At 42.2% G+C, this 72,089-nt stretch overlaps 2 protein-coding genes across 2 annotated transcripts; one reads left to right on the top strand and one right to left on the bottom strand.

Annotated features, from left to right (window-relative positions):
• The first annotated feature begins 25,462 nt into the window (after nt 1-25,462).
• CMAS (cytidine monophosphate N-acetylneuraminic acid synthetase) lies at nt 25,463-40,124 on the top strand. Its single transcript, XM_029911680.1, has 8 exons — nt 25,463-25,669; nt 28,050-28,213; nt 28,525-28,680; nt 31,381-31,514; nt 33,675-33,769; nt 34,627-34,789; nt 36,523-36,658; nt 37,196-40,124. Exons 1-8 carry the CDS (start codon nt 25,476-25,478, stop codon nt 37,375-37,377), a joined length of 1,224 nt encoding a protein of 407 aa, XP_029767540.1. The 5' UTR covers nt 25,463-25,475; the 3' UTR covers nt 37,378-40,124.
• A 16,071-nt stretch (nt 40,125-56,195) lies between these two features.
• Nucleotides 56,196-67,585, bottom strand: LOC112104157 (sulfotransferase 6B1-like). The gene is made up of 6 exons (XM_024196319.2): nt 67,441-67,585; nt 66,512-66,696; nt 63,874-64,000; nt 60,366-60,460; nt 58,745-58,931; nt 56,196-56,314 (listed from the first exon to the last, which is right to left on the bottom strand). The coding sequence occupies exons 1-6, from the start codon at nt 67,583-67,585 to the stop codon at nt 56,196-56,198; spliced, it is 858 nt and encodes a 285-aa protein (XP_024052087.2).
• Between the last annotated feature and the right edge of the window lie 4,504 nt (nt 67,586-72,089).

Here is a 72,089-nt window from a genome sequence, read left to right as displayed (position 1 = left end):
GCTGAATCCAGATACCAGATCCAGGATCTTGCAGTACTATTGTGCCACTATTCATTATGGTTGAGAATATTTTGGTGCAGTAGGAGTGGTTACACTTGTTCTTGATTCAGAAGTGAGAATTTGGGAGCTTGTAGCCAAAATTTGGCTAGATCCAGCAGGATCCAGATGTTGAATCTAGGTTTTTGCAGTGCAAACTTTCCAAGATTCAAAAGGTTTTGATTTCGTAAAAAGGATTAGACTTGTGCTCTGATTTAATTGTATAATTTGAAGGCTTGGGGCAAAAAATTGACAGGATTCAGATATAAGCAGTTTTTATCTTTTTCCATTATTTTGTTACCCTGTCTCTCTGGAAAGAGATAGTGGAAACCTCAGATCCATAGGAGAATACCATGCTTAGTTTCCCTCCATATACTTATGAACATCAAACCTTCAGCTAAGTTGAGTTACTATGACAATTTTCCACCAGGCATTTCCTTGGCATTTCACTTTTTTCTTTTTTTAAATTCAGAGAAAGTTTTACAAGAAAAATTGTAACATGGGCTTCTGAATTTATATATATCTCCTTTAACCAGATCAAAATAAAATCTCAAAATGTTCTCATTAATGTTTAAAATAATATTGTGATCATGACATTTCCTGGGAGGGCAGATTCTGAGCTAATTTGATATGGAGACACACACATGTTAATGCACAACAAAAAATTGCTTAAATCTTTCGTTTCCTATGTCACACTCTATTTAAATGGGAGTCCTTCAGATCTGTTTTTATTGCCCTGTCCACTTATTTGCCATTTTGAGATTATGAGAGGGGATATACAATGGGTGGAGAAACTAGGTGATAGCCTTTCTAATGTAATATTTTTAATAGCCCTCTAAAATTCTTTGGCCAACACCCTCCAGACTCTTCAAAAGGTGAAGTATAGTGCTGGTTTGGAATTTTTTGATGAAACATTTTTTTCATTGGAAAAAGCCAACTTGTTGAAACCAAACCTTTTTTTTTTTTTTCTGGAAAGGGTCAATTTTACCAAATTTTTCAACTTGAAAAAACTTTGAAAAAAGTTCCAAAATTGTCAAAATATTTTGTTTTGGCCTTTTTTAAATTAAAATTTTCAGTTTTCTATTTGAAACAACTTTTTGTTTTGAAATTTAAGCTAATTATTAGGGGAGGGGTTAATGGTCAGAACTGAAAAGAAACATTTAAAATGTATTGAAACAAAATAGTTTAGTTGACCTGACCCACATTTTGTTACTGATTTTTTTTTTCCAGTTTATGAAAATTTCCAAGATGTTGACTTTTCGTCCCAATTTGGGATGGGGAAATATTTTGCTATCTCAAATATTTTTGTGGGATGGGAAAGCCATTTCCTGCCCAGGTCTAGTAAAGTGTTCTGTTCTCAATCATTGCCAAAGTCTGTGCTCCTTGTTTTATACTCAGGAATGGGGGATTGGTTTCAAAGCCATGCAGGAATTGTTGTCATTTTATTATCATAATCAGCAATCTAAAGAAAAACTCTCAGAAGATCAATTCAAGGCTCTCCCACTCCCATGCCTGGATGTATCAGAACAGGGAGACACACATCATTCATGCAGTGAAAATGATTTGAGGGGTTTTTTTCATTTGTGGAGCATTTTAAAACATGCATGTTTTAAATACTATCCCTCACGTGGAATTTAGGATGGGGGAGGGAGCTGGAATCAGGAAACTAGCATAAATCTGCCTAAATCCAGGGGTTATTTTTAGGGGCAGGCATGGTAACATTGCCTTATGTAATACTGTTCTGAAAAAGAAGAAAAAAGCTGCCATTTTCCCATCTCTTGTGGGCAGGTTCCCTGTCTTCCCTCACCCCAGCCAATCTGATTCCCCATCCACCTTTCCCCTTCTCCCCCTAAGCAGAAGGGACTTACCCGGAGGTAAGGCAGGAGTGTTGGCAGGCGTCTGGCTCCTGGGGATTAATCTTTGGGATGCCAGGTATTTACTACTGCAGTCTGCTAGTGACTCGGTAATGATCAGCCCAGCCAGCAACCCAGGGGAAGAGACAGACCCAGCAAAGCGAGCGGGCTGCTGCTGCTGCTGACTCCAGGGCGAGGGAGAAGGAGGCGAATGAGAAGCACACAGACCCTTTATTTTCATTTTTAACGAGCAATGTTACAGCCTGTTTGTGCCCCAGCTCCATTCACCAGCCAACTACCCTCCTGGAGGGGCGGCATGGGGGCACTAAAGGGGCTGCTCCCTGATTGGAGCGCACAGAGCAGAGGGAGCCCAGCCATCACGCACTCGGTTTGGCATCCCCAAAAGGGGAGTGTAGTCTGGCAGGATCCCCTCTCCCCACCTCACCCCCCCGCCACCCCCAGCAGTGAATTAGCTCGAGCTCCTACTAATATTATACCCAGTTGTAAACTCCCTCGTTAGAGTCAATGGACCAAAGTCAGAGGTGGTGAAGCCACTGGAGCAAATTGTGTTCATTTTCCACTTCATGCTCATGTACATCCCCTCTAGCCATATGTGCGGGAGTCTGTGCTGATGCGAATTATACACTGAGGAGCTGGAAGAAGATGTAGGTTAAAGTAAGAGGGAAGCTACTATAATTTACCCCATCGTAGACTTCTTTAGACACTGGCAGAGGGGTGGACATAGGTTTCCGTTCAAAAGCCCTGTGAATTAGGAGAGTCCAAGGCTTTATCTATACACTACATCATTTACAGCGGTGCAGCTGCACTCCTGTAGTGCTTCTGGTGAAGATACCCTAACCCAGGGGTGGCCAACCTGTGGCTCCGGAGCCACATGCGGCTCTTCAGAAGTTAATATGCAGCTCCTCGTATAGGCATCAACTCCAGGGCTGGAACTACAGGCGCCAACTTTCCAGTGTGCGGGGGGGGGGTGCTCACTGCTCAACCCCGAGCTCTGACACAGGCCCTGCCCCCAGTCCACCCCTTCCCGCCCCCTCCCCTGCCATGCCCTTGCTCCTCCTGCCTCCCCCCCCCCCCCCCCCCACCCCCCCCCCCCCCCCCCACCTGATCCAGAGGTGTGGGGAGGGAGGGGGAGGCACTGACCGGCAGGGCTGCTGGTGGGTGGGAGGCGCTGGGAATGGGGCGGGGGAGCTGATGGGGGGCTGTGGTTTTTTGGCAACCCCGGCTCTGCTCTGGCCCCAGAGCTTGCCCCGCTCTGCCCACCTGCCCAGCACTCCTGTCATGGAGGGGGCAGGGCCCCGGCTCCCCCCCACACACTTTTGGCAAGGCTCCGTCACCCCTTGCTCCACGCCTTATGGTCACTGCTTCCTGAGCCGGCCCCGGAGCTGGGTCCCCCCACCCAGGCGGCTCTTTCTGGCTGTGCAAATTGTCTTACCTGCCTCAGGGTGCTGGTGGCTGAGGAGCAGCCACAGTCCTGGGCACCAGCAGCAGCGGGAGGAGATGGGGAAGTGCCATAGCTGCCCACTCCATGGCACTAGCCAGAACAGCAGCCACACTGCACTGCTCAGCTCCAGCTTCCCACCTCTGACCTGGCCAGGGGCAGAGCCTCGGGGGGGTGGAAGAGGAGGAGGGGGGTGTGTGGAGCTGCCCCTGGAACTGCCCCCCTCTGTTTAAGGCACTCCAGTGCCCACCCAACTGTGCCCATGGACTTGGGACTTCTGCCCCCCGGGGCGCTGGGACTCATGAATCCCCTGCAACCAGCTCGTGGCCCCCTGGCAGGCCATGGAACCCCAGTTGAAAACTGCTGTTTTAAGTATTTGTTGGGACTGATCTTGGCAAAAAAAAAGGAGAAAGAGAGAGCGCATTAGAGACAAACTCCAATTTGAAATATTTCCCATAGCTTTTTTTTTTAATTTGTTGTTTCTATGGAGAAAATATTGTGGGAAATATGCTATATACAACAAAGGGCACCGAGCAATCTAAATAGAGAGGAACTCAATACGGAGAGAATCATGAGAAAATCCCAATCCTCAGAAATCGCCAAAAGGAAGTGGTAGTGACCAAGAAATAAGACCTTATTTACGTTGGGGATTTGTCCCAATTCCAGCCATGAATGGACAGCTAATGGTATAGCTGCACCAATGACACACCGAATGTAACCAATAAAGCTACTATTTGCATTGTTAAATCTTAGCCCTGCTTGAAGATGGGTGCAAAAACTGTGGCTTAGAGCAGTTTACCCTGTCTACACTAGTAGTTTGCATTGGTGCAGCAACACTGGTGGATTTCTATTGATGACTGAAATCAGGGCAAATCTGAGCCAAGGCTTAGTATCCCTGAAAACCCTTCCCTGCCTCTTCATTCTTCACGATGGTTTACAAATCCTAAAACCAATAGAAATGGTTCTATTAATATGAAGATACAATTATTCCAATAAAACAGTTTTTTAAAAAATTTCCTGCAATATTTGCAAATGAAACATTACAGTATCATGCTAATGCATGAGTACCTGAAATTTACTAGAAAGTGACTGCAAACAAAAGTGAAATTGAGCAATCTGGTTTCAGTATCCAAGATCACAGAAATACAAAAAATAAACAAACTGCAGAAATACTGAAAAATAAATTAGACGTTTAAAATTCTTTTAAAAGCAAAGGTGCCAGGCAAAGACATACTATATATTTGATTTTTAACATGAGAGGAGTTCCTTTAATATTGCAAATTTTATCAGTTATAAATGTTAAGAACAGATAAAGGTTTTTAAATCAATCATGTATCCTCTAAGCAATAGAATGTTCATCCAAAATAGCATGCATTACCTTTATCCTTTTAAATCTAAACCCCACCAAATGCAATCCACCCAATATCTTTTAAATGCATCTATAGCATAGCTGACATTGCTTTTTTCATCTCTGCTGTATTTATGTCCTGCCTTTTAGACTGTGCTTGGACAATGTTTGGTGTAGATCCATGCAACCCCATTGTCCTCTTTTTACACTAGCAAATCAATAGCCCCTTCTAGTCTAATTTTACCCTTATCTGGAAAGACAACAGGTAATAACCTTTCAGAGACAGAACTAAGCCCTGATTTTGTTACCATTAATGTAAATGAATCAAAAAATCACAATGGGGAACATTTTCAAAATCACCTAAATTACTTAGTAGCTTAAGTCCCATTTTCAGATTTAGGCTCCCAGGTCACTTTGGGACCTCTCAGAATTTTACTCTATATCTTTTTGTTTTTTAAGGCATAAAAATAAAATGAACAACATGAGATAATATTACAAGTGCCAGCTACTGTTACTGTGTAAAGTGACACAGCCTGTATGACTATGACGAAAAATGGAAACAATTTCAAGAACGTAATTGAGATTACACTTTGTGTTTCCATTAGAACTGGCAGAACAAAGCCAAACCATGCTCCACTGCACTCTACCATTCTAATGACTGTAACTTTACAACTTGTTTAGAATTTCAACAATGTCATATTTTATTACAGAATAAAGTTAAGGAAAGTTGAACCACTAAAACTTAAGGGAATTTCCTTTATTGGAAATGTAGAAATTTGTTGGCATACATCAGCCCCGAAATTCAACATCGTAGTGTCCAAAAGGTCATGCTTTGGTTTGGTATTTCCATGAGTTGTGACTTATCCTTCAAACAGACAGCATTAACGAGGAGCCCTTAAGAGAATTTATTGATGTCTTATCTTTCTTCATACAAGCCATCTTGTACAATTTTCTTGCTTTTTAACAGAACAAAGTTAACCATATAGGGGCCCAGTACTGTCCTATTGAAGTCAATGATCCAGATCACCAGCTGGTGTAAATCTGCATAATTTTGCTGAAGTCAGTTGAGCTACGTTGACTAACACCCAAAAAGGAACAAGTGCAGTGGGAGCGTTTCTTGAAGTCATGATGCCTGGGCTACCTGCACTCAGGCTGTGTAGCTCCATAATGGTGCTGGGAGCTGCTGCCCTCTACTCCAGTTGCAATGGCAATCAGTTCCATCTTCAGTGGAGTCACGCTGCCAAATTTCCACCACCAACAGCTACTAATGGAATCTCCTCATTCCTGAAAGGGGTTTCCAGGCTATGCCATTCTCATCTGGGGTCACAAAACTCCCTGACAGTCTAGGGCCCAGATACACAGCTCTTGCCTTATCCCATCTCCTGTGGAGAGGTGGACCATTTTTCCATCCCCTTTCACCTCTTAAAGCCCACACTTTCCCTCCATGCTATAGAAAGCCCTTCTGCAGTAAAGGGATTCCATGGGCAGTCATTGATGGATCCAATCACCCGTGGGAAGAGCATCACCAAAGAGTACTGGAGTAGCTATGGGGTGTGGGCAACAGGAGGTAGCATTGTCAGGAAACCAGCAGTGCCATGAGTACTTTGATTTGTTGTGGGGTACCCTGTGGTTGGAATGGATATGGATCTCATTTAGGTTTTAATTTTCCAGTGACCCCAGGTCCACTCCAAGCCCATCCTCTCCCAAGCTGTAGATGCCTGACCTTACAAGGGCTTTTGAGAGTGACTGGGGAGGCAGGGGGGCGGTACCAAAGAGTTAGTTGAACAATCAAAGGGCAAGATCCACATGCAGAGAGTCACCAGAGGATGACTGGGCTTCAGGAATGGAACCCAGAAGTCCTCGCTCCTAGTTGCCAACTACACCTCTACCCCGATATAACGCTGTCCTCGGGAGCCAAAAATCTTACCTCGTTATAGGTGAAACCGCGTTATATCGAACTTGCTTTGATCCACCGGAGTGCGCAGCCACACACCCCCTCCCCCACCCAGAGCACTGCTTTACTGCATTATATCTGAATTTGTGTTATATCAGGTCGCGTTATATCGGGGTAGAGGTGTATTGCTAGAAAACATTGCCTCTCATTATATCTTTGTATTGACTACTGTAGTTGAATAGAATTTTCCAAGTGATTCCTGATGCTAACTATAATGCAAAACTGAATTTACACTTACTGTGTTTTCTTCTACAATCCTTGGTGCCTTCTAGTGTGGAGCTTTGCATTCATTACACTCAGGGCCACAGTGTTCCTCTATAGTGGAAGTTCTCTAGGTGCTATTTCACTTTAGGTTTCAGGACACAAAAAGGAGTTTCTGTTAAAATGAACTGTATAAAAAAGACAGAATGGAAATATTTTAAAATACATTTGGGTATCCATCACTGTATAATTCAGTTAATGGCAGATATGCATCATGAGTAATTTAATTGCCACAATCACAGAATCATAGAAATGTAGGACTGGAAGGAATGTTGATAGGTCATCTAGCCCTTTCCCCTGCACTGTGGCAGGACTAAGTATTATCTAGACCATCCAGGACAGGTGTTTGTCTATGTATCTTGAGTAAATTATCGGGGCTGATTCTCCACTGCCCTGCACCTTGTGTCACCAGTTACATCTGGGCCTGCTGGGTGTAAAATGTTCTGATATGTAGCATCCTATACCCACTTTGTATTCACTCAGCACAGGTGCCAATGATGAGTCAATGTGAAAACCAGCGGAGAGTGAGACATAGAGGACCAAAATCTATCCTTTCTTGAAACTGCATTGAATCCAGCAGGGCTCCATGAGCTGAAAGCTAGCACAGAATTTAACCCAAAGTTGAAGATTATTCTCCACTTAGTTACATGAGGCTCACACCAGTGTAACTCCAATGGAGGCTTACCTCATCTGTTCTTACAAACAGTGTCATAGCTTCTTTAATTACTACAATTGGGCAACACCTCAGTGTTGCATCTCATCTGAAAGACAGCACTTTGCCCCCAACACCATGCAGAAACCTTGATTCGAAGGGAAAGGTACCACCTACAGAATGTCCAGGACCACTTCCTGAAGCACCTTGGTTTCCCTTGGCTGTCTCCTACCCAAGTATTGCTTAATCCTGATGGCACTATTGGCACTGTATCAGGGGATATCTCAAGGTAATAAATTACTTCGGGGAGCTATCTTCTCTGAGATCCTTCCTGTCCAGGGGGTGAAGGAAGACAGATGATTCTGGAATTGAACTGCTGGTTAGGTAAGTGGTGTAGGGATGAAGGGTTTTGTGCAACACTGGTCCACTTTCTATGGGGGCATTGAGGGGGAAAGCTGTGCCTAATTAATGGATTGGGATGGGCTGAGGAAAGCCCCAAAGGCTAATTAGCCCAGAAAGTAAAAAGGCACAGGAAGGAAGTGCTCAGGGTGAGTGTCTGTCTGTCTGATAGGTTTTTTGAGAGTCAGATGAGATGTCTCAGAGGGAAGAGACCTTCTGTCTCCCTCCTTCTTAGCTGAGTGAGCTAAGGACTGTATGCTTGTAAATACAGAGATGCACAAGTTTGTAAAGGTGGTGGGGACAACACTGTAAATAAATTGCACAAGATGTTCTCCGAGCAGTTTGGGTCTAGAAAGGAGCCAGGAGGGTGCCGCTGTCACAAGTGGTAAGCAATGAAGAGGACAGGCCACTGAGTCAGAGCTATCTGGATCGCTTGGTAAACTGCGCACAAGCAAACAATATGTGTTTTAATACAGCTCAATGTAAATGTTTACATCTAGGAACAAAGAATGTAGGCCAGGCTTTCGGAATGGGGGACTCTATCCTGGGAAGCAGTGACTCTGAAAAAGATTTGTGGCTTGGTGTGGATAATCAGCTGAACATGAGCTCCCACTGGAATGCTGTGGTCAAAAGGATGATGCATAAACAAGGGAATCTCAAGCAGCAGTAGAGAGATTGTTTTACCTCTGTATTTGGCATTGATGTGACTGCTGCTGGAATACTGTGTCCAGTTCTGGTGGTCCACAATTCAAGAAGGATGTTGATAAACTGGAGAGAGTTCAAGGAAGAGCTACAAGAATTATTAAAGGATTAGAAAACATGCTTTATAGTGATAGATTGAGTCTATTTAGCTTAACAAATATAAGTTAAGGGATGACTTGATTACAGTCTGTAAGTACCTACATGGGAAATACATATTTGATAATGGGCTCTTCAGTCTAGCAGAGAAAGGTATAACATGATCCAATGGATGGAAATTGAAGCTAGACAAATTCAGACTGGAAATAAGGCCTACATTTTAACAGTGAGGGTAACTAATCATTGGAACAATTTACCAAGGGTTGTGATTTTCTATCACTGGCAATTTTAAAATTAAGATTGGATGTTTTTTCTAAAAGATCTGCTCTAGGAATTATTTGGAGGAAATTCTATTGCCTGTGTTATATTGGAGGTCAGACTAATCAGTGGTTCTCAAACTATGGGTCAGGACCCCAAAGTGGGGGTCCAGGGCTGGCGTTAGACTAGCTGGGGGCCAGGGCCAAAGCCCGAGCCCCACCACCCGGGGCTCAGGCTTTGGCCTCAGCCCGGGGCAGTGGGGCTCAGGTTACAGGCTCCTTGCCCAGGTATGAAGCCCTTGGGCTTTGGCCCCCCCTGCCCAGGGTGGTGAGGCTTGGGCTTTGGCCCCCACCAGGAGCAGCAGGGCTTGGGCGGGCTCAGGCTTCAGTCTCCCCTCTAGGGGCCATTGTGTAGTAATTTTTGTTGTCAGAAGGGGGTCGCGGTGCAATGAAATTTGAGAATCCCTGGACTAGATTATCACAATTGTCCCTTCTGGCTTTGGAATCTATGAATCTACTTATCTTGTGAGAGCCGTCAGACTATATCATTATGGGGTTCATATAGATACAGAGAGAATGAGGGCGGGATTACGGTACAGATGGTACAATTCCAAGTCGTCTTAATGTGATACTGTTCAGTATAAGTGATTAGAAAACAAACATACGCATTGAGCTAGGAGAAAATAATTGTTCCTATAGTGCAATGGTGGGAGGTGGTGAGGGGGACATAACAGCGTGAATTGTACAGTGCTCCAAGGCAGACTCTTGGCAGTCATCTAAGATTTAATAATACAACTTTAGGGAGACTGACATCATTTTCACCATAATAAAGCAAAGGTTATAAGGAATGTAATGGGAAAATAAGTATACTCTCGTCAGTGCTGATCTTCTGTCTTAAATCTTGTTCCATTAGTGTCATCCTGGGTTGAATTGACAACACTATTTCATCACTAAGGGAGTGAACAGAAAAATGGAATCAACTCTTCATTACGTATGAAACACTGTCATGCTGAGTAAGAAGCAGTCTGGAGATCATTGAACAAACACATTTGGCCCTATTTTCTGTATGTGAGCCAGTTCACAAAACGATTGCATGTAAGGCTGCGTCAGTCTATTACAACAAATTAGTAGATACCTCCTCCTAACAGTCTCAGAAGAGCCAGGAGCAGATTAGTGCATGCATAGTGTGTGGTCAGCCATTTATTTTCTACCAGTTCTATTGCCTGTGTTATATTGGAGCTGGAATTAAAGATGGATTCAGTTTGTAAAATTCATATCCAGATCCGGATTTGAAACAAGCCATAGTTCAGTGGGTGCTCAGAACTGGAGGTTTGGTTCCCACCTATCTCTACCTACAATTGACATTGATTACCATGATGCAGTACAACAAACTGTCAGACCTTGTCAAAGTGGGACTGAGGCGCTCAAATATTGTGCTGGTTGCATTATAAGAACCAGAAAAGAATAAAATGGGAGCAGGGTAAGAGAGGCAAGAGAGAGAGAGAGAGAGCGATTGTACCTCACTTTGCTTGGGACTACCCCACAGATGTGCTCACTCCAACAATATATATTTATTTTCAGTGTTTCTGTGAAGCCGCATTTCAGGCTATGATTTTTGTCTATTGTTGAATTACGTATTAAAGGAGTAGAATATAATTTTTATTTTTTGAACCATAATTTGACAGTTAGTGATTAGGATAATTTAGCATTGTGCTAGTTGGTGCTGAAAGAGGCATCTTTCAGAGATGTAAAACTGAGGTCTGACTCTTGGCCACTTGTAGTCATTAAAGATCCCATGGTGCAGTGGGACTCCATGGTATCTTGGCCAAAATCCAATGTGGTTAATTCTGTTCTTTGTTTCCCTACATTCTCCATTTCATTTTCAATTGGGTATTATATTCTTCTTTGCTTCCTACTCTGTGTAGTGTTGCTAGGAATTGGGAGATGTTTGCTATGTTTTACAAGAGGCAGCTGCATTTCAGTGATGGACAGAGTGTTCCCTACATAAAATCACAGAATCTTAGAAATGGAGGACTGGAACGGACCTTGATAGATCATCTGCTCCAGTCCCCTGCACTAAGGCAGGACTAAGTATTATCTAGACCATCCCTGACAGGTGTTTGTCTAACCTGCCCTTAAAAACCTTCCAATGATGGAGATTCCACAACCTCCCTAGGTAATTTGTTCCAGTGCTTAACTACCCTTACAGTTTTTCCTTCTTGTTCTGTCCTTAGTGGTTAAGGAGAATAATTTATCACCATCTTCTTTACAACAACCTTTCACATACTTGAAGACTGTTATCATGCTCCCCACCCCAGACTTCTTACCAGACTAAACAAACCCAGTTGTTTTTTCAATCTTTCCTCATAGGTCAGAGGTTTTCTAGACCTTGTAATCATTTTTGTTGCTCTCCTCTGGACTTTCTCCAATTTAGCCACTTCTTTTCCAAAGTGTGGTGCCCAGAACTGGTCACAGTACTCCAGCTGAGGCCTTATCAATGCTGAGTAGAATGGAAAAATTACTTCTTGTGTCTTGCTTACAAAATGCCTACTAATACATCTCAGAACAATGATCATTATTTTGCATCAGTATTACATTGTTGACTCATGTTTAGTTTGTGATCCATTAAACACTCAGAGCCTTTTCTGCAGTACTCCTTTCTAGGTAGTCATTTCACATTTTGTATTTGTGCAACTGATTATTTCTTCCAAAGCATAGTACTTTGCATTTGGACTTATTGAATTTCACCCTATTTATTTCAGACCATTTCTCCAGTTTATCGAGACCATCTTGAATTCTAATCCTGTCCATCAAAGTGCTTGCAATGCCTCCCAGCTTGGTATCGTCCACAAACTTTATAAGGGTACTCTTTATGCCATTATCAAAATCATTTATGAAGATATTGAATAAAGTAACAGTATTAAAAGCCTTACTAAAGACAAGATATATCATATATACTGCTTCCTCCCATCCACAAGATTTGTTACCCTGTCAAAGAAGGATGTTAGGTTGGTTTGACATGATTTGTTCCTGACAAATCCATGTTGACTATTACTTATCACCTCATTATCTAGGTGCTTACAATTGATTGTTTGATTATTTGCTCCATTATCTTTCCCAGTACTGAAGTTAAGCTAACTGGTCTGTAATTCCTTGGGTGGTTCTTATTCCCCTTTCTATTGGTAGGTACTGTATTTGCCCTTTTCCAGTCCTGTGGGATCTTTTCCATTCTCCACAAGTTCTAAAGATAATTGCTAATGGCTCAGAGAACTCTTCAGCCAGTGCTTTCCTGTGGACAAACATTTGTCACAAAATGATCACTCCATATCTGACCTTTCAGTCCTCTTCCTCAAAGGAAACCTGCACTACATAGGAGCTTAAATTCATAATCTTGCTAGACAATAAAAATCATGGACTCAGTACAGATACAGTTTATTTACAACAATCTGTAATCCACTAACTCTATTTTGTTGTATGACTGCAGAGGTGTACATAGCCCACTTCATTCTGAATGGTACCTAGCAACATGGGTAAACTGTTATGCTTAACAATCTGTTCCACTTGTATTTAGCTATGACATTCTGATTACCTTTCCCAGACCTGAAGAAGAGCTCTGTGTAAGCTTCAAAGCTTGTCTCTTGCACCAACAGAAGTTGGTCCAATAAAAGATATTACCTGACCCACCTTGTCTCTCTCATATCCTAGGACCAATACAGCTACTACAACACTGTAAACAACAGTGTGAATCATACTGAAAAGCAGCTCCTTTCCCCTGTGACTAATCCCAAAGCTCTCTCTAACTCTATCAATTCTAGTGTGAGAACCACTTTTGCTAAATTTCCCTTGTAATGAAATGGGAAGATTGTGTGTGCAGATGTGAGTTCTGTATCCCTTTTACTGACACTCAGCAGCTGTCTCAACGCAAGTGACCCCTCAGCAAAATGATACAAAACATCTTTGGATCTGAGAAAGCTAAACACTGGAGCAGAAGAGAACAGGGAACGTTCTGATGTTATTGGCTATTGCCTAAGCAATGGGGGGGAGAGGAGGAAGTAGATTTCCCAACAGTGTGCTTTACAAAGGTAGTATCCAGAGAATATAATTCCCTTCTGATCTCTTGCATAGCCTGCAGGGATTCACATGCTCATAGCGAAGCGATGAAGAGGGCTATTTATATGACCCAGCAAAACTACACTCTGTCTGTGCGTGTGCTTTTTATCTAGGGCTTGCTCTGTGGGTCATCAAGCGGGGATGAGATGGGAAATAGGAACCAGTCCAAACAACAGCCCTTTATTGTATTATTTTCCCATCCATCTTGAGGCCTAAACGAAGGGGGTGTGGTTACGTTGAAAAGGAGCAGAACAATGTGTGCGCACAAACTGAATCATTTCACTTAAAGGGACACCGCTAGCCAGACTATGCCCTTAAATTACCTTCCTTAAAGGATAAGAAATCACATGCAGCCTAATCAGAAAAGAGAAAATACAGCTATGGAAGCATAACAAATTAATGGGATCTGCAGATACTGCTCCATAGGTGGTGACTGCAGATGGCTGCTTGGCAACCTATATACAGTAAAAACGAGTCAGTGATTTCAGTTTAGTTCCTAGCAGACAGATTTCCACATCACAGTTGAGACAAAGGGTCTGTCTACACTGCTGTCAGTGCTGTGACGGCAGCACATGTAGACCAGCCTGAGTTAGCTATGATCTAGCCAGCTCAAACAACAATAGCAGTGAAGCCACAGCAGCATGGGCTAGCTCAGTGGTTCTCAACCTATTTATCATGGTGGGCTGCATGTGCCCACAAAGTGTTACCTGGGCCACGGATTGAGAACCACAGTGCCCCTCACCTAACCACCCCCCCCCCAAACACCTATCTCCAGTGCCCTCCGCCCAGAGACCCCTCCACAGAGTGGAGTCAGGAGCAGAGAGACAGGCGGCGGGTAGGGACCCCGACCCCGGACTCCAACCCCGGACCCTGCTGTGTGGGGCCAGGTGGCAGCCAGGACCCTGGACCCTGACCCTGTCATGCAGGGCCATGTGGCAGCCGGCAGCCTGGACCCTGAGCCCGCTGTGTGGGGCCAGGCGGCAGCCTGCAGCCCAGACCCCAGACCCCTCTGTTTGGAGCCAGCGGCAGCCGGCAACCCAGGCCCCAGAGCCCGCCACATGGCAGGGCAGCTGTGAGCCTGGAGCCCGCCGCGCGGCAGGGCAGCCGGTCCTGGTCCCTGCGGCCTATAGCACACAGCTGAGCTGGGCCATAGCTGTGTGCTAATTGGGCCGCATGTGGCCTGTGGGTTGAGAACTGCTGGGCTAGCTCCTCGAGTACATACTGAGTGGGTTGGTACAGCCCATGCTGCTGAGTGCTATTGTTATTTGAGCTAGCTAGATCTATACATGCTGCAGTCGCTCCTCTGATTGCCATATAGACATACCCTAAGAAGTGTGGTCTAAGCAAAGAACTGGTGGCCATGAACTCCTGAGTTCTTATCCCACTTTGACAGTGATTCCATCAGTAACTTCTCTGCCTGGGTTAATATAATAGTGATAATATTATATTATATATAATATAATACGGTTATGGCAGGCATCATCAGGTAGCAGTTTCTTTACTTAGGCTACATCTACACTGCACACCACTGGTGGCAGTGTGTAGTGTACATGTAGCTACATACATGCCATAGTGAAAAGCAGGCTGTGTCCATGCTGCGGTGTGTAGCTACATGTGGCAGTGAAAGGCTCTGGTGGGGGAAAGGCTCTAGTAGCGAGAATTGTTGGAGCCTTTTCCCACTACAGAGTCTTTCCCTGTGGCGGGGAAAGGCTGTGGCAGTTCCCTGTGGCTGGGAAAGACTCTGGCAGCGGGGAAGCAGCGGGACACTACATTGCTAAAAATATTAGTGTAGACATGGGAGGCACTGGTTGGTCATGTAGAAAGCCACATACGGTACTTACCCACTTGGTTCAGACATGTCTTTATTTTTATTGCCTAAGCAGTGCCTCACTGTCTACACTGGTTTTTATATCTGTTCTAGGGCGGGCATGTACTCTACAAGCCACTATAAAAAGTGTGCCGTGTAGATGTACCTTTAGTGTGTGAGCATGTTTTGATGCTTAGAAAGTTTTGGATTATGCAAGGTTTTGGTGTAGAGGCAGCTGCGGGAAAGAGGGAAGAGTGTGAGCAGCAGGAAAGTTTGTTCTTCACCCTGGGCTCTGATTGGAGTCAATTCTTGAGGCAGAGTTGCTCCTTAGGACCCTGACATTAGGCATTGGGCTGAGATTCCTGGAACAAGAAGTTGCCCTGAATGCTGTTTGATCTTCTCATTTGAGGACTGGTGTGAGTGTGTGTAAATAAAGCAATTTAAAGTAAATCCCAACCACACTTCTCTTCTCCTCCACTGGAAAGCTGATCTGCAAGGCCCTACCACATGGCACAGGGGATGATGCTCCTGTCAGAAGGAGAGGCAGTAATATGTGCTCAAGTGCCTCAGATAGGTGAACTGCAGATTAATTTGTTAATGTAGAAAATACATGTGTATTTCATAAATTCGAGTTTGCCATATGTATTTTCAATGGATGATGAAAAAAGTTAGGTGAGTGCTAATCTTATAACTATTCAGTCCAGTTCAGGCATTCTGCTGCAGGCCAAATCCACCTGAGTCCTAGAGATGGAGATAAAGGGACAAACTCTGCTTTCAGGTCTACTGGTAAGGCTCTAGAGGGCATCAACACAGTTACTCTACTTATTCATCAATATAGAATCTGGCCCTTATGTTTTATGGAAATTGTGACAGAAAAACTCACTGAGCTTCATCCCTGATGTATTGTAACCAAAAGTCATGGGGGACATCTCACATCTGAGACAACACATTTGGGGGAGCGATAGCTCAGTGGTTTGAGCATTGGCCTGCTTAAACCTAGCGTTGTGAGTTCAATCCTTGAGGGGGCCACTTAGGGATCTGGGGCAAAATCAGTACTTGGTCCTGCTAGTGAAGGCAGGGGGCTGGACTCAATGACCTCTCAGGATCCCTTCCAGTTCTATGAGATAGGTATATCTCCATATATTATATTATTATTATTTTAACCAGACTATTAGCTCTAGCAGAGTGTGATATCATTTCAAAAGTAGAGACCTCTTTATATTTCAGAGTTAACCCAGCAAGAAGAAGGGAGGCAGTTCACACTTCTCAGAGCTATTGTTCAGGGTGTCTATAGATTGGGAAGACAACACTATACAGGTTTACATTCTGAAGGACAGGAAATGCTGCATCTAATCAAAGATCTCTCCGCCTACACAAAGACCCAAGAATTGGCAAACACATACCATTTTGAAGGTAATAGACCTTCCCACCCTTCAATTTAACAGTCCATTTTTCAGCTACAGTTAATAATATTTTTCTTACAGAGTCTACTAGTAAAAATTCTTTAGAACTCTGGAGCCTAGAAACAAACTGGAAGATTAAGGAATGAGTCACTCTATTGGAGTAATCATGCTACTGATTGTTTGAAAAAGCTAGATTAGAAGGGTAGTATTATAGGCCAAAAAGGCAATGTCGGAGATGTGTAAAATCGTTACTTGCTTAGCTAACTTAGCCCTATTAGAAAATCTGGCCAAGATTTGGAAAGTGATAGTGGAAATTAATACTGGGCACTTGACTGAAGTTTAGCTTCTTGGCACAATATTGGTTAATATAGTCCACAAGAATGGAATTAACAGTATATAATAATGAAAATGTTAATAAATATAAATAATTAAAAATACTGCATCTAGAGGCCAGACTCTCCAGAACAGGCAGAGGAGGTTATAATTTACACTTCATCATGCAAATTTATCTCCTTCACATCCCAGGGCAGATTTAGCAGGAAGCCTGCTAAACAACCAGTGGGGCCACTGGATGATCAAGATGCTAAAGGAGTACTCACGGACGAGAAGGCCATTGAAGAGAAACTAAATGAATTCTTTGCATTGGTCTTCATGGCTGAGGATAGGAGGGAGATTCCCAAACCTGAGCCATTCTTTTTAGGTGACAAATCTGAGGAACTGTCCCAGATTGAGGTGTCATTAGAGGAGGTTTTGGAACAGATTGATAAAATAAACAGTAATAAGTCATCAGGACCAGATGGTATTCACCCAAGAGTTCTGAAGGAACTCAGATGTGAAATTGCAGGACTACTAACTGTAGTCTGTAACCTATCATTTAAATCATCTTCTGTACCAAATGACTGGAGGATAGCTAATGTGACACCAATTTTTAAAAACGGGTCCAGAGGTGATCCTGGCAATTACAGGCCAGTAAGCCTGACTTCAGTACTGGGCAAACTGGTTGAAACTATAGTAAAGAACAAAATTGTCAGACACGTAGATGAACATAATTTGTTGGGGAAGAGTCAACATGGTTTTTGTAAAAGGAAATCATGCCTCACCAATCTACTATAATTCTTTGAGGGGGTCAACAAACATGTGGACAAGGGGGATCCAGTGGATACAGTGTACTTAGATTTTCAGAAAGCCTTTGACAAGGTCCCTCACCAAAGGCTCTTAAGCAAAGTAAGCTGTCCTGGGATAAGAGGGAAGGCACTCTCATGGATTGGTAACTGGTTAAAAGATTGGAAACAAAGGGGAGGAATAAATGGTCAGTTTTCAGAATGGGGAGAGGTAAATAGTGGTGTCCCTAGGGGTCTGTACTGGGACCAGTCCTATTCAACATATTCATAAATGATCTGGGAAAAGGGGTAAACAGTGAGGTGGCAAAATTTGCAGATGAAACAAAACTACTCAAGATAGTTAAGTCCCAGGCAGACTGCAAAGAGCTACAAAAGGATCTCTCAAAACTGGGTGATTGGGCAACAAAATGGCAGATGAAATTCAAAGTTGATAAATGCAAAGTATTGCACATTAGAAAACATAATCCCAACTATATATATAAAACATCTAAATTAGCTGTTACCACTCAAGAAAGAGATCTTGGAGTCATGGCCAACATCTCATACTTTTGGGTTTCAGCTGGCCTGGCAGGTAGGAGGATGTATCAACTTTCTGATTCTCTTGTCCCTTGGACTGCTCAACTTCCTGCCACTAGGGCCCTGTGCTTGGGTATAATCCTGAGAAACACAACCTGACTCTCATCTTTAGGCCCCAATCATGAAAATATTTATGCACCTGCTTAAATTGTCTGAGCAGACCCACTGAAGTCACAGTGTGTAAAGTTAAGCATGTGAGTTAGCATTTGCAGGATTGAGGCTTTAGTATGTAAAGTGGTTTGGAATCCTTCAGGGTGAAAACTGCTATTTAAATGTAAGGTAGTTGTTATGATCATTATATAACACCTATCTGTGAAATAGTATAATAGCCTCAATAAAGGTATTGAAGGCTATAGGTCAGCTGCTTTAAAGAAATTGCTTTTAAACGCACACATTTCAGTGCTCTCCGGTTCCTACTGTATCCATCAGATGACCAAAAGAACATAAACACAGACTATCTCCAACTAATTGAATTAATCACACTGATACCGCATTTCAATACACTGCCGCAAAGTAGCTAGTGCCATTGCATATTGGTTAGACATAGTCAGTAATACACTGAGAAAGTGTATGTGTGAGTTTGAATACTATAAACCTTCTAATCTGGCCTTTTTGGGGAGAGGGTACTCCTTGTAAGATGAATATAGAATCTCTCTTGCCTCTTTGTCTGAAATGATGAGAAAACTGCACTCGGTCATTCTACCCTGGTAAGTTTTTATACATATCTGTAACTGCCTAGACTTCCTTGTGGAATTATCAGTTTAACTCAATTTATCCTTAAAATTGTGTCCCATAAAATGTGAAGGACCACACTAGCTTTTCTTGGACTATGGGGATTGAAACCAGGGCAGGGAGGACCAGATTCATGAGATAGGAAAATAGAGACACACAAATGTTTAGTCAGGTAAAGCTTCCATTGACTTCAGTGGGAGGTTTGCCTAAGTGTTGACTGAGGGTGTGGTTCTTGTCTCACTTACAACAGTTTTACTCCAGTGTAACTCCACTGACCTCATTGGTGTTACTCCTGATTCATACCAGTGAAAGTGAGATCAGAATCTGGCCTTGTTGATTAATATTATTTTATGATTTATTATTGTAGTGATGTCTACAGGCCAGGGCCTCATTGTTTGATGATTTGGGGCTATAGCAATACATCTTATAAATTCTGGTTGATTTTGTGAAGTTGTATTATGAAAAACTGCTTTGCCATTAGTGTCTGTATGTATGTGGATCCACCACATCTGACAGAGTGTCTAGCACGTACACACCAGACAGACACAATGGGAAATAGTTGAGGTTAATGACAGTACTTAGCCTTCACACAGGTTATGCTAAAAAGCAGTTCAAGCCTTGGAAATCCAGTCTAGTTTACCCTTCCAAAGGGAGGAGGGAAGTAGGAGCAATGGAAAGTTACCCAAATCACAGAATAATGGAAGCTACATGGGTTTAAATAGTGAGCCACAAATAAACAGGGGAAGCCAGACAGGAAGAGCAAGCATAGGGCAGGAGTAGGGTGACCAGATGTCCTGATTTTATAGGGACAGTCCCGATATTTGGGGCTTTGTCTTACATAGGCATCTATTACCCCCCAACCCCGTCCCGATTTTTAACACTTGCTGTCTGGTCACCCTAGGCAGGAGAGAGCAAGATCACAGAAGCTGAATAATGATACATTTTCTCCAGTTCATGAGCAAGAGACCACCCATCATATATAGGATTACCATATTTAAACCTTAAAAAAGGAGGACACTCCACGGGGCCCTGGCCCCGCCCCTGCCCCAACTCCACCCCGGCCCCGCCCCAAACTCCGCCCCTTCCACAAAGTCCCCGCCCCAACTCCGCCCCCTCCCGAGTGCCCCGCATTCCCGCTCCTCCCTCCCAGCCACGCGAAGCTGCCTGAGCGCTACTGGCTTCACAGTTTGCCGGGCAGCCCCCAGATCTCCAGACCCTGCGCCCCCAGGCGGGCGCTTCCCCAGCACAGCCGGAGCCCAGGAGGGGAAGCGCCCGGCTGGAGGCGCAGGGTCTAGAGATCTGGGGGCTGCCCGGCAAACCGTGAAGCCGGTAGCGCTCGGGCAGCTCCGCTCTTCAGCTGCACAGAGGTGAGGTGTCTGGGGGGAGCAGCAGCAGCCGCCGCCGCGGGGAAATCTGCCTGCAGCTCACAGCCTGCTGGTGCCAAGGTAAGCAGGGGACTGGGGGACGGCGGGAGAGTATTTTCCTGGACATGTTCGGCTTTTTGGCAATTCCCCCCGGACAGGGATTTGAGTACCAAAAAGCCGGACATGTCCGGGAAAAACCGGACGTATGGTAACCCTAATCATATAACAGCCTGCATGAAGCAAGGAATACACCACCTGCCTTCCTGGTCAGCGATGGTACCTAAGGAGTCACACGGGAAGGGTGAGGTAGAAAGTGAGTGATACTGCAGTTTAAGATATTCATTGTTTTGTATAGCTGCCCCTTTCCCACCCCAGCAACTAGTCAAAATTTGGAGCCCTGGGGCTGTTGCAGTTAGGAGTAGAAATGGGTGATAGATATTTCTTTGACACATTTTGTTTATTTACAAGGAACGTACAAAGTCCTGTGACTCTGATTGCAGAAGGAATCAAACAGCAGGAAACAGCTTCTTTTGCTCAAGCCACCAAGAAAATTCTTTTCAGCCAGCACCAGGGCCGTAGCAACAAAGAACGTGGCCCCCTCCGAACGGTGGCCCCCTCCGAACACATGTCCGGGCGGGGCCCCTTACAATGCAGAAACTGGAATGCAGTATTTATTTTGCCACTTTTAGGGGCCCCCTTCCTTGCGGGGCCCCCTCCGGTCGGAGGGTACGGAGGGCGCTCGCTATGCCTCTGGCCAGCACCCATGACACAAAAAACTCTCCCAGGTTTTTTCCAGGGTCAGTACTGTGTTTTCATTTGCTCATTCTATCTATCTCTGTCTCTTCTGCTTTTTGTCTGTTCTGTCTTTCTCCCCCTCCCCTCCCCACACACACTCTTACCCAAAACAATATTCAGCAAAAGCTCCAGGATGGGTTCACCTATTCCTTTTGTCTTAGCTGGGGGCTTAGCCTTACAGTTATGTTCACTGAAGGGTGAGTTCACACTTATCAATTAGATTTTAACAAGGTTTCACCCATCTCATCACAATAGGTACTATATTCTCTTGTACTTTACATGATTAAGTCTAAAAGAGCATAAAGGTGTTTGCCTGAAAAATGTGTGTGTGCTTCACAACTACTCTGTGCCCCTGAGAGAGAGAAACTAAACCAGAAGCTTCACATCTTTTGGGTGCAGTTCTGGGAAAGGAATGTGTTTAAGAAATTGGGGCATCTCAGAGATCTGTACTTGTCCTGGGGTCCTAGGCCAGGTGGGCTGAGACCCATATCTGAGAAGGGGTAAGAGACTGTCAGTGCCCAGGAAATGTGCCAGAGAGGCCAAAGGAGGAACCAGTTCTGTAGCCTGCTGAGGCTCCAGGAGCTTGAAACACCCATGGATCCAGAGCAGCAGAAGTATGGATTCCCTTCACAGTAGGCCCAGTGAGCAGGGAGTGCTTGTTAGGCTCTGTGACAGCTTGAGCTTGGCACTGTACAACAGCTAACAAAGAGTTTACAATCTAAGTAGAAGTACAATTCCAGACAGAACTTGTTCTACATTTGAGGATCGTCTATGGAATATTTCTCTAGGTCCCTGGCTCAAATCCAACCCAGGTTAGGAGTGTGTGTGACCAAAAGTCATAACCATGGGTGAATTGGTGGTCTCAGTCAAGTCCCTTGGGGACAGCTGTCCATTAAAAAAGCAGAATCTTTATGGACTGATGCACTGGAAGTGTTTCACATTTAGGTGAGAGATGCACCCATTTTCACCCATGTATATCCAGAGTAAATTAATTGAAATTGGTGGTGTTACTCCAAATTTACATCAGGGTAGTGGATGTCAGCCAATGGGAGCTGCGGGGATGGGGCTAGGGGCTGCAGAGACATGCTAGCAGCCAGCTGCTTCCAGGAGTGGCGTGGGGCTAAGACAGGCAGCCTGAGCGCCCCTTTTAGCAGCCCAGAGATCGCTGCCTGTGATTTATTTTTGCGGGGCCCCCTTGAGCTGGGGCCCTGGGCTGCAGCCCTTTAAGCCCCTGCCTTAATTCGGCCCTGTGTACACTGAAGCACTACAGCGGTACAGCTGCAGCTGTGCCACTGTAGCAGTCTGAGTGTAGACATAGCCTAAGGCACATCAACAAGCTAATCTGAGGGAAGCTTGCAGTGCTACTGCTTGTGCTGCTACAGTTCTGCGGTTAGAGGACTTAAGTCTCCAGGACTGACCTTGTAGCCCATCTCAGTAGCACTGAAGTCACTTAAAATGATAAAATAAAATAAAAAGTACACAGCTAATAGGGAGTGCAAATAAATTAGTTGTGCTCATGAAATGGGACATTGGTGGTACCCATGATCATAGGCTGGTATCTTACTTTGTTTCTGCTAGGTGCATTCGGGGGAAATAAGCTCCCTAGGTCCTCCTCCCGTTTCCTAACTCACCAATGCAGACTGAGGCAGAATTTGTCTTAAATGGAACTTCTCGAAAAGGATTTAGCAGTGTATAGCCTACGGGTGGAATTTTGCCCCAATTAATTCAATGGAAGTTTTGTCATTCCAAACTAAATCCCTAATCCCTAACTCAGGGGTTCTCAAACTTTTCCAGATTGGCCCAGAGTTTAATAAAGAGATCATCTTATGGAGACTCCCATTCCTGACAACATAACATGCCTGTGGCATATAAAGCCATTGCTTGCATGGGAAAAATAATACTAGGAAATTAGTTTTTATTTCTCCATATCTTTTAAAGCAGCTTAGCAAATGGAAAAAGGAGGAAAGCTAACCTTATGACCAGCCAGCTCTCCACAGACCACAACCAAGTGACCCATGGACTAATAGTTCTCATGGACCATAGCCTGGGAACCTCTGCTCTAACTGAAATGAAATGGAAGGCTCAAGGGTCTTTCCTTTCACTGAAGGATATATTCATCATAAAATGATTCCTGTGTGATTAGGCTGCACTCTACTGGAATTCATAACAAATGCAGGAAATAATGAACATGCACAAAGGAATACAAAAGGCAACTGCAAGAAAAATACAGAACAGTGTTTGTAAGGGATACAAAGTGCTTTTATTCAAGATATGCAATCATATATTTGTATCACACTGTATCGTGCATTACATGAATATAACTTTAAAACATATACTTTATTTGAGCAAATGCTTTTAAGCGGTTCTTTCTTCGATGCAGGTTTGTGGGATGTTATCCCTTAAAATGCAGGAAAAGTTGTCATGGCATGCGGGAGAGATGAAGGATTTACTCAGACCCATTCTGTGGTGCTCCCCCCTTAATACTAAGCCACCAGGCATGTGGTTGGTGCAGTTTAATGTTCCCACAACATTTGCCCCTTCTACAACAGGGGAACAACTTGCTACACATCTATGTACAACAAGTCAGGCTGCCCCCTCCAGTTCTAGAACCTCCTGCTGACATTCTGGCTGCATTTTTCCCCACACCTCCTTATCTGCACACCCCATCTGTGTCCCCATCAATTCACGAGACCTCCTTGTCAGCCTCCTCCTGGTGCTGGCCAAGAAGGCCATCCACCTGACCAAGAGGAAGAAGCTTGATGGGGATGGGAGAACTCTGTATCTGTGGGGCCTATTTCTGTTTCCCTCATTGTATGACGTCTCTGGGCAAAGTGCCTATGGACAGCATCCACTGAATCCTTTGAGGAGCGGTGGGCACTGTCTGGGGTTCTCTGCTTAGTGTCCCCTCTGGATTCCTCATTTTGGCCCTATGACCTTCACACCTGGCCCCTTTTTCTCATTTGTTGTCCCCTGTAATCATTTGCCAGCAGGGCTTAATGGTTCCTCCCCCACAATTGCCAAGGGGGGACTTTGGTTTGGGGTAGGGTTACCATTCGTCCGGATTCTGCCGGACATGTCCGGCTTTTTTGAGTTAAAAATAGCGCCCGGGGAGAATTTGTAAATGTCCGGATTTCCCCCCCATGCAGAGCGCGCGCGGCTGACAGGGCAGCCGGCCGGATCGTGCCACTCGCACGGGGCTCTGACAGCCAGAGCCCCTCCTCCACTTCCCCCTCCTCTCCCCTGCAACTTGAGACCACTCCCCTCCTCTCTCTCCCTCCCTCCCCCTCCCTGCATTCGCAGATCACCGGCCGGCCGTTCGCCTCGGGCCTCCGGCAGTCTGGAGCTCCTCCCCCTGCTCCCCCCTCCCCTGCTGCCGAGCACGCTGCTCTGCAGCACTCTGTTCTGAGTGGCATGGTAAGGGGGCCAGGGGGTCGGAGAAGGGGCAGGGAGGTTCTGGAGGGGGCAGTCAAGAGACAGGGAGCAGGGTTGGATGGGTCGGGAGTTCGGGGGGGGCTGTCTGGGGGTTGGGGGGTGTAAGGTTTTGGGCAGTCAGGGTACAGGTAGGGGGTAGGGTCCTAGGGGGGCAGTTAGGGTGGGGAGGTCTCAGGAGGGGGCAGTTAGGGGACAAGGAACAGGGAGGCTTAGGTAGGGGGTGGGGTTCTGGAGGGCAGTTAGGAGCAGGGGTCCCAGGAGGGGGCAGTCAGGGGACAGGGAGCAGAGGGGTTTAGATGGGTCGGGAGTTCTGGGGGGGGGGCTGTCAGGGGGTGTGGAGTGGTTGGATGGGGCGTGGGAGTCCTAGGGGTCTGTCTGGGGGTGGGGGTGTGGATAATGGTTGGGGCAGTCAGGGGACAGGTAGAGGGTAGGATCCTAGGGGGCCAGTTAGGATGGGGGGAAGGTCTCAGGAGGGGGCAGTCAGGGGACAAGAGGCAGGGAGGCTTAGGTAGGGGGTGGAGTCCTGGGGGGCAGTTAGGGGCAGGGGTCCCAGGAGGGGGCAGTCAGGGGACAAGGAGTGGGGGGGAGGGTTGGGAGTTCTGAGGGGGGCGGGAAGTGGGAGGGAGTGGAAGGGGCAGGGGCGGGGCTAGGGCAGGACGGGGGCGGGGCTAGGGCAGGGCTCCTCCCGTCCTCTTTTTTGATTGTTGAAATATGGTAACCCTAGTTTGGGGCAGGCCTACCCGTGCATCTCCCAGGATCCATACTAGGATTAACACTAAGCCAGGCTGGCTCTGAAACTCAGTCCCAAAAGCCACCACTGATGGGTTTGTTCTTCCTTGAACTCTTCTAAGCTGTACTCCACCCATCCACCCTGTATTGGACAGGGCACCCCCTGCCCTCCCACTCCACCCTGTGCTGGGCACCAACCCCAAATAGCACAGGGGCTTCATTCCACCCCGCCCCTTCATCCTCTGCAAGGCTTAATTGCCTCCCCCCGGGGTACAGCCGCAGAACTACATTTCCCGGCATGCTCCTGGCTGTGGGCGCCGCGCCGGGGGCGGGGCTGACGCGTGGCACCAGGGGACGCGGGGCCGGGGCTGAGGCTCGCCCAGAGGAAGATGGATTCCGCCGCTGCTTCAGCCAGCCCCGTCCCGGCGGCCGAGGCTGCGCAGCGCCCCCCGCACATGGCCGCGCTGGTGCTGGCGCGCGGCGGCAGCAAGGGGATCCCGCTGAAGAACATCAAGCCCCTGGCCGGGCTCCCGCTCATCGGCTGGGTGCTGCGGGCGGCTATCGACTCCGGGGTCTTCCAGAGGTGCGCATGCGCGGGGAGCCCCCTTGCAGCCCCCCCCCTTTCCCTCAGAGGCGTTTTAATTAGCGACGTGTCTTGATTTTAGGTTAATTAAATAATGTGCTTTGAGTGTTGTGATTAATATCGTAGTATATTAATGATTAAAATGACTATATATTCATATGCTTTGGGTGTTGTTAATATATTAATGGTTACAATTACTATACATTAATTAATATACAGTGATTTTCAAATTTAAATTAAGCCACCACCTCATGTCCCATCTGCTGCACCTGAGTGCCAGGGAGCTGAGTTAGCTCCCATTGACCAGGAAGTACCCTGAGCCTTGGCTCTTAGCCTGTATTTTAACCTATGTCTAATGTGGAGATTCTAGGTATGCCATGACTAGAGTGACCTGCTAATTTTCTTCTTGCTGGCTGCATTCATGAACAGGACAGACACACCCATTTAATCTTAACTACAGGAGGTACAGAACTGTTAGACAGAAACGGGATATGTTTTCCAGGTCCCTTTAAATAACCTGAATGGGAAATGTAAATACACCTCTACCCCGATATAACGTGACCCAATCTAACATGAATTTGGATATAACATGGTAAAGCAGTGCTCGGGGGGGCTGCGTACTCTGGTGGATCAAAGCAAGTTCGATATAGTGTGGTAAGTTTTTTTGGCTCCTGAGGACAGTGTTATAATATATGGAGATATACCTATCTCATAGAGCTGGAAGGGACCCTGAAAGGTCATTGAGTCCAGCCCCTTGCCTTCACTAGCAGGACCAAGTACTGATTTTGCCCCAGATCCCTAAGTGGCCCCCTCAAGGATTGAACTCACAACACTGAGCTATCCCTCCTCCCCCATTGTACATATATACGTATGTATATACGTACGTACATACATACTCACTCACTCTTGTACATACACCTCTACCGCCGTTATATCGGGGTAGAGGTGTATGTACAAGAGTAATAGCTCTTTGTTTAATGTAAAGGGCTGTGGGTTTTTTTTTAACTGTTCAGTTTGAGATAATTTTATTCCGGAACACGTGGATGAACCTGGAAACTAATATTCACTGCTGCGTAGTGGCTCACGTGAGTGTTGTAATTTGTGACCTGGAGCTGCTGTCATCATCATTATATATATTCTGATGAATCCCATCTTTGGATGGAAAAACTTATAAAAGATGAGCACCATTTATTGTGTATAGTACAGTGAGAAAGATATTAGTATCCCTAAGACGAGCAAGGTGTTTTTTTCTCTCAAGTTTTATTGCATTTGTTACATTTTGGGGTTCTTTAAATTGTAATTCCGATGGCAGTGGTTTCACACTATGTATGCCTGCATTTTGCAACAGTACACACAATCGACCCAACCCCTCCTTTTGTAAATATTTCTCATTCCTGATAATTCTGCTATACCAGTATTGGGGCTTATTGTGCCAGAATCTCTGTGGCTGTCATTTGATTAGCTGTCACGCTGGGGTTGTATTGAACCTATTGCATTTATTTTACTGTAGTTACAGAATAAGCTAATTTATAACCGAATCCATGCAAACAGATATGAATGGTCGTTGTATTAACATCAGCATAGCTTCTGAACTATGCAACTATTTCAAATTCAACATTGATTCATCTGAATGGACTGTTACAATGTGTCAAACAAATTAGAACACTCTGAAATAATGCATTTCCTACAGGTATGGAAGCTCAGACCTCATAAAGTGTTAGATTACAGTACCACTCAGCTTTTCAGGAGAATGGATTTTAATCTAATTTAACTTGGTTGGTTGGTTTCTTATCCTGCTGTTGACAGCAGTAGTTTTACTAACAGAAAATACTTGAACTAGTTCTTTTTCCAGATGCAGACAATATTAAGATGTGATGATTCTTAGTAGGTTAGTGAGCATTTGGACACCAGTTACCAGCCTTCAGAGCAAGAATAAAAATTGACCATCACTTTTCATCTTTAAAGAAATGGACGCAAACTATTTCTTGGTAGTCTGTGACATGGTCACGGTTTGTTGGCTTCAATTTGATGTCCTTGTGCTTCAAAACCAAGTCTAATACTTTTGTGGCTGTATGTGAGCCAGTGAGGGTGGCTGTCTAATTCAATCAGTGCTTAACCAGCAAAGAGTTGATCTTGCTAAGTGCATTCTTATGAGGCATCTACTAAAATGCAGCATTGACTTTAACTCCCATGATTGTAGTTGCTCCACTGACAATTTAGAAATGGGATGCAGACATCCAGTTTAAATGTTTGTCTCATTTGGTGACCAGATTTCTGCTGTCATGAGTAAGACTAGTAATCTGCCCATTAATGTTACACAGTGCATTTAGAGATTAGTGTTAATTCTTCTCTTGTGTTCTCTCTGTAATCATTCATGCAGTGTGTCTTTGTCTGCCAACAGTGTGTGGGTTTCCACAGACCACGATGAAATTAAGAAAGTGGCAAAGAAATTTGGTGTAAAAGTCCATCACAGAAGCGCTGAAGTATCTAAAGACTCTTCTTCTTCTTTGGAGGCCATCCAAGAGTTTCTTCGTCATCATAATGGTATGTTTGTTGCTATTGTATTAAGTCCCAATGCGTCAGGGTGCTGAATGCCCTTAACTGCCATTGAAATCAGTGAGGAGGAGGGTCTTTAATATTTTTTTCTTAATTAGTAATGCTGTAGCAACAATTTTTCTAATGGCTAAAGTGAATCACTTAACCATATAACTTATGTATCTGCTCATGGGATTTCTTTGAAATTGTATGTGTGTGTAAATAATGTTAATCGTTAAGTGAAAATATTTTATTATTTATATGTATTGAATATTTCATATAAAGTTTCTCATTATATATTTTACTTTTTCATTCTTTAGAGGTTGATATTATAGGAAATATTCAGGCAACATCTCCCTGTTTACATCCTGATGATCTTATTAAAGTGGCAAAAATGATCCGAGAGGATGGCTATGATTCTGTATTCTCCGTTGTGAGACGGCATCTGTTTAGATGGAGTGAGATAAAAAAAGGAGGTAATATTCTGAAGTTTCTGATTATTACTGTGGTTCATAAAGCATGCTAGACTGGAAGCTTTATGTTCATTACACTTGGAAGTGGCATCAGAGGCATACATTTCATAATCAGAGGAACCCAAATAGCTGTCTTTTTTAAATAATGATGTTCTAATGTAGCTGTTAATGTTCATTCATTTCTTAGAGATGACCTGAAGCTCAAAGTACGAGTGTCACTAACATATTTAAACATAAAATTACTCTGTCAAAAAACCCTCAGTTCATGTCCCCCCACAGATTACATGTTATATATCGATCTGACAGCAAAGGCTTGCCTCTTCACTAGGAGAAAAAGTAGGTTCTTATCTCGTGTTAGCTAACACATGATAATTAACATGAGGTAAAATTGTAGGGAAGACTTAGTTGACAAAACAACGGAAACCCTAGGCTACCCCATAGTCTTTATCTTAACATGCTAACTTGTGTTAAAGCAACAAACTGCCTTGTCTTCGCTGCAATTTTACCTCTTTTAGTTGCCACATGTTAGCTAACATGAGATAAGAACACACCATCTTTCCAGGTGAAGATGCAGCTGTAGCAGAGAGGCCAACCATTAAATGAACTGAGATGGAACTAACATCTCACCTTTGGAAGAGGTTCCTGCATCTGAGGGTGAGACGCATTGGATACTTATACTGCTGCTGTCCATGTTTTATTAGTTTCATAAAATGGAAGCCTTCATTCTCCAAGGAGTTCAAGTCCATGCCTTTTACACCGCTAAGTCCATTTCATTAAAATTACCCAAGAGCTCTAATTCTTGTCCAGTGTCATAATTTGGGATGTTTTGGGTGTGGTTTTTACAGTTTACCGAGCACTGCTCTCTGAGAGAGAATATAAAAAACACTAGTTTACCACACACAAAAAAAGTTAACAAAGCATTATTCTGAAAATAAGTTGAAATGAAAAGTAAAGACTTCTTAGAATTAGGGCTGTCAAGCAGTTAAAAAGATTAATTGCATGATTAATTGCGCTGTTAACAATAATAGAATACCATTTATTTAAATATTTTTCAGTTTTCTACATTTTCAAATATATTGATTTCAATTACAACACGGAATACAAAGTGTACAGTGCTCACTGTATGTTTATTTTTGATTATAAATATTTGCACTGTAAAAAACAAAATAGTATTTTTCAATTCACCCAGTACAAGTACTGTAGTGTAATCTTTTTATCATGAAACTTGAACTTATAAATGTAGAATTATGTACAAAAAAACCTATGTAAAACTTTAGAGCCTACAAGTCCAATCAGTCCTACTTCTTGTTCAGCCAGTCGCTCAAACAAGTTTGTTTACAGTTGCAGAAGATAATGCTGCCTGCTTCTTGTTTACAATGTCACCTCAAAGTGAGAACAGGTGTTTGCATGGCACTGTTGTAGTCGGCGTCGCAAGATATTTACATGCCAGATGCGCTAAAGATTCATATGTCCCTTGATGCTTCAACCACCATTCCAGAGGACATGCGTCCGTGCTGATGATGGGTTCTGTCTGAAAACGATCAAAAGCAGTGCGGACCGACTCATGTTCATTTTCATCATCTTAGTCAGATGCCACCAATAGAAGATTGATTTTCTTTTTTGGTGGTTTAGGTTCAGTAATTTCAGAATCAGTGTGTTACTCTTTTAAAACTTCTGAAAGCATGCTCCACACCCCCTCCCTCTCAGATTTTGGAAGGCACTTCAGATTCTTAAATCTTGGGTCGAGTGTTGTAGCTATTTTTAGAAGTTTCACATTGATATCTTTTTTGCTTTTTGTCAAATTTGCAGTGAAAGTGTTCTTAAAATGAACAACATGCTGGGTCATCATCCGAGCCTGATATAACATGAAATATATGGCAGAATGTGGGTAAAACAGAGCAGGAGACATACTATTCTCCCCCAAGCAGTTCAGTCACAAATTTAATTAACGCATTATTTTTTTTAACGAGCGTCATCAGCATGGAAGCATGTCCTCTGGAACAGTGGCCAAAGCATGAAGAGGGATATAAATCTTTAGCGCAGCTCGCACGTAAATATCTTGTGACGCCAGCTACAACAGTGTCATGCGAACACCTGTTCTCTCTTTGAGATTCATTGTAATTAAGAAGTGGACAGCATTATCTCCCATAAATGTAAACAAACTTGTTTCTCTTAGCGCAAGGAGTTACTACAGAAGGAATAACATGGTGTGAGGGTGTATAGTAGACATATAAGAAAAAAAATACTCTGTTTTAAGATATATAGATGACTTTATTTATTTATTTTTAATTTCCCTAAAAAAGCAAAAAATACCTAGATTTTTCCATACAAGGTACTAGAAATGGTAATGGGAGAAGAGCTATTTTTCTTTCACAAAGGCAGGGACACTCTAACAGGGTGAGGTGAGGGAAGAGGAAGGTTTTGGTCTGAAGACTAAGATAGATGTGTTCTCTGCAAGTTTGAATGGGGATCTTTCAGTTTTCTATACAAGAAATATAGGGCATTCCTACGCCTTGGGATCCAAAGTTACCAAGAGAGAGACAACAGTTCAATGATTCTTAGGTACCTACCCTTTCTGAGACAGGAATCAAATAAGCTGGTGACTATGTTTTACCCTTAATTTCCCAGCAGCAAGGTATTTAAACAAGAAAGTGACTCTAAACAAAAGCTTTTATTTGTTATTTGTCACGATTTTGTTTACAGTTAACGAAGTGACAATGCCCAAAAACCTGGATCCAGCAAAGCGGCCCCGGCGTCAGGATTGGGATGGAGAACTGTATGAAAATGGGTCATTTTACTTTGCTAAAAAGGACTTGATTGAAAAAGACTACTTACAAGTTAGTGCTTCTATTTTGTGGGGCTTTTTAGAGTAATATCTCTAGTACTCTTTCATTATGGAGCTCAAAGCTGGCAATTGTGATGCATGTAATTGGCTATAGTAAGGTAAGTGTTGGAGGAAAAAACGGATGCCAGGCAGCAATTATTGACGCCAGGTATGTTGTAACCCTTAGCTACTGTTAACCTTCTGGCACTAGTAGGTACAGTTCTTACAACATAGCTTTCTGAAAGAATTTGTGCAAGAAGAATGTATTTTTATAGGCCTAAGGATATACAGTGTTAGAATTCCCCTTGGAACTCCAGGATTCGGTTCTATGACTCTTAATTCAGCTGAGTATTCATCAGAGTATTCCTCTTAAGTAAGAATTTTAGAATCAGGCCTCCAATGTGGCATGTAGATAAAGAGGGCTGTGGCTCTATTACCAACTTTCTTGTGACTTTTAGCAAGTACTTAATCTCTCTGTACCTCAGTTTCCCCATTGGTAAAATGAGGATAATGCTTATCTCACAAGGGTGTTGAGGCTTAATTGACTTAACTTTTGCAGAGTGCTTGGAATCCTTTAGTTCAGTGGCTCTCAAACTTTTTTACTGGTGACCCCTTTCACATAGCAAGCCTCTGAGTGTGACCCTCCCCCCCTTATAAATTAAAAACACTTTAACACCGTTATAAATGCTGGAGGCAAAGCAGGGTTTGGGGTGGAGGTTGACAGCTCATGACCCCCCATGTAATAATCTCGCGACCCCCTGAGGGGTCCCGATCCGCAGTTTGAGAATCCCTGCTTTAGTTTTAGAAGTGCAAAATATTTCTTAAAAACTTACAGGACTCAGTCCTGAGTTGCGTTCCACTTCATTTGGAACGGAAAGCAGATGAGTCACCCATGCTGGAGGGATCCTTTGAAGTGGGCTAGTTACCAGAGGGTGCAGAACTGGTGTATCTGACTCCTACACACCACTCTCCTGTAGCCTGCAACGTAAGGGATGTATCAGGGAAGGGGTGTGCTGTACTCCCACACTCTTGGAGCTCACAGCTAACTAACACACATTAGAAAGCCCCAAGGCTAGCGTAGACCTGGCTCCCGGATGAAGTAGCCGTAATTGGCTCCCCTTGCACAGAAGGTTGTCCCAGCTGAGAATGTTAGCCATGCTGTATAACTTTTGTCTTGCAGCCACTTTCATTCAGTGTTGTACTATTATCATGTTAGCTGCAGAGGAAGCAATTAAACATAATAGGCCTTTGGCTTCTTACTAAAGAGATAGTTGAGCCTACTTATTGTCAGCATTCACTTACTACAATAACATTTTGGCATTATCTGAGGTTTCCACTAAGAGCTGGTCTTTCTGAAGCTGAAAATGAAAGGCAGGCCTTTTTTTTTTCATCTTGATTCTTTGATGCTAAGGTGCAGTCAGTCCACTCTGCCCATCAGAGTTGTCCACAGCAGCTATTACTCAGGACATGGTTCCTATGTACTAAACTGGAAATGTACTCTACATGAAATTGAAAAGCTGTTTAGAGCCTTGTGTTGAATTCTGCAACAGAAAAATCAGTGACTTTTTCACTTAACATTAATAACTTGCTACTTCTAGAGAGTGCCTTCCATCAGAGGAAGTCCAAAATGATTTACAAACATTAAGTATTTCTCATAACAACTCTCTGAGAGATCAGTAGTCTGAACTCCATTTTACAGATGGGAAAACCGAGGCACAAAAAGACTAAGTGACTTGCCCATCATGCTATAAGAGATCCCAGAAATCCTGAGAAAAGAGAGAGTCTGTCATGCCAGTAAATAGATTGTACTGAGTCAGAGCTAAATGTGCTGCTGTCTCTTTTCCCACTAAATGACCTAGTGAAGTCAGTAGGGTTTAGTGATGAAAGTCTGTGTCTCAGTTTCTTTGGCTGTAAAATAAGGGTAATAAAGTCCTTTACAAAAATGAGTCTGTAAAAGTCTAGGATGAAAAGCACTGTGCAAATGGAAAGTAATAGTAACAAATGTTTGTTTTTCCAGCTAAGTAATTTGGTCACTACTGTATATGGCGTTAAACATATTTAGTCCTCTTCATTTAGTCGTGAAGGCTACATACTTCTGTCTTTAAGTTGCTGTTGTGTTAGCTACTGATAATGAAGTATGGGGAATAATACTACTGAAATCTAATTTGTTTAGGGTGGAAAAGTGATCTACTATGAAATGCGTGCTGAATGCAGCGTGGATATAGACATAGATATGGATTGGCCTATTGCAGAGCAAAGAGTGCTGAGGTAAAAAGGAAGATTTTGAAAGTTCAGTATTATTTATCATAATTGTGATGTATTTTGTCCCTTGATCTTGAATATCAGCCTTTAAGGGTTCGTATGACCAAACTTTGATCAATCTGTTTTTTTCAGTGTTGATTGCTTGTTTAAAAAAATAGTTGCTCAAATGTCTTTGACGTAAGCTATCTTTCTCCCCATCCCTGTACCATTTCCTAAGGCTGTTGAGATCAGCTGAATTGGCCTTGTTCTCGGTTCTGCGGTTTTTAGCCTGGGGGTAGGTGATTCAAAAACCCAATCTTAACATAGCACTTCTTTAGTATGTCCACTCTGGCTCTGTCCAGGGCTCTGTGTAAGATCTTAAGCTCCTACACGTGGACACCATGCCTAAGTCTGTGTTTGTAGGACTACATTAGGATTGGGCACCGCAGGCACTACTGTAATGTAAAGGTTAAGTAATACTTTAGTCATTGTATCTGTGACCCGTTTTTCCACATTTCTTTTTTCTTAAAACAAGTGCTATAGAACATAACTCGCTCTTCTAAAGAAAATAAAAAAAACTCTATTGCTATTTTTAAAAACAAATAAAAATGGGCAACTTGTCTTTCGCCACAGAGCTGCATTTATTAGTAAGTTTTAAGTTTTGTTTTTTCATGTTTTGAGAAATACAGATTCATTTATTCTGCATTTATCTTTTGGGGTATATTTTGAAAATTAAAGATGTTGAGGAATCTTTCTTCTTGTGAAAGTAACCAAGAATCACAAACCAAGATCCTTTGCTTTGCATTAATGGGTTACTTTTTATTTTAAAATTTTTTAAATGTAATTCCAAAGTCTTCCATCCTGAAATGATAGCTTTTCTCTAGATATGGCTATTTCGGTAAAGAGATGAAGCTACTGGTTTGCAGCATTGATGGATGTCTCACCAATGGTCACCGTTGTTTGTCAGAAGATCAAAAAGAATTAAGCTCTGATGATGATGATAGAGTTGCTGATGGGATTTCCTTATTAAAGAAAAGAGGAGTTAAGGTAAGCATCCTTTTTGAATCATGAGACTTTCTGTTCCTTGTTTAACTTCTACACCGTGAACTTTTAAAAATTAAAATGGAGGTAGGGCAGGGCACTTCTGAGAACAATTTTGATTAAGCCATCTTAGCACCTCGAAACACTCAGATGGTGGTAACTGTATGATCTCTAGTTCCTGTGTGGTTATGACAAGTTTCTAGATCTCACTCGTACTTTTGTTGGCATTTGCTCTAGTTGTCCCAAGGTGGTGGGAAGGAATTTGTATGGTATTGTGTTGGCACCGCTCATGTTGCAAGTGCTGCTGATCTGGCGCGCACACTGAGCAGTAGTCCTTTATCTCAGTAGTTGTGTGGCTCCTACTCGCCATAGTATCTAAGTTCCTCATGAACCTTAATGAATTTATCACAAAAGCCCTCTGAGATACAGAAGCACTGTTATCCCCTGGTGATAGATGGGGAGTTGAGACACAAGATTAACTGACTTGCCCAAAGTTACACAAGAACTGTGGTGTAGAGAGGAAATTAAGCACAGATCATTGGAGTCCCGGTCTAGTGCTTTTAACCACAAGATCATCCATCCTTCATCTCAGAAGTCCTAAGAGTTCAAGATAAATGAAAAAACCAAAACCACATTGTTTTAAATTGCTTTCCTTAATCATTAAAGCCAAATTCTACCTCAGTGAAGATCTTACACAAGTGTAAGGTCTTAAATTGGTGCAGGATCAGCCCTATAAGTCAAACTTACATTTACTGTACAGCCTGATTGATTCAGCCAGGGAGAACTTCCCAGTGCAGGAACTGAGTAACGTAGCTGCATGCTGTCTTACAAGGCCCCCGCTGCAGCTCTCAAGAACACAACAAAGGTAGGGATGGGATGGGGCAGAGACCTAGCAGTTGCTGCTATGGTGATTCTGTTGTTGCCTATAGGCTGCTTACCTTGAGCTGCCAAAGTGTGTCTGAGCCCATTTCTGTATCTTAGTATTGGGAATGGGGGAGTCTAAAGATGTTATAAATCTCCTGGGGCTGTGAGTTTTGTTCTGCATCTCTGTGTATACTGCGAACGTATGGTATCTTGCGCTGCGCACAACTCCCATTGATTCTAAATATGAAAAGATGAGTGCAGAATATTCACTGACAACTTGCAGCACAGACTGGAGAGGAGAATTTTGCTTATACTTAATTTTTTTTTTTACTTGCAGTGTCATGTAGCTCTTTCTTTTAGAATTTTGCTGAAACGCCAGAGCCCTGAGTGCAAATCACAAGAATGTTGCTAGACGGAGAAATCATGGAAAATATTTTGAATACATGTGTACATCTAGAAGTATTGTGGAAACCTTCATCAAGATATTTGTATTGCCCAGTGTGGTTTAGATTATGTGTTGAGACCTTGGGGCATTTGATAGCCAGCACACCACGGTTGTATTGTGACAACCAATATTTCATTTAACAATCTTGGCATGTGTTGTGTTTAAAGAGAAAAATGAGAATTCCTGTTTTGTGAATTAGAAGGAAACCTACGTATGGATAAATCACTCTTCCTTAATGACTAGAAATGCAAGGTTAATAATGTGTTCTTGCATCCTAGTCAGCTCTGCTTTGGGTCCAAAAGAGATACTTCAGCTATGGAATGCTAGTGCCTTTATCAGAGGTTTTCTAAAAGCAATTTCCATTATGATCATTCAAAAGTCACTTTGTGTCTGTATATGGAGTTTATTCTAATTTGACTTGATTTAATAGGTAATCTCTAAAGAAGAGTTTTCAAAGACGATTTCTGCTATGAAATTGGATTGTGAGGTGAAAGTACAAAAACGACGAGGTGTAGAAGACTTGAGAAATAAAATGAGTTTATCCTGGAAAGAAGTGGCTTACTTAGGTTAGTTTCTTTTTTTTTTATAATGGAAACTTCATGCAACATACACAGGTCCAGTTAAATAATACATAGCATGGCTTATCTTCAAAGCACTTTGCCCTTAGTTTAATAGGCAAGATTAATAATGAGATTGCTGAAAGCTCTGATTCTACCGTGCAAAGGGTTTTTCAATTAACAGTTAAGGGCCCAATCCTCCAAACACTTGTGTAAAGCTAAACAAGTGCTTGAATAGTTCCATATACTTTAAAGGCACTATTCTTGTGTATAAAGTTATGCATGATCTTAAGTATCTGCAAGATCCGGCCCTTAATATTTTTATCGTTTTGTAGCCACCACCTGTAAGTTTTACGTTTCTTATGGAGGTTTTGTAAGGATTGATTGATTCCAGTTTGTGAAGTGCTTTTGAGATCCTCAGGTGAAAAATGCTGTAAAAATACAAATTATTTCTTTAATTTATTAACCAAAGTTGCAATTCATCACATTCAAGAGAAAATGCTTTACTTAGCTCACTTCAACTTATCTAAATTCCCCCTTTGATAGGATATAATGAATCCGATGTGGACTGCTTGAAGGAAGCTGGCATGAGCGGTGTTCCTGCAGATGCGTGTGCCGCTGCTCAGAAGGCTGCCGGTTATATTTGTCAAAGTAATGGTGGCTGTGGTGCCATTCAGGAGTTTGCAGAATACATATTGCTGCTAATGAAAACAGTGAATTTGAATTAGGAAAGAAAACTAAATGAACTGAAGAACTAATGAGGAAAAACCCAATTCCCTCCCCCAGGATAAAGTCTGCCTTTACTTTGCATAATGACTTGCCTTTGTTGGACATTTCCACAGAGTTAAAAGGGTATTGTCAACAAGTTCAGGTCCCTATATTGGTTTAATTTTAATAATATAATTATTAATATAAATGCTTTCAGACATATAAGCGTAATGAAAAGGTTTTTGTGTGTGTTCATGAAACAAAATTGCAGCATTGTGTTATGGCATGAGAACCACAAAGTAAAACCGGTTATTCTATATTGACTGTCCAAACTGAGTGAAATGCAAAACATCAGTGGCTTAAATGGTGAAAGAGATGTAATTTTAAAACTCTAGATCCTCTTTATGAACTAGAATTTTGTTAGTAAGAAAGAGAAGGAAATCTCTTCTTCCTGACTTTGCTACCTGGGTATAAAATGCTGCTATTCTGAAAGGGCCTGATCCAATGTCATTTAAGCATTAGAGTGAGCTTTTAATGACTGCACAAGGTGTAAGGCAATAGAAAATCAGTCCTGTGGGGTTTGTTTTGTTTTTAACCTGCTACTAGAGTGAGCTTATTTTATCTTACAACCATATCTCTTCCAGCATATGCACAAACTTGTGCTTATTAGAACTGTGATTTACAAAATCATAACTGCTGCTTTCTCATACTATAAGTAGTGCCTAAAATACTGTAAAATGAGTTAATACAGTAAAAACTCTTTTATCTAGCACGTCACCAACCAGCAAGCTCTATAAACTGGCATTTCTGAACTGCACTGAAAATCTGGTGTATAGTGTGGTTGGTGCAGGGCCAGCAGGTGGATGGGGTGTGGGAGGGGCTGCGGGGCACACTCTTGGAGGGAGTTTGGGTCTGGCAGGGGGCTGGGGTGTGGGTGTAATTGCTGGAAAAACTATAGTTGGTATCTATATCTCCATTGGTATGAATCGTGGCTTTTTTATATCATGTTAATTTATGGATGATTTATAAATTGGTTTCCTTTTTTGGGGGGCAGGTTTTGTTTTGTTTTTGTTTTGTTTTATTTGCCTTAAAAATAACTTGGTAATGTATTCATACCTCCATGGATTTGTAAAAATAAGGAGTTCTTCAAGAACAGCACTTAAAAATGCAAATCTGTTTCTGATCTTCTATTTATCAGTGGGTCAAATTTGACCATAGATTATGCTAAAAAAAATATCCCACTAATTTTTAATAGGAGCTGCATGTATATAACTGAAGGCCATATAATAAAAACTATTTACAGTTCAGATAACTGTCAAACAACATGTTAAATTATAGTGATGTCTGTTTTGGGAGTTCAGTACGGATGTATTGCCTATCACCTCCTTTTACTGTTGTTCAGTTAATATGGTATATCTAATTATTTGTTGCTCTTTTATTATTTATTTACTTTGTTATAACTGTATAATGCTTAAAACTGACTCTTCTTTTTTCCAATTTATTTGTTGTAGGGTTCCTTGTGGATTTTTTCCTTATTGCACTAATCACTACAAAATGATCATTGAAGTATTTCTTTGGGGAAAACATAGAGTTTCGCATAAGATGAGTTACAGGGATTCTGTCAACAGGTATAGGAAAAGCTGGACATATTTTGGACTAAGCAGCAGTCCCTTTGACAGGGTCCCTTTTAACTCGCGTAGTCTCAATAGTGGTAAAACTGCAGAAGTTGTACCATTTACGGCCACGACTCAGTAAGGTACTTAAGATGGTGCCTCACTTAAATTAGTCACATGTTTAATTACCTTGCTTAGTCAGGGCCTCTATAGTCATGTTTGAATAAATGTTTATTGTGGATGGGTAATTTAAAGCAGGGTGAAGGTCACTGTACTAAATTTGCTTCCTTTCTCCTCTACATTAGAGGCAGCAAACTTAATGTATGAAATGTTTGAATACTTGGAGTTAGAAAAAAATAGTACTATGTATACACAAGAAATCTGGTGTCTCTTTTTGTCTAATGGGCAGAAAGAATTGGTAGCTGTTAAATAAAATGTTCACACTTCTTCCAAAATACTTTATAATTTTATTTTTGTTGAAAATGTCTTAATATGAGCATCTTGTATACAACATACATAGGACTTTTACAGCAGCAAGGGTTATCAGAGAAGGTACTTCTAGGGGTAATTTTAAAAAGCCTTATGACTACTTGGGTGTCTGATTTAGGCTCTTACTCAGAAAATACTTAAGCACATGCTTAAAGTTGATGGGACTGCTCCTAGTGCATAAAGTTAAGCATGTGTGTAAGTTGGACTTTAGGTGACCTGGGTTCAAATGCTTGCTCTGCCACAGGCTTCTTGTGACCTTGGGCAAGTCACTAAGCCTCTGTGTGCTTCCATTCCTCATCTACAGTTTCCGATGTAAGGGTGTGTTGTGAGGGCAAACACATTAAGGATTGTGAGATACTTAGGTACCACAGTAATGGCAGCCATGGAAGTATGTTAGATTAATAATGAGATATTTTGTATAGCCATTGAACTTTAAATTAAATGAGGAAAATCACTGAGCAGTTGTTTCTTGTCATGGAAATTGTCCAAGGTTTTTATTGCAAAGTTTCTTTGGGTAGGGTAGTAGGGTGTAAAGATGTTTAAAGAATCTTTGACGATGTAGACTTCTCAAGATTCACCAAACAAATAAAAGATAAGAAACCTCATGTAATCTATTCATGTATAGATAAAATATGAATGAATATACATTAATTGGTCAACTGGCAGTTACATAGGCAGGTTTCTTTAACCTTTTAGTATAAAATTATTTATGAGGTTCCATATAGTTGAAGGATGACGTTTCCATGCAAATACTGTACTCTTTCGAATTTGATTGTTACAACAATGGAGTATATTCAGTGAAGGTGGATGTTCTTAATGCACAAATTAGTGTGGTGTTTTTTTTGTTTAATACAAATCTAATAATACTGCTCAACAGCCAAAATGCTTCTGAAATAAATGTAGTCAAACTTTACTAATTCTGGGTCACTGAGAACGAAAACGACGCTTAAAATTGTTGATTGGCTCTAGTTTTCAAGATATGCTACTGGGTCAGTATATACGACCCTTGACTTGGGAATGGCGGAGGATAAGTGAGTTATAAAGGGAAGGGATCTCAATTTAAACCAGAAATGTCTAAAATACATCTTTGACTGGATCTATGAATAAATCTATGACTGGGTTTGGACAGTACTTGCTTTTTAGGCAAAACAATGAATGATGCAATCTGAAGCTGGTATTGCGTCATACATGATATGAATTGCATCATGTTATTCCTAGAAGTCATGGATGATGCAATCATAACGAAGCTTACATCACTCTGCTGAACAAATTGCCCTATATCAGCTCTAGAAATCATACAGTGTCGTGCTCTCTTATTTGTCAGTGTTTGATTTTGCAAAGGGACACATTTCTGTTTAGCCAAAGTGAGCAGAGATGCCTCGTACTTTTGTGAACAGTGCAGATAACTTCTGCTATGTTTGTGGTGAAGTGACTTTTTCATCACAAAAGCGCAGTATAACCACTATGGTTAAGAAAGCCTATCACCTTTATTTTGGCTGCAAAATTGGAGATTAGGACAAGAGGTGGGCCCCACACATATGCTGCAACACTTGTGCAACAAAGCTTCGCCAGTGGTTGAACAGGAAAAGGAAATCTATGCCTTTTGCAGTGCCAATGATTTGGAGAGAGCCAACAGATCATACCAGCAATTGTTACTTCTGCATGGTGCCTCCAGTTGGGAAAGGTGTGTCAAAGAAGAAAAAGTGGACTGTGCATTATCCAAACATTCCATCAGCTATACGCCCAGTACCCCACGGAGAAGGACTGCCGGTTCCTGATGCACCAGAATTTTTCTCACTTGAGTCAGACGAGGAAGAGGATGAAACTTCTGGTCCTGAACCATCAATGTCACAGGACCCACATTTTCTCCCATCCTCCTCCTCTGAACCACACCTCATAACACAAGGTGAACTGAATGACCTTGTCAGGGATTTGGAACTATCCAAGAGTAAGGCAGAGCTGTTGGGCTCCAGACTACAGCAGTGGAATCTCCTGGCAGGTGATGTTAGGGTTTCCATGTTCCGTGACCGTCAAAAGGATCTTGTCCCATTCTTCTTCATGGAAGGTGATCTTGTAGCTTGCAACAACATCGATGGTGTGATGGCAGCCCTCAACATCGTTCACGATCCAGATGAGTGGAGACTGTTCATTGATTCATCGAAGACGAGTCTTAAAGCTGTTTTACTGCATAATGGCAATGTTTTGCCATCAATTCCAGTTGGTCATGCAGTCCATATGAAGGAAACCTATGACAACATGAAACAACTTTTGAGGTGCATAAACTATGACCAACATCAGTGGCAGCTTTGTGGTGATTTGAAGGTTGTTGCTCTCTTGCTTGGTCTGCAGACTGGATACACAAAGTACTGCTGTTTTCTCTGCGAATGGGATAGTCGTGCAAGAGATTCCCACTACATCGAGAAAGATTGGCCACTCCGACAGTCATTGGAGCCTGGAAGGAAAAGTGTTCAGCATCCACCACTTGTTGAATCAAGGAAGATTTTGTTACCACCCTTACACATCAAGCTGGGTCTGATGAAGAACTTCGTCAAGGCCATTGACAAAACACAAACAGCTTTCAAGTACCTCCGTGGAAAATTTCCAAGGTTAAGTGAAGCTAAGATAAAGGAAGGTGTCTTTGTTGGTCCTCAGATTCATGAACTTCTTCGAGATGATGCATTTGACCATGCACTGCGTGGCAAGGAAAAGACGGCCTGGAAAGCCTTCCAGTTAGTGGCAATAAATTTTCTCGGAAACAACAAGGCAGACAACTACAGGTTGGTGGTGGAAAACCTCCTCAAGGTATACAAAAGCCTTGGTTGCAACATGTCACTAAAGATACATTTTTTTGCACTCTCATCTAGATTTTTTTCCCACCGAACTGCGGAGCAGTGAGCGGCGAGCGATTTCACCAGGACATTGCAACAATGGAGAAACGCTATCAGGGCAAATGGAGCCCATCAATGCTTGCAGACTATTGCTGGACAGTGACAAGAGATGCTCCATTTAATGAATACAAGAGACAAGGCAAGAAGCGCCGAGTAGACACTGAATAGGACTAAACTATGTACATAATAGTTTTTTGCCTTTTGTTTCATAATAAATTTTATTTATATAACCCTTTTGCTGATTTTTAAAGTGTTACATAAACAGGACAGGTGAAATATTATCATGTAAAGCAACCATAAACACATGAAAAGACCTAGGTTTACAATTTATGATTAAAACTCTATCTACACAATATACATAGACATAAAATGTAAAAACTTAAATATCTTAGAAACAGTAGCCAATCAGTTGTTTTAATTGTCATAATACATAATAAATAGCACATTTTATCTCTGAAGCAGACGACTTCTCAAAAATTGTAGACCAGTGTAATTTACCCTAAGCCTGGGCCTTCATCATTTGTTGCTAAAAGTGGATCTGCACTGCTGAGTGTCCTCCTAACTCGGCTGCTGCCGCTGTTACATCAGTTTCAGCAATCTGTGCTTGGGTGTGTGAAGGTAAGATTGAACCCTCTGATTTTACTGTGCTTTAAAGGCCAGCCCAATGGTTCAGTGTTGGCATAACTTCTAAATTGCATGGAACAGGTTCAGGAATCTGTGGACAAGATACCATTTTCAAATAGTATTCCAACAGTGGATTGGCCTGCAAGAGCGGCACAGAGAAATCCATCAACAAATAATGGTATGCGTGTGTGTGTGTGTGTGTGTGTGGTGTAAATTGCAGTATACTATAGCCTACAAGCTAGCCACTTTTAAAGCAGTACATGTTGCCATCCACCATTTATTTATACTGAATCTGATCCATCCAGGCCACTATCCTGCTAGTTCAGAGCTATTTCCTGTAGTGCGATCCTAAGAGTTTTTTGTCCAGACCTGTTATATATATTGAAACCTCTTTTAGGTGCCCATTCAAGTGATTGACAAAAATGGGTTGCTTAACAGCAGTGTTCTCCTAACATGGGGGGAGAGAATTATAACCACTACAGAGCATAGTATTGAACCCTTCTGTGTTTCAGTGCACTGTTTTCCCCACAAGGTTAACCTTTCCATCTCAGATTTTGCTGCCATAAATCTTAATTGCTGATGTGGCTAGTAAGTTTTTCAAAGATTTTAAGATAAAGAATTACATTGTATAAAGAATCGTCGTGTCCCCCTGTGCGGTAGTTAATGTTAATCCCCAGTTTATGGATGAGGAAACTGAAGCAGGGCAGTTATAACTTTCCCATGGCTACAGAGGGAGTTGTATCACAGCTAGAATTAGAATTCACAAGTTCCTGACTCCCAGTCCTCTGCTCAGCCCACAAGACACCACCTCTTCCAATAGCTGCTTCTTGCATTAGCATAGTACAGGAATAACTTCTAAAGTATTCAAAATGGCACATGAGACTGAGAATCCTAGAAATATAGGGCTGGAAGGGAACTCAGGAGGTCATCTAGTCCAGTCCCCCCCATGTTGATAAATATACATAGACCCTCCCTGTCTGGTGTTTGTATCACCTGTTCTTAGAAACCTGCAAGGATGGGGATTCCACAGCTTCCCCAGGTAATATGTTTCAGAGCTTAACTACCTTTCTAGTTAAGGTTTTCCTAATAAGTAACCTGAATCTCCTTTGCTGCAAATTAAGCCAATTGATTCTAGTTGTATCCTCAGTGGACATGGAGAACAATTGATCACTGTCCTCTTTATAACCACTTTTTATATATTTGAAAACTGTCATCAGGGTCCCCCTCCCCCACCCCACTCCCCAGAATTCTTTGCAGCAGACTAAATATACCCAATTCTTTCAGCCTTTCCTCATAGGTCACGTTTGCTCTGGACTTTCCAGTTTGTTCAAATCTTTCTTAAAGTGGGCTGCCCCAAACTGGAGACAGTAATCCCACTGAGGCTCACCAGTGCTGACTAGAGCAAAAGAATTACTACATAAAACCTCTGCATGATTTTTGCTGAGCCTAAGATAAAATGTCACCTAACAAAACAGTGGATTTGGTTGTTTAACCCAGTGATTCTCAACCAGGGGTACATGTACTCCCTGGGGGTACGCTGAGGTCTTCCAGGGGGGTATATCAACTTGTCTAGATATTTGCCTAGTTTTACAACAGGCTGCATGAAAAGCACTAGGGAAGTCAGTACAAATGAAAATTTCATACAGACAATGACTTGTTTATACTGCTCTATATACTATACACTGAAATGAAAGTACAATATTTATATTTCAATTGATTTATTTTATAATTATGGTAAAAATGAGAAAATAAGCAGTTTTTCAGTAATGGTGTGCTGTCACACTTCCGTATTTTTATGTCTGATTTTGTAAGTAAGTAGTTTTTAAGTGAGATGAAACTTAGGGTACACAAGACAAATCAGACTCCTGAAAGGGGTACAGCAGTCTGGAAAAGTTGAGAGCTGCTGGTTTAACCAGTGTTACACATGCTTTCAGATTTTCTCTAGTTTGACCACTAGGTGCCACGACTTATCCACACAGCATAGTTAAGCATCTTCCTGTCGAGAGCATTAGTATTTAATGCAGTACATGATCTGACAGAAATTGGCTGATCAGCAGGGATCCTAGAAATCCGTTTGTCACGGAAAAATGTGGAATTTACTAAATTTTATTAAAAGTACCAGAGTCACTTATTCAATGCACACAACCTCTCCCTCTTGTGGTTGATTTTTGAATGCAATTTAAATTTACATTGCTAAACATACGCCAATAAACTGCTTCCAGCATAGAGAGGTTACTCAATGGCGTATGGGAATTCATGGTTTAATGCAGGGGTGGCCAACCTGCGCCTGAGAAGGAGCCAGAATTTACCTATGTACATTGCCAAACAGCCACAGTAATACATCAGCAGCCCCCCATCAGCTCCCCCTTGCCTGCCAGTAGCCCTGCTGATCAGCACCTCCCTCTCCTTCCCCATGCCTCCTGCTACATGCAGGAGGCTCTGGGGGTTGGGCGGGGGGAGGAGCGAGGGCATGGCAGGCTCAGGGAAGGGGCCAGGAAGGAGTGGGGGCCTTGGGGAAACGGGTGAAGTAGGGGCAGGGCCTGTGGCAGAGTCAGGGGTTGAGCAGTGAGCACCGCCGCTCCCCCACCGCCCCGCCCCACCCCACCCCACCCCCAGCACATTGGAAAGTTGGCGCCTGTAGCTCCAGCCCCAGAGTTGGTGCCTATGCAAGGAGCCGCATATTAACTTCTGAAGAGCCGCATGCAGCTCTGGAGCCACAGGTTGGCCACCCCTGGTTTAATGAATCTCAAATTTCACTTCAGTCTCTAGATGGGAGTAATTAAAGTTATGAAAAGATGCTGAAAACTTTAAAAATCACCCCTAAAGACCATGTCACTGAGTTTGGCAAGGACAAATTTCATGTTGAAGGTAGGTTTCAAACTTGCTTAAAAATTGTAAATACATCATTGTGTTCAACTGATACCTATATATAAGGATAAGATTTTGTCACAGTGGTCATGGATTCCGTGACTTTCAGAGACCTCTGTGACATTTTCTGCTTCAAGTTCAGCCCATGCCCTGGGGCGGCAGGAGCACCCCAGCTCTGATCCACCCAGGGTGGTGGGGGCCAGAGCTGTTAGTGCCCCCCCAGTCAGACCCCTCCCCTTATTTTTAGTAAAAGTCAGAGAGGTTATGAGCATCTGTGATTTTTTGTTTGTTTATTGACCACAACCTGTCTGTGACTTTTACTAAAAATAACCGAGACACAATCTTAACCGTATGTATATATATTGTGGCTAGGGAAGCTAAAGTTCAGCATTTCATTTTAATCATGGAAAACCAAAGACTTTTGTGGTTTTTTTGGTGTTTTTTTGGTTTTTTTATTGGAGAATTTGTAGCAGGAGGTTATCATGGAACACCAGGATCCATGCTGATCAGGCATGTGTGATATCATGTCATAATATAATATTTTCACTGATCACTTCTGATACAACTTGTCCTATGTGTGCTATTAGTGGCACAAAGAATGAATTTCAATGCATCAAGAAGAAGGAGCACCCTCTGCTGCTAAAATTAATTGAACTGTCATTGCAGACTTTTCAAGCCTTATCCTCCTGATTCACACCGAACTCGGTGCACTGAATGTGTTAAAAGCAATGTTTGAACTCTATATTTTGAGAGAAGGATCTCCTTAGTTAACATAAGCATGGTCTCAATTTGATGCATTAGGCTCATGCATGTGGCTCCTATTTTATCAAACTGAGAATATACACATACAGACAATTTACATTATATGGTAGAAGTCATAGCCAAAATCTTAAAAATAGGTCCCTAAAGTTAAGCTCTTATATCCATGCTTAGGGTTCCTACATAAATAGCTTGATTTTTCAAAAGTGCAGGATGTTTACCATCTCTCATTGAAGTCTAGGGAAACAACCAGGTGCTCAGTACTCTTGAAAATCAGGCCACTTATTTAGGCACCTAAATATAGATTTAGGAACATAGCTGTTAGCCCTGTTTGTGTGTGTGTGTATATAAAAATCTTGGTGCACACATTACTCTCAAGCTATAGGACTGACATCATGTATGTGAGTGAAGTGATAGTCATGGTGCACATCTACTTTTTTAAGTGAGCCATCCATTCTTGGTAGCATGGCAGATGTTGTACGATTGTAAAGAAAAACAGTCCCTCTTACCGAGATCTTACAAGACATTTAAGCTGATCCATTTTGTAGGTAACCAATGTTATGGCACACTAGCTAATATGCTGTTCCACATAGTAAAAACAGGTCATGGATAATTAAGGTCTATGTAACAAAATATTGCACCCATTATGGCATACTGTATTTTTGATATGCTGCTGTATTTGTGTTTAGATGCATCTTAGTTATCTTGTGTTCATTACAATTAAGAAGCACTAGATTAGTGTATGAACAAGTCTTGTATAAGTCTCTTATAACCATAGATTCACATAATGAAAACCCTAGTTCCACAGGAAGGATTTATCTTACTCACTTTTGGCTCATTCAGTGATATGAAATTTGTCTTAGTGTCTTGAACAAAGGAGTTTAACAGATACTTGTGTCAAACAAGGATGACTTCTCTCACCTCTCCTGTTTTGCATTGACTTCATTGTGAGAAAAATTGTAGATAGATACAATACTGTCAAAACATGGTGTAACAAAAGTACCCTAGAAAATTTAGCTCTAAGTGACAGCTTAACATGCAAGCAAAGATAGACTCTTCCAGTATTGCAAAAAAAGACAGGGGCAAAAATTAAACAGAGCTAATGAGAACCAGGGCTGGCTCCGGGTATTTTGGAGCCCCAAGTAAAAAAAAAAAAAAAAAGGGCTGGAGTGCCGCCCCTTGAAAAGGGACGCCCCAAGCACATGCTTGGAACGCTGGTGCCTAGAGCCGGCCCTGATGAGAACCCCAACTCAAATATTGTCAGAAGGCAAAGAAATGGAAGAGGTAAGTCAATTCACATACTGTGGCAGTAACATGCCAGCCCCTGGGGATATCCAGGAGAAAACGTCATGAACCAGCAAAGCGGAAGCTACATTCTCTAGATTAAGAGATTTGCTCACTGAAAGTCTACAACTTAAAGGCGAAACTATGGCTCTTCAATTCAAATGTTATTTCCACCTTAAGCGTAAGTGTAAGCAGGGGAATGGTCCCTCTAGGGTGGGGAACTTGCTTGGCTTCTGCACTACCCCGGTGAAATGGGCTAGCACAGAGGTGGGCAAACTACGACCCGTGGGACCATTCTGCCCAGCCCCTGAGCTCCTGGCCCGGGAGGCTAGCCCCCAGCCCCTCCGCCGCTGTCCTACCTCCACCGCAGCCTCAACTCACTGCACTGTGGGTGCAATGCTCTGGGCGGTGGGGCTGCGAGCTCCTGGGGTAGCGCAGCTGCAGAGCCCAGCCTGACCCGGTGCTCTGCGCTGTGTGGCTGGCTCCGGCCGGGCGGCGCAGCTGCCTGTCCTGGTGCAGCCATGCTGCCAGCCACCGGTGCTCCAGGCAGTGTAGTAAGGGGGCAGGGTCGAATAGAGGGCAGGGGAGTTCAGGGGGTGGATAGGGGTGAGGGTGGTCAGAGGGTGGGGAACGGGGGTTGAATGGGGGTGGGGATTCCGGGGGCAGTCAGGGAGAAGGGGTGGTTGGATGGGGCAGTCAGGGGTGATGGTTCGGAGGTGGTCAGGGGACAGGGAGAAGGTGGGATGGATGGGGTTGGGAAGGAGGTAGGTGGTGTAGGATATTGCTCTTCTCATGTGATCCCTCCCCCATGGCTCTCTTGGCTCTATCACTGTTAATCTAAAGTGGCTAATTTTAAATGAAGCTACCCTCCCCTGACATGAATCTCCCTATGGCACTGAAATTAAATGTAGACTATAATTTGGCATTTGAGAAGTGAAAGGGATGGTAGCCCTAAGGGAAAAGATAACAGCTTGGCTCATTGTGTTAAATAGCTGTCTGCAAGCCTCAAACTGCTGAATGAGCTTTAGGGTATGGAAGGCTGTGCCTCCCCAAACAGTCTGGCCCTCCCCCTATCCAACCCCCACCCACTTCCTGCTCCCCTCAAAATCCCTGACCCATCCTGCTCCTTGTCCCCTGACTGCCCCCAGAGACCCCCCCAACCACCATCCCGGGACCCCACCCCCCACGAACCCCTCCTGACTTCCCCGACCCCTATCCACCCCCCTGCCGAGTCCTGACAGACCCCCAGAACGCCCACGATCCAACCCCCCGTCCCCTGACCCCCCCCACGAACCTCTGCCCGCTCCCTGTCCCCTGACTATCCCCGGGCCTCCCTGCCCCTTATCCAACCCCTCCAGCCCCCTTACCATGCCGCTTACCCCCGCCTGCCCCCTCTCCCGGAGACTCAGCGCACCGCATCCAGGAGCGGCCCTGGACAGCCCTGCAGCGGTGTGGTGGCTCCGGTGGGACCTGAGCTCCCGCCGCTCGGCCGCAGCTCGCAGCCTCGTCCCCTTACCATGCGGCTCTGAGTGGAAGGAGCTCGGGCCCCGCTGGAGCCATGCTGCGTTAGCTCTGTCCAGGGCCGCTCCTGGACGCGGTGCGCTGAGGCGCCGGGGGATGGGGGAAGGCAGAGGCGGGGGGAGCCTCCGACATTCTCATGGGGGCACCTTCGGGGCCCAGGGCAAATTGCCCCACTTGCCCCCCCTTCTAGACGGCCTTGTCAGGCCAAAAAGTTTGCCTGCCCCTGGGCTAGCGGAAGGATCTGAGTCCTCGCTCCCACTTCCTTTATCCAGAGGCCTCCCTGCCCTCGAGGACTCCCCTTCCACTCTCCTGTCTGGCAGAGTCCTCGTAACCCCAACAAGGCTGGGCCCAGGATTCCTGGGGGGCTTGACCCCCAACCTTGCTGTGGTCACCTAGGACAGGGGCTAGGTCCCCACTCCGGGGTGCTCTCTGCACTGGACACTTCCCTGACCCACTGATCATTACATACAATTTAAAGCAAATACAATTTATTTACTCAGCAATTAATTTAAAAAAGAATAAGGCAAAATGGGAAAGGTTAAAGGAAAACACATCACCCCGCTCTGTGGCAGGGAACATCACAAACAGTGTCTCTGGAACGTCAGGGCAGTTCACAGTCTGTTCCTTGTAGGTCCCAGGCCTCCTTCTCAGGCCCTGGCTGTGCTGCAGGGATGCTGTGAGTTGGACACTTGCTCTGGTGGTAGCCACACACCTCTGGGCTTTGGTACCCTTCTCCCCAGCGTCACCCTCTCCCTGTCGGGTTAAGATCCCCCTCCCAGTCTGGCCTGAAAGGACCCTTGGCTGGGGGTGTCTTTGTGCGCTGGGCCCTTTGCCCAGGGTCCCCCTTGGCTGGCCCCAGTTGCTCACTGCACCCGGCTGCAGACTGCTCCAGCTCCAGCTCCAGCTCTACTGTTCTAGCTCCGATTCCATTCTGTCTCAGCACTGATGCTGTTGCTCTGCCTCCAATCCCCTGGTCTGCTTCTCTGGTCCCTCTGGCTCTGAGGACAGGATCTGCTCTCCCTGGGCTGTGTCTCTGGCTTTGGGCTGCAGCCCTGCTCCCAGCCCAGGGAGCAGATCCTGTGCTGCTTTTCTGGCCCCTCTAGATCTGGCACAGCTCTTCTCCCCAGCTCAGCTTGGGCTCCTGCTTTCTCCTTAGCTCGGCCCCACTCTGTCTGATCCAGGCAATTCCAGCTCACATGGAGGACGGGACCCCCCTGGCTCCCTGATTAGCCTGCCCGTCTTGTCAATCAGGCTGACCTGAAGCATTGGCCTCTCCCCATTGTTCCTGGGGACTGTCAGTCTCAGGGTCCTGATTTTCCATCGATCCTTCCCCTTTCTTTTGGTACTGGGAGCCATAGGCGCCAACTTTCCCCGGCGCTAGTGGGTGCTCGTGCCCCCCTGCATCTGGCCCCTTCCTGACTCCACCCTTTCCCCGTCCCTGCCCTGCCCCCATTCCAACCCCTTCCCCAAAGTCCCTGCCCCAACTCCACCCCGTCCCTGCCCCCATTGGACCCCTTCCCCAAATCCCCGCCTCTTCCCTGAGCGTGCCACATTCCCCCTCCTCCCCTCTCCCCCCTCCCTCCCAGTGCTTGCCACGCAAATCAGCTGTTTCGCAGCGCAAGGACTGGGAGCTGGGGGGGAAAGTGGGCACGCGGTGCGCCCAGGGCAGGAGGTGGAGGCAGAGCGGAGGTGAGCTGGGGTGGGGGGGGGGGCGGGGAGCTGCCAGTGGGTGCTAAGCACCCACCAATTTTTCCCCATGGGTGCTCCAGCCCAGGAGCACCCACGGAGTCAGTGCCTATGCTGGAAGCTAGCCAACCAAAACACACCCACTAAGTTTTAGTAAAGGGACAACAGTTCCCTTACATAAGGATGAGAGAACTGGAAATCCACCAAAGCTATGAACACACATCCAACTGCCTTCAAAAGCATATGCCTCAGGAAAATACTAGGAATGAAATTGAATGATTTTATAACAAATGTCAAGATTCACCAGAGCGTTCAACAACTTGTCTTCAGAGTTATCCTGAAAAGAAGATGGAAATATCTGGGACGTGTTAGGAATGAAGCCAGAGTGTCTGCCATAGCAGGCTTGCCACTGGCAGCTGGAGAAACATGTAAAAGGGGCTGACCAAAATAATCCTTCTAGGAAACAGTACTTAGAGGGGGGGAAACTTATGGGATTCTGCATGTCCTCTGTTAAGAACAGCCCAGGATAGACAGGGATGGTGCAGCCTTGTTCGTGCCCTGCGCAACGTTTGACAGCATGGGAAGGATTCAAATTGTCTGTATGTCTGATTATCAGTGGAGAATGGCTAACATGAGGAACAGACATGTAAGGGAAGATCATGGCCACTTTGTGCAGTGGGTGGCTCCTTTAACATTCTTACCCCTGCTGACTGATGTGCTGTCAGGTAGTGAAATGGTTGCCTCCTACTGAAATAGACACGTGACTACCAGAGCATAGATTCTCTGTAGTTCCCCCAATGCCATTCTCCGACCTAAACTCAACCAAGCTCAATGTGGTTACCGGCTCTTCTCTGGAAAAGGGACAGAGTATATTGGAGGAGATGTAAAATCAGGGTTACAACCCATTGTGGTTATTAGAAATCCCACAGAACTTTTTCTAAAACAAGTGTGCTAACCTCACCCCCAGCCTGGCCTATCAGTCCCATGAGCCAATGGCTCAGAGAAACTTTGTCTTTGACAGCCAGGCCCAACCCCAACATGGATAATTATTTGGCGCTTGCAAGAGCTGGTCAAAAAATGAAGAAAAATTTTCATTGAAATTTAAAATTTTCCAAAAGTTTTGATCAGTCTGTGAATTTAATGAAAAATAGCAAAACGTACAGACATCTTACAAAGCTTTAATTGAAATCTTGAAAATTTTCATCCTGCTGTAGTGGCTACCTAAATTGCTCCACTAATTTCAACTTGAGTGATTGATTCACTTCCTATCTTAAACTGTTGTACGCTACCAGCTGCTGCATTCAACCTCAGAGGCGGCTGCATTTCCCTGGTGAGTAAAATTATACCTTTTCTATAGTTCTTAAGGCATGTGGAGATGGAAGGTGAAGTATAAATGCAAGACATTAATGACCCCCAGAGGAACAGAGATTTTGCTTCCAAGAATAAATTAGCTCTGCAGCAGTGGAGTTCAGGAGGGTAGCAAATCATTAACTTTTTTATTCTTAATGTTCACCAGTAGCCCATGGTCCAAATTCAGAACTAGACAATGTGATGCAATGCCATTCATACTAATGGAATTACAACCACTTACACCAGGTCTGAATTTAGTTCCATAGCTTTAAATACTGTCCTGTTTAAATAAAAAAAAAAAAAAAAAGTCACCACGTTTCCGGTATAACTATATAACCATATAGAATGCTTCAAAAATAACATCAAAATAGTGTGCTTTCTGCTAGTTTATATAAAGATTTATCGAACTACGCTTTTTGTGGTTGACATTTATGTACGTTCCCTCAGCAATTAATTAGTTTTTCTTTCTGACAATAGACAGGCCCTGGTTTTCAAATCAGCATGGGGGCGGTGGAGAGGGAAACCATTTCTCTGCATACTTGAATTTGCCAATCAGTGGTCCTAACAGTTGTCATTTCCAGCTAGTCCATGCATTTGAGTATTAAATAGCCTCCTCTAGCTATGTTCAATTGACATTTTTACACCCTTTTGTTTGCCCAATTACACTCTACCCCCCTTAAAAGGTAGCGAGTCTAGAAAAATTAAAAATCTCTAAGCAAAACACTCCAGCCTCTTCATTATCTGATCTCTCTTTACCTACTATGGAGCAAGCCTGTGGTGAGAGAAGAAGGACCAAAAGGCATCCAAGGTCACAAGTGTTTCAGGGCTCGCTTCCCCCTCCCGCCCCCCCAGGAGCTTTCAGCAAACCAAAGCATAGCAAACAATTTTCTAAATATTATTTGCATATGAACAATGCTCAGGCCTGCGTTTGTTAAATGTATTGGTTGTACATGTACAAAGTAAGCAGTGCTGAACAATTGCCTGTCACATCAGCCACGCCACTTGTAATTTTTTTTTATCATTTTAGCAGAAGCAAAATAAATTGGTATCAACATCTGTTTGTATAAGTCTGCTGTGAAATGAAATGGCTGATGGGAGGCAGGGACGTTCCTTTTCACTGTAAATAAGGACAGAAATGTTCTTTCAGAATTACTTTATACAAAGCACATGCTTAGGCTACAGATATGTTCATCCCCTGGAGCACAAGAATCAAAACAGAGTTAAGGTGCTTGTCTGCACGAGTTTCTGTTTAGAAAACTTACACTATGGTTCTGTTTTCCAAATAGGAGTCAGGACTGGTTGAATTTTTCGTGAAAGGCATCTGCTTGAATGAGATCAGAGACTGAACTATTAATGCTTCTCTACAACTTTTCCCTATAGACTAGGGTCAGTCTGGAGGCACGTTGGTTGCATTGTCACTATCAGTGCTGTACATAGATTTGTCCAGATTTGTCCTGGTTACAGTTTTCACACCTCTCTGGAGTGCATGACCCCTCCATTATTAGGTCTCTTGCCTTTACCTGGCCTGGGGTGGAATCCTGCGATTCTCCCTCTCTTAGATGAGCCTCAGGCTACCACTTTATACCAACCATGAATACTCAGAAAGCCTGTGTGTGCTCAGCCTCTGAAAAGCTTCCCTTCAGTAGCAGTGACCAGTGGTTAATATAGTGACCAGAAAGATTTCTTAAAATAGAGTATTGTTTAATCTTAACAGTAAGAGCACAGCACTGCATAAGAGAAAAAGGATTTAAAAACAATAAAAGGCCTAGATGCTGTTCTGTCTTACCTAAAGTTTACCATCTCCCTGGCAGTTAGGAAGGCTCATCTCCTTTAAATCCATCCCATGCTGTCTGTGTCAGTGTGTTTCCCTGCAAATAGGTCCTACAACTCTCTACTCACTCTCTCCAGAGAGTCACTTTTTAACTGTTTCTCTCCTTTTGATCTGTCTGTTCCCAGCCTAGGCAAAACAGCTTGTAACTTTTTGGCTGCTGCCTGTAAGTAGTGTGTTCACAGCTTAATAGCATAGGCTTTATTTCTAAAACTCAGCCCTGTTGACCTGGAGGGGTTTTATCTAGGCCCATTGTGTTACCTTCCTGCTATTAAACTAACACCCATATGCATACAGTAAGTATTTTAATCATGTCCATCACACTGACACCTCCTGTGAGCACCACTCAAACATAATAATTGATATAAAACTGCTATTTTAATGAAGAAGAAAGGATGGGAAAACAATGAAGGCTGAAGAAAACGCTAACCTACTCTTCCCCTTCTGTGCTAAGGGAAACATGATAATAGAACTGCAAGGACTGTAAGTGGAGGGGAGAAATGAGGCTGTGTGAAATATGCCAATACTTGCCTATTAACTATGTCTGTTAAAGTATGTAACTGAAGCAATTTAGAAGGTTAAAATATCATCACAGCAATAAGTGGCTGTATTATTCAGATGCTTTTCAAGACTTTGGACTAAGACTTAGCAAAATAGCTGGTAAAGCAAACAGTCATAAAGCTGAGGTCAGAAAAGCGATAATAGACTGAATCAAAAGAAAAAGCTGCTCCTTTTTCCCAAGGTGGTCCAATGTACTAGGAGGATGACAGGTGACTCATGGAAAAAGAGTCTCATGGGGGAATAAAATGTTCCACATTTACTTTATCACTGTGCAATGGTTTATTTACACAGATAGAACTGCTGAGTTCTAGTGCACAAGATTTATAAATTAACACAATGGAACAAAACATTTTTCATAAGTAAGGTAACAGAAAACATTTTAAAGTTTCCAGAACAGATCACGTAAATGTACAAATTGGCATACATTTGACTTGCATTTATGATACAATCTTTGACATTGGTCAGTATTTAATTTAGAATAAATTATTTTTTAAGAACTATGTTTTTGAAACTATCTACAATACACAAATCTAAAGTGGTGCAATTTACAAACAGGAGGGGCTAAATAGGCACTATTCAGATCAAGAATCCATTAAGGTTTTGCTAAGTTTTCGCTTTTACGCCAAGTCAGTGCTAGGGTTCAGTTTCAATACATCAAAATTCTGCAAGCTGTTCTTTGGTGATCTCATTCATAAATGACGGAAGTCTCACAAGATCACGTCTTGTGAGTTTCTGCCATCTTGGGTTGAAATCTTAACTGCATTTAAACCAGAACTAGAAAATCAGCCACTTCCAGTTCTGAATATGATCTAGAACCAAAATTGTAAGGGCAGGTTTGGACACGGAAATTTGAATCTGAAACCTAGCACTTTTAAACTACACATCTCTTTACACTGCTAATTCAGCTGCAGGTTTTTGTTTTGTTTAAATTGTATTAGGATGTTTCTATCTCCAGACCCTATCTTCAAAATTCCAAGGGGTTTGGGACCATTTCTAACAATTAACAAAGACTTTATTTTTGACTCCTAAAACTACAATTAGTATTCCCCTTCTTTTTTCTCACACAGTAAAAAAAAAAAAATTAGAAACATGTCAGTTGATGTCTGAAGTAAATTTTTACAGAAACATTCCTGAGCACTTTTTGGTGTTCAATCAGTACTGTTCCCAAACTTAGTTATGTACAATTCTTACGGTCGCCCATAATGTTATAATCAGATTTTCTCCTAATATTTTATTAGGAATTACTACACAGAATCTGTTTTTCAGTAAAGTAACTTCAAAAGTACAAACATTGTTTTAACACTATATTAACACATCTGCAGGTTTTTCCGCTCAGTTGTCAGCGGGCTAGCACTCTTCATTTGATGTCAGCATTCATATATGATATGTTTTGCCAGTTCGCTCAATTTCATCTTCTTTTTAAACATTTCCTCAAACATTTTGTTTTCTTTTGGAGTGAAGTGGTTTTTCCAGTCACCAACAGCACCTGGGAGAGTGAGAATGGGAAATGAACAGCTGAGGCTGCTTTGCCATTGGATGGAGAATGATTTACGGTGTGCTCTTAAACAGTCTGGCTTTGTTAGTGCAAAAGTTTGCCCACATTGTTTTATTATTATTATTTTGCTCCCTTGTCTTAGCATAAAGGTCATGTAAATGAGTAACACTTAGGGTTCAGGTGAGGTTCCTGGTGGAAAGAGGCTGGCTTATCAGCTGCCATATCATAATAACCATTATATCTTCAGACTACTTTATCTTGCTCTAGCTACCTAATTTCCAGTTTAAAGTCACATGACTACAAAATTCTTTTTTTCTCTGGGCCATCTTCCACATTTCCATGCATACCTATAGTGCAGTGGAAATTGTAAATAATAATCTCAAAGGACTGTCTGAATAGGAGTAGAAGAGAAGCTGGATCAGTAGTCAGCATTGCCAGCTCTCATAATATCTGTGTTTTTCTAAATGCCACAGTTTCTGGAGGCATGCAATATGGGAGGATCTCAGCTTTCATTTAAAACAAACAACCCTACATTTCTAGCCTTCAAGATTGCAGAGCAAAGCTTGAAAATGTGATTCAGGCATCTCTTAAAGCCTCAGAACACCACAGAAGACCATTATAAAGAATCCAAAATGTACTTTTTTTTTTTTTTTTTTTTTTAAATCTCATTAATTTTAAGCCACTCTTTTGATTCTTCAGGGGCCTGACTCATGATTTTTGAATGCTCAGGGTTGGCAGTGCTGAGTGGAGGAACTGGAAGAACATATTACTGGCAATGTAACACACTTAACTACTTTTTGCCCCATAGAAGCCACACATACATACATCACCAGCTGAAAGACACCGACCTCTGACTAGACAATAGCAAAACAGTTCTGTGCTCTTGGTGGGAATCAGAGCTCCTGGTCATCTAGCCTGCTCATACTCCTCCAGAGCCTTATGCTGAGTGAAACCACCCCCACCCACCTGGGCAGTAAACTGACTTCTGCTCTGTGGAAAGACCTGGCAGAGCAGCCCCCTTGAGGCACCTCAGCTTCCCAGCTGGTTGGAAGTTTACAAAAAATTGAGATTTTGACCAAGTCCTCACCCATGCACCCATCTGTAGGGTGACCAGATGTCCCGTTTTTAGAGGGACAGTCCCGTTTTTGGGGACTTTTTCTTATATAGGCGCCTATTACCTGCCTCTCTCTGTCCCGTTTTTTCACAGTTGCTATCTGGTCACCCTACCCATCTGCAAAGCGTTCACAATTTTCTCTATCTTCCCACCCATGCACCCATTTTTTGACTAGTTGTATTAGGCCTCAATCCTGCAATGAGCTCCATGTAGACAGACTGAGGTAATGAACACGGAGCTCATTGCAGGATTGTATTCTTTGCCCTCTTTGTTTGCATGTGTCTTTCACACAAAAACAGGGAGGAGAAAAATAGTTGTAAAAGCAAGAAAACACAACTATAAACTCACAAAAATTGGCCAACAGATTCAGGGGAGGTATAGTATCTGGAACTTTTAAGTTAAGCTAGTCAGGAAATTTGTAATGAATTTTTTTTTTTATTTCATTCATTTCTAGTTCAAAATGACTTTGTTTTGTAAGGTAAGTAAATTATAGTACAAAAAATAAAAACAAAGTTGTCAAAATTGTTTTGTCCCCCCTCCCCACCCAGATTTCCAGTTTGCAAAAGACTTTGAGATTTTGAATTTTTGTCTGGATTGAGGATGGGGGAAAAATTCCAAAATCTCAACAATTTTTACAGGACAAGAAAAGTTTCTCACCCAGCTGTACTTTTGTTTAAAACAACTAGGGGTAACATTTTCAGGAGTGCTCAAATGTTACTTAAGTCACTTAAGTGCTTTTGAAAATTTCACCCTAGATTTAGAATTGTATGAGGATTAAGGTAATTCATCTCTTTACACTATCAATAGATTCCCAATCATCCATTTTTATTGTCAGCATATTCCTTTAGCATATCCACTTCAATAAGACAACAGGTAATATATAAGATAAACACTAATGCAACCACTCTCAAAAGGAATGTGTTGGTGTGGTTCCTGATAAACTGAGTGACCTTGCCATGCAGTAATGAGGGTACACATTAGTGTTTGTGAAGGACAGAGGTAGAGAAATATAGATAAAGAAAGAGACAGTTAAGCCGCAAGAATCTTTCCTTTCAGTTCTAAATACTCATGTAAAACTATATTAGACTTGTAATTTAGACGCTTCCCTGTATCTAGTGTGACCAGTCATTCCCAATCAAAGAAACTGGAAAGAAAGCACACTAGAAATGGATTCAAGAAGAATTCCTTCGTCACTCTGTGGGCATGATCCAAAGCTTAAAAAGTCATTGGAAATACTCCTACTGTCCTCAATGAGATTTGGATCAGGCCATATATGAATTTTGTTGGGCCAGTTCCAACCAACGTACCTTTTCGGAATATCAGCTTCCTATTGGATGTGAGTGCACAAACGGTGTGATTTGGGTCACTGTTTTCTTTTTCTACGTTGCTTTTCATCTCAGTGAATGACGACTTCTCACAAATCTCTTTGATTTCACGGTCACTGATGTTTACTCCCAGAAATACACTCATTTTCTTCACAACCTTAGGAAGATCCTGAGATATTTGAAGAGTAAAGTATTTGTTTTCTAAGCAGAATATCAGACTTTATTTCTAAATCAAATAAACAACAAAGATTTTTCTTTCCAAAAGACACTGTTCAAGCAAAACTGTCACACTGGTGTGTACACGTGGTATCTATATGGTAGGCCTGATTCATCTCTCACTTGCACCCATGTAAATCAGGAGTAATTCTATTGAAGTCACTGGAGTTACACGTATGCAAATGATACAAGTGAGAAGATAATCAGGCTCAATGTGTGTACATTCTTATTTAAATGTATTGAAAAAAATTGCATAGCCAATTTTGGTATCAGTTCAGCAAGGCAGTCAAGTATTTCTCTAACTTACAGCAGGAGTAGTTCTCGTTGCCTTCAAGAGGAATATTAATGAGCGGAAAGTTAAGCATATCATAGAATCTCAGGGTTGGAAGGGACCTCAGGAAGTCATCTAGTCTAACCCCCTGCTCAAAGCAGGACCAATCCCCAATTTTTGTCCCAGATCCCTAAATGGCCCCCTCAAGGATTAAACTCACAACCCTGGGTTTAGAAGGCCAATGCTCAAACCACTGAGCTACCCCCTCCTTAAGTAGCTAGCTGACCTGGGGTCTGTAGGTGAAATTTTCAGAAGATCTTAAGTGGCTTAGGAGCTAGAATGGACTGGGTTTCTATTTCTTCTCCTCTCCCCCAGAAAAATATTGCCAAAGATGAAAAAATACATTTTTATAGAAATTTTCAGTGGAAAATTGGGACTTTTCATCAAAATATCCCAAACCTGACAACCAAAGTTTGTTGTCTTGGGCGGGGGGTTATTTTTTAATTCAAAGCTGGAAATTCTTGAGGAGAACAGACATTTCCCACAACATTTTTTTTTTGTCAAAAACCCAATTTTCTGGTGTAAAAAATAGTTACAATGGAAAATTTTTTACCAGCCTTGTTAGGAGTTCAAGTTCCATAGGCTCTAAATGGGACATACGCTCCTAAATCCCTTCAGCTCTTTTGAAAATTCTGCTCTGTATTACTAGAAACAGACAAAAGATTCTGGTACAAGAGAAGTTTTTCACAGCTTGGCAGTGTGATCTAGCTGTCTGTGCACAGGAATAACAGGTAGGGACTTCTGAATGTTAGTCCTGGTTCTAACACTGATTCGTGCTGTGGCTTTGTGCAAGTTAATCACTCTGTACCTCAGTTTCTCCATATGTGAAATTAGGATTTACTGCCTACCTAATATGTTATGAAAATTAAGAGGCTAATATTTGTGTAACCTTTTCAAGATGAAAAGTGCAATACAAATACTAAGTATGTCTGTGTTATGAACTTGTTCTGCCTTGTACCTCTTTCATTTTAATTTGCTCTTTAAATTCCAGTGACGCAATTTTACAACAGCTTTGTTTTGTTTTGTTTTGCTGCATGAGATGGGAAATATGTTTACCTTCTTCATGTCTTCATAGAATAAAAATAAGATGTTTCGGTCATTTTTATGCTCTTCCCAGCTTAAGAAATGATCAAACCAGGATCCACAGACAACTGTGAGGAAAACAAAATGGGATTTATATAAACTTCATTGACAAATAATTCTAAATATATAACATACACTAAAAGAAATGTTCTCTTCCTGCCGTGCAGTGAGAGTGGGCTATATACCCCTGACTGGTTCAATTTCTTCTGTTTACTGGATCAAACCGAATGCAAAAAGTTGTTCAACTTCTTTTTTTGCATGTGCTTCTGGTTATGGAATTCTGGTGTTCTTTTGAGAAATGCATTTGAAGCTGAACATTGAATCCGAACGCAAGGAAATGTGAGTTGTCCCACTGAAATCTATGGCATTATACACTTACAAAAGCATGTGAATAAGCGTTTGCAGTATTAGTGCCATCATTTGGGAAGACAGTAATCACTTCACCACAAAATGCAGCCACCTCTGGAGTGAAACACAGTAGCTGTTAATAAGTGCACAGCAATGTTTTAAAAATTTTAGGAGAGGAAGTGAAGAATACCTTATCAATTTAAACTATCAGGGGAAACTGAGGTAGAGTGGATATTCGCCCCCAAACTGGTACTTAGCCACTGCCGTTATAAAGTCATATTTTATAATGAGTCTCATGATATTTGCTGTGTTTCTTAAATTGCACCACCACTTTTTGAAATCAAGAGATTGCAGGAGAACCTCAGTTTTCACTTAAAAAAAAAAGTTTCTGGCCTTTCTGTTTGTAAAGAGAAGATTGAAAATGTTGAGTGAGATCATCCTAAAGGGTTCAGAAACCAGATGGCAAAAAAGAAGAACCCAACATTTATTATTTTTTAAAAAATCTTCTGATTTTTAAACCAATCTCTTGATTTTTGAGGGGCCAAACTCATGATGTTTGCGCCCGTGGGGTTGGCAATACTGCAATCCCCACTCCCTTTGGTGTGTCGAATGCTGGTGGTGGTGCTGAGTGAAGTTCTATGGCCCGTGTAAAGCAGGAGGTTAGACTAATGAACATATTGTTCCCTTCTGACCTTAAAGATCTGTGAACTGTTACTCCCGTGGGGCTTGTGATCAGCGGGTACAATTTTGCTTCCATTAATAAGTGGCCAAATTAGCTTCAGTAGTGCAGGACCCAGCCTAGGGGGCACAAGCAACAAAACTGTGGCTGACCCCTGTGTATGTGCAGCAGGACAGGGAAAGGACTCCCTTTGCCTTCACCCTTGTCCTGAAGTCAGTGGGACTCTGCACAGGTGCCAGAAGATCCCTTAGCATGTATCTGTAGAAAAACCGATTTGTGATTGAACTAATGTTGTTTTTATCCCCGCTCCAGGAACACACACGAAGTACTACAAGCCAATAGTCCACGCTATCGACAAGTGATGGGCTACATTGATTTTTTTTAAATGATCCTTTTTCTTCCGTCAGCATTAGGTGCTCAAAACAGATAGTGATAAGGCCCCTGCAAATCACTTACGCATGTTCCCTACCCTGCTTTTGCTGGGTAGGGAACACAGGAAAGCCTGCTGATGTCAATGGAAAACTACTGACTTCAGTGAGCTTTGGATCAGGCCCCAAATGGAGTAGCATTTTGTGTTTCTTTTGAACTTCCTACAGCTGTTTGTTGCTGTATTGATTCTTGTGTAGCATGTGTCCAGCAGAAACAAACTGGTATAAATGAGCAATAAAACATTGAAAATGGGGATGGATAATGGGAACACCACCACCAGCACAATCTTAACTTCCACATCAGAATCAAAACGGCTACTCATAAAGGACTCATCCATGTCCTTGGGGTTTGGAACTGGCAGCTCAAGATAACTCGCCCTGTCACAGGGCAGAGTAGAGTCGGGGGGGGGGGTGCTGGAGACTTCAATAGGTCAAGGCTTACAAATAAAACCTTTGTTTGGATCCAGCCATGCAAAACTATCTACCGGTGTGGGCTGGCAGTGTGGGTTGAAATCAGGATTTGAATTTTGCTGTTTGAACCCATCTCTGGCACAAACATTCCAAAAAGGAGCATCCACATTTATAAAGGGCCCCAGGGAAAAAATACAGGTCATGAATGCAAAATAATTAAAAATACAGTGATAAATGAAAAACAAAGATAAAATAATTTGTAATGAATAAACAGGCTTGATACTTATAGGGCTCAGAATTACATTCACCTTGCTTCATCCAGCTCAATAAAGGGAAATGTGCTTTATATGCTCTCCAATATGTCAGTTTAAACACTCGATTCCTTTCTGGTGTGCTCTCAGACACTAGGGAAAACTCTGCTGAGCATGCTCAGAAGAATACCCACCACTTTAAAAAGGGAGCTTATAAGCACTTTTTCTCCTTTCTCATGTTTAAAATGGAGGATCCTGTTGCAAATTACCTTATAAGCTGATTTCAAGTCAAGGGGACATCAATATCTTCGGGTAAACTGTTGTGTGATAGACCCTTTCTTTGCCATTTGGTGAAAAAACACTAGATTAACTGTCTCTCCAGATTTTTTTTTTTTAATCTTAAACCTAAAGGGGAAGCTGGATATCCAAGCTCAGCTGTGGCTCGTTAAAGTGGCTGGTCTTCCGGGGGTTGCAAAAACTGGGATAAAATATTTTTCTGTCAAATCAACAGGGACATCCCTGTTTAGGGGGGACATGTAGCTCCCTATGTTTTTGTAAAAGCTGGGATAGTGTTAATTTGCTTTAATGTAGAGTGGGGATAAGAATCAGCAGGTCAGTTTTATTTTGTTTGTTTGTTTTTGTGGATGGAACAAGGATCAGTAACTTGTTTGGGAAAGGGTTGATGGCAAAATGTTTTTCTGGCATGGGGGGAAAAATGCTAATGCCAGTTCTGATAGTTTCTGGCCTGTGGCCTGTTAGCTTGTCTGTACGGAGTGCTGACGTGGAGGATCGTGCTGTTTGTACTTGTTGAACTTTGATGGCAGAATTCATCCTGAAAATAATCTAAGGCCCTGCTTCTGCATAGTGGCAGCTTGCTGGGCCCGTGAGCAGACCCACTGAAGTCAGTGGGAATCATAAAAGCGCAGCAATCAACCCACTATCCAAGACTGGTGCCTAAACAAAGCTTCGCTGACTAAACCATTTACTGTTGTCCAGAAGTACATGATGTTTCTGATGTTGCAATAAGGCCATTAACCAATAGTGCCATTAAAGAGGAACACATATCTCTGTCAGTAATTAAATTTAAGGGGGAACATGTGGTGTTTCCTATTCCAACTACAGAAAATACTGTAAATACCACACTGAAGGGATAGTAACTACTGTGGTTAAGTAAATGAATTGTTTTCTTTGATCTCGTTTGTACAAAATGTACCGCTGATGTAAAGTTACATGGATGATTTGTAAAAAGGGGGGAAAATGCCCTATAAATAAGGAATTTTCACACTTATTTACATTTCTCACCTCTTGCCATGTGTTATAAGTTTGCAGGCTAGAGAGAGAGAGAAAAGATAACTCATCCTTACCATCTCCCCTTAAGAACAGCTCGAGGAAAACAGTCCATGAATCTATGGTGGGGAGATTTGGGTTATCTCTGTAGTAGTGATACATGGAAACTGCAGTATCTTTTGGATTTCTGATGATGTAGAAGGCCTGTAAAAGAAGACACTATGATTACTAAGGATAACTTTCTTCTTTTAAAGGATCCACTTGCATAGGTGTGAGGTTTTTTTACATGCCTTTTAGCTAACGTCAGCCCCCATGTGGTTATGGGTCAGGGTTCTTTTACTGATCATCTTCCAGCCAACAGTCAAATATCCTTTATAGTTAAAACAGCATTAAGGTAGAGGAGGGTATTTGTGGGGAAAAATCACTAATTGATGGATTAACAGGCAGTAATGAACCAGTGACAGAAGCTGGAAGTATATGTGCCTCCGCTAATACAGTATTAGTGGTTGGCTCACAATTGCATATGGGTTTCCTATACGTGTGTGGACTGGAATATATGCAAGAGATGGCTTTCATATTAGTTCATGAGTTAATATATGATCTCAATAAATCCCCTGAGTAAAACATTTACTACTTGTCATTCTCATGTAAGCTGCATATGATCTGTTCCATGAGAATGGTTCCAACTAGAACTGGACCTGAACCAAAAGCCTGCATCTGAATAGCCATGAAGTTTGCGTATTTGAAATCAAAACTTGGATGCAGAGCTGAATTTTTCCAGTAGCCTCCAATATTGCTATGGGGAAAAGCAAAAACTGTGGGTGCGTGTGTGAGAGATCTATCAATTGGATCTGTGGCTGAAACATTAGTTTTAGCTCTTACTTAAGTATGTGCCTTTGGTTTGTATAATTGATATCATTGCCTATAACATTCTTTTGCAAACAATCTATACATGTCTGAAATTCCACAGTCCTACCAAGCACTTCATCCTAAAGAACATTCCTGACGAATCATAAACATTACAGTCAACTTCATATTTCTGAGAGCAGGGAAAAACTATGAATCTTGAGTAGAAATAAAACTCCAGTGTTTTGCAATACACTAGCTTCAAGAAGATAATTGGAGGCATAGGTTAATGAAACATATTAGCAGATAAGCATGAGCAATGAGTGATGAAACACTGTTAGATTAATTTTAAAGTGACTCATTAAAAGAAGTGTGATTGTGATAGTAGGGTAGTCGTTGCATGGCTTTCTTTCACGTGCATGTATCCCTTACACTTAATTATGTAATTCTAGCTCCATTGATCATTGCACTGAACAAAAATGGTATACATTGTAAGGCATTTCACTCTTGGTATATATTTGTGCCTTTCCATGTCTAAAACTGAGCCACCAATTAGATGTATGCAGTGTAGTCATGGCCGTGTGGGTCCCAGGATATTAGACACAAGGTAGATGAGGTAATATCTTTTATTGGACTAACTTCTGTTGGTTAGAGGCAAGCTTTTGAGCCACACAGAGCTCATCTTCAGGCTCAAAAACTTGTCTCTCTCACCAACAGAAGTTTGTGCAATAAAATATATTACCTCACCCACCTTGTCCCACAAAGTAGATGTCCTTCTATGATAAAGTCTCATCTGCAAACCCAGAAATTTAAGTTCAGGTTAAGGGGCATATATTGCCCCCATCTGGATATGCAGCATCCATTGATGTCACTGGGAGTTGAGCACATGGTTTAAAGGCAGAATGTAGGTCTAAGTATACTTAAAGATTAAGAAACTTTTAATTACATGTAGTTAAACTGTTTGCTACTAATGTTATTTGAGGATGCTCAGGCTCCTGTATGTTTTGTCTTTTAAATCAAGTTATTTGTAGCTGATGCTCAAAGACATCTAAGTGCATTTCCATTGTAGTATATAAGGAAATTTGGCACTTTGATAACTGTGGCCATTTCAAATCTAGTCTCACAAATGTCTGAAATATTGTAGTCTGAAGACTGTTTTACAGGACAACTGATGTCAGGCAGGTTGTAATGCAAGTCGGGGAGGCATGCTTCAGACCTTTCATTGTTTAATTTACATCTTGAACTAGATCCGTGTTGCAGGTCTGATGGCAAGATGTTGGCCCTATGTTATCTTGTTATATTTTAAAAGATGACAATGCTAAAATAGTACCTGTTTACTGACATGCTTTTTTGGAATAAATCTAATTCTGATGGAGCAAGTAGAGATTAGTTATTGGCTTTTAATTAATTGCTGGGAAGTCACTTCCATCATTCATATCCAGTGCCTTTGCCATTATGAATCTGTATGATTCTATCATAGGTTATCTGCATCAGTGAAACTTATATATATGTTAATATGTTCTAGCTCAACCAACAAATAGTGATTTAAAAATTACTGCATGAAATTTTAACACCTGTGTCATGCAGGCGGTCAGACTAGATTATAATGAATATTGTAAACAAATCAGATTCAATAAATATTTTACACTATGAAGTTTTAAATAACACAGGGCCAACACCGGAATGCTACTCTGGTTAAATTAACCCACTGAAGCCAGAGAGTTATTCCAGATTTACACTGGTGTGGCTGAGAGCGGAATTCGCCACTTTAACTTGATACTGTAAGCACCATGTGTTTAAAAATGGCTACATCCAGACAAGATAAAATATATACTTAATTTGAGAGAGTTGTAATACAACTTATTTTACCTTGCATTGTTTGACCTTAAAATTTGACGGTAACATGTTGTAGTCCAAGTGCGTTGGGATGATTCTCTTGGATGAAAGATTGTTCAGTTCTTCCACTCTGGAGATGTCTCCAAACTCAATAGGTGATGTTAGGGTGACTTTGGGAGTGTAAATCTGCATTATAATTTGTGCAAGCCAGTGAGTGCCTTCAGACAATTATTTTTAAGGGGGAAAAAAGGGGGAGAGAGGAGAAAAGGATTTGTTACTAGAAAAATATACTGATACCGGAAAAGCTTGAGTTTGGAAGTAGCTCACTTGTTTGCAAACTAAAGCTCTGATCCTGCAACACTTAGGCACGTGAGAAATTTTATACCTATGAGCAGTTCTGTTGAGTCCACATGTGTAAATGCTTATAGAATTAGAGCTGTAGCTGATATATGAAATAATTCCACTAGGAAAAATGCCGAGTAACACTGATACTAAAACAAACCTTTTTAGAAAATGTGCATATTATTGAGATAGTGCTACATTTTAGTTCCTATAAAACTATGGGGGAAAAAATGAATATACAGACAAGCACCATAAAATTACTTAATACAGTTCTGACTAGTTAATGATAACAGTGTAGTAAGTCTTTAGCCAAATCTTTACAGTACGGATTTCATTTCAAGCAAATTACCTATTGATTTCTAGTAATAAAGAGAACCCATAGGCAGGCTCAGACTATTTAAAATTACAAAATCAAAATACACTACACAAATATAGTTGATTTTTTACAAATCACATTTTACATCTCAATACAGCTCCATATTTCAAATCTGAACTTAAACATCATCCACTTTCTGTCTCGCTCTCTCACATACACACCAGGTTTTTCAGTGAGCTTACACCCAGAACATTCAGCAAACAATTAAGATTCCCCGCAATAAAAGCTTAAAACAGAACTTTACCAGACTTTGGATAGGAAACCAAAAGGATGTCATCTTCTCTAGCATCAAAGGCATCCAAGGATTTTAGAAGATCTGGTGATGACCTAGTTGTAAAGGGAATCCCATTGAATCTGTGAATGAGAGCTGTCTGACTCTGGGTTGACATATTTGCTAATGTCTTGGATCTCTGTACTTCAGATAACAGCTCGGTGACCAGGGGATTTAGAAGTCACTTGTAAGTCAGATGATTTGCACTGACTAATGAAAATTTAGAATTGAAAACTGCACATTTATATACTTTGTAAAATTCTGCAGAGTCACTTCAGACCTTTACCTCATCAGAAAATTAATTATGGCAACTGTAAAATTCTACAGAAGTTATCTTGGTTAATCACACAGATACCCCAAGGCCTAATTTGCTAATGAGCATATTAGGCATATTTTGTAAGCATGTTCACTTGTCATTCTAGTTATTTTCCACTCTTAAAATACTTTGTCTCTCATTTGTTTATCTGGAAACCTTTGCAACATATAATCATAGTGAAATAGAGGGTAAGTGGCTTGTTGCTTCAATATCTAAGAATGTTTCCAGATAAGGAGTGTGTATCTTTAAAATATGCTTTTACATATCTTTTTAAAATTCGATATTCCTTTAACTTATGTGAACACAAATAATTATTTTGGTTTTTTAACATATATACAAGGGACTGAATTTTCAAAAGTGACTAAAGGGTCCCCATTTTCAGAAAGTGCTGAGCACCCACTCACAGAAAATCTCCCTTCTCAGGAGGTGTCCCAACTTAGACACCTTAAAATCATAGGGACTTGTAGAGCAATTTTCAAAATGACTTATGAAGCTATCTCTACTTATTGGCATTTCCAAGGTGCATGTCACCAAAACTGGGGAACATCAGACTCATGTTAAATATTCCCTTGAATATCACATTTCATAACACATCATGTTTCAAAATTCTATTGGGTCAAATTTAACCCCCATTGAAGTCAATGGAAGCTTTGCCATTGACTTCGGTGAATCTGATTTCATCTATTACATTTAATTACATTTTGGTTCTGTGGTGTTTGTGTACCAAGAGCTCCCTTTACAGTAGGACCTCAGAGTTATGAACACCAGAGTTACGAACTGACCAGTCAACCACACACCTCAGTTGGAACTGGAAGTACACAACCAGGCAGCAGCAGAGATGGGGGGGGGGGGAAAGACAGCAAATACAGTACAGTACTGCATTAAATGTAAACTACTAAAAAAATAAAGGGAAAGCAGCATTTTTCTTCTGCATAGTAAAGTTTCAAAGCTCTGTTAAGTCAATGTTCAGTTGTAAGCTTTTTGAAAGAACAATCATAACATTTTGTTCAGAGTTACGAACATTTCCAACTTCCATTTCCAAGGTGTTCGTAACTCTGAGGTTCTACTGTAATTTGAATGGCAGTTTTTGGTTCTCAATGAAAGTTGCACCAGGCCCCTCGTGAGTTTTATTTCTTTCCTGCGTACCCTGCCAAAGATATCTATACAATAGGTATGGAAACTGCAAGTATTTGTGATCCAATAATTGATCTTTAAATATATACTATCAACATACATAAACAACTTAGGAGCTTTAAAATATCTAACTGTGGATATCTGCCATCTGCTTAAGAAAGGTGAGTTTACCGTGGATGGAAAGCTATAGTAATGTATTGGAAATGAGCTAATTTTTGCATGGCTGTGCAATGGAATCCCATTTTCAGGCAACGAAATGGGCCATTCATAATATACATTCAAAACCGCCTGATACAAGTTTTCTGTACTTAGATAGTTGATAGAATTGTATAGTGTTTACAGAGTGGATTCCATAGTGTTTAAATGAATAGATTTGCTCCCTGGTGGATTTCATCTGTCAAACTATATATTTTTAAAAAGTGTATAAACATAAATAAACCAGTTTAGGAAAAATTGTTTGAGTTAAATTTGACAGTTTATAATTCTTTGAGTTCATTGTGAGGCTTAAGGAAATGGGGATTTACCAGGAAGAAGTTTTGTCCTTCTCTGCATGAGGACTTCTGATTTCTTTTCTCTAGGGAGACCTGGGGAAAGTTTAGTCAGCTGCCAATTCTTCTCTTCTATTCTTACCCTACACCTGCTCAAGTCCCACATGCTCTTTTCACAAAGGGAATGGGGAGGCCAGACAACATGATTCTTTGGCTGTCCTTTTGCAGGCTCCGACAGCAGTTCCATCATGCCAGGGGGGAGTGGGGAGTGTCAAAGGGCTGCCATTTTTTCCTTGTCAGAGTCTCTGCGTGAGAGGAGCCCATGCAGTTATTTATGCAATATAAAAACAATCATTTTCCAGTGCCATTATCAAGTCATGTGCAGGCTTTCTGCCTTTCTCAATTCTGCTGTATTCTAGACTGTCCAAGAAAGAACACAGTGATTATATACTACAAGAGGCCATGCAAATGTTTCAGTTTGCCACAGTATTGTGTGTGCTTTTCTTCCCCTTTTAATTCTGCAATTCTATGCCATTCTTACTAAGTGAGTAGTGACTGAGCAAAGTGGAAAAACAAAGTATTTGTTTTCAAGGTGCTAAAATGAAATCACTTAAAACATGGCTGATTAAACAGGAAGAAATTAAACTTCTAACAGAAGTGGATCAACTACTGCTGGTTGTAGTACTGAGCTGTCTCCACCATTGCCTGCAACAGGAATCCATGGCCAGTTGCCTGATACTGTTAGCATACCTCATCAACCATGATTTAAGTTTGCCCTGTGTGTAATTTTGGAAAGCGAGGCTGTTCTGTCTGCTCATTGGTTTGGTGGTTTTCAATGGCTCCATTATTCTGATGCTAGTGAGAGTGTATTTTTTGTTTCTATAACTGTGCAGCTTTTAGACAGAAGCTACTTTTACTGAAACTTTCACACAGTCTGGATTCTCTAACTGGAAAGAGGCTTGAGACAAATTTGAAAGGCACTAAGCTTCTTTGTGTCACCAGGAAGCAGTTGATATTCTTCAAAAGACCATAAGGAGCATCAGTGGCATGCTAGATTCACAGTACTCTCAGAAAAAAGACAAAAGCAGGAAGATCCTAAAGGAAATACTAAGTAGCATCTTTTCATGTGCTGTTTATATTTATACCTACGTACTGTATTTTTCACTCCATGCATCTGATGAAGTGGGTTATAGCCCACGAAAGCTTATGCCCAAATAAATGTGTTAGTCTCTAAGGTGCCACAAGGTCTCCTCGTTGGTTAAGTAGCATATGTTATCTTGCCAGACAAGGACTTATGCTGCAAGGCCATTATGCTGAGCAAGCTGAAAATATGCTCTGAAGGGGAGAGGTGGACTGCAATCCTGATATTTCAAAGTGGCTGAAAAAGGGTCAAGACAAATTCACAAGTCCAGGTTTTCAAAAATGGCATAATGGAAATAATGGGTCTTAAAATGGTGAGGGATATTTCTGAGATTTTGGATAAGTGGTACACAGTTATGGAAGATGAAGCAACAGACTTCTCCAAGAAAGAGCAAGTGGTTTTATGTTTGCAGTATGTGGATGATGAGTTAAATGGATTGTACAATATAGCCTAAACATCTCCAGAGGTAAGCATATGTAATTAAAGTTGCTGTTGCATGTAAATGTGAAGATCCACAGCTGTCCCAGACAATGCTACGATGGCGCTGTTAGTATGGGTGGCTTATATCAGGTGTAGCAACCAGATTGCCACAGGAGGAAAGATGAGCTACTATACTCGTGGCTATGAGCCTGCTTTGAATTTGGGATGCCAGGACTATTACAAATAGCACTCTCCTAAGAGACACTCTTGAAATTGTTTAGGAAATCACAAAATTAATTTAAAAATTCACCTAGATGAGATGCTATATTTTGGACATAAAACATCAAGTGTTAAGTACGTCACCATGTCCTCTGTCCAGCGAGACTGACTCTGTGCAGAAACATTGGCTTTAGTTTCTGAGAACTACCTTGCACTGGGTGCAACTTGGGAAGCTGCAAATCACATAATAAAAGACCCTATAATGAGAACTTGAATTGGTGGTGTAACAGCATACGTGGGGAAAATTAACTTCCTCTTTGGTATTGAACTAGCTCAAAAACAATCTCTTCAAAACTGTGCAGTGCTTGGACATTTCAGCAACAGAAGATTCATAGATTCAAGGATAGAAGGGACCATTGTGATCATCTAGTCTGATCTCCTGTATAAGCCAGGCCATAGAACTTCCTTGAAATAATTACTAGAGCAGATCTTTTTGGAAAAACTTCCATTATTGATTTAAAAATTGCCAGTTTAACGAAGAATTCATCACGACTCATGGTAAATTGTTCCAATGGTTAATTACCCTCATTGGTAAAAATTTGTACCTTTTTTTTCTCATCTGAATTTGTCTAGCTTCAATTTCCATCCACTGGATCATGTTATACCTTTGGGTGCTAGATTGCAGAACCCATATATTATTCAAATGTAAATTTAGTATAATTTTCATAATGTGGGAAAATAAATGAGCTTCTATTCCAAACTTGGTGCTTCCTTTTTATCAGTGCAATCCCTAACTTTTTTTTGGAGGGGGGGGGGCACGAAAGCACCCACTCCCAAGCCCCTAATTTTCTACAACCAACCATGTATAAAAGGTAAATTGTGAGGAATTAGGTAAAACAATATT

The sequence above is a fragment of the Terrapene carolina genome, unplaced genomic scaffold (genome assembly GCF_002925995.2).
Source record: "Terrapene carolina triunguis isolate 2854851 unplaced genomic scaffold, T_m_triunguis-2.0 Scaffold112, whole genome shotgun sequence".
In the NCBI taxonomy this organism is placed as follows: Eukaryota; Metazoa; Chordata; order Testudines; family Emydidae; genus Terrapene; species Terrapene triunguis.
This window is presented reverse-complemented; position numbering and strand designations above follow the sequence as displayed.

What these genes read in the sequence shown, in the direction of transcription:
- CMAS (XM_029911680.1), top strand. Translation starts at nt 25,476, where the DNA reads ATGGATTCCGCCGCTGCTTCAGCCAGCCCCGTCCCGGCGGCCGAGGCT. An exon ending in GAGTGAGATAAAAAAAGGAG is followed by an intron (nt 28,681 to 31,380) that starts GTAATATTCTGA and finishes TTTTGTTTACAG; the next exon opens with TTAACGAAGTGACAATGCCC. An exon ending in GCAGAGCAAAGAGTGCTGAG is followed by an intron (nt 33,770 to 34,626) that starts GTAAAAAGGAAG and finishes GCTTTTCTCTAG; the next exon opens with ATATGGCTATTTCGGTAAAG.
- LOC112104157 (XM_024196319.2), bottom strand. Translation starts at nt 67,585, where the DNA reads ATGTCAACCCAGAGTCAGACAGCTCTCATTCACAGATTCAATGGGATT. An exon ending in GGTTTCCTATCCAAAGTCTG is followed by an intron (nt 66,697 to 67,440) that starts GTAAAGTTCTGT and finishes AATTGTCTGAAG; the next exon opens with GCACTCACTGGCTTGCACAA. An exon ending in GAAGCTGATATTCCGAAAAG is followed by an intron (nt 56,315 to 58,744) that starts GTACGTTGGTTG and finishes TCACTCTCCCAG; the next exon opens with GTGCTGTTGGTGACTGGAAA.